This window comes from Culex quinquefasciatus, chromosome 3, assembly GCF_015732765.1.
Source record: "Culex quinquefasciatus strain JHB chromosome 3, VPISU_Cqui_1.0_pri_paternal, whole genome shotgun sequence".
Taxonomy (NCBI): Eukaryota; Metazoa; Arthropoda; class Insecta; order Diptera; family Culicidae; genus Culex; species Culex quinquefasciatus.
In genome coordinates, this window is record NC_051863.1 from 165,892,480 (window position 1) to 165,964,568 (window position 72,089).

The window sequence follows — 72,089 nt, forward strand, 5'->3', positions numbered from 1 at the left end:
GTTACACCTTAACATTGAGAATCGGACCGATAGTTGCCGAGATAAAGCCAGTTGAAAAATGAAAGTTAGTTATGAAAATCTTTCGTAAATTCCACTTTTTTTCAGCTACTCATGGTCCTATTTTCAAAGTTAAAAATTAAGTTGAAGATAATTTCTCGCCTCTTTTTTAATGGAATGCAGCAAAACATAAACAAGATAAGTTATGTTTATCCTAGAACTCAAGTTACTTTTAGTCACTCAAATGACCTCTTAAACTAGATCAAAAAATTGATTTAGAAAATATTGGTAGAGTTTAAAATTTCGCAGAAATGCTGTTTGAATCGGATATTCAAACAACATAAGTTTAATGCTGTTAGATTTCTTTATATAAAAGAGCACACTTTTAGATATTTTATTTTAGTGCTTTTTAATTACAGCATAATAAAAATTTCATATGTATAATTTGGGATGATTTTAAATAAAAAATAGTCATAACTTAAAGTACACCTAATATATTTTGGATTAACAAAACTGATAATCTTTTAAAGAGAGAAACTCCAATGGGCACTCACGACCACGCGCCCTGCCAACCCCTTTCGTAGTAACTCACCTGCGTCGTCGTCGTCGTCGCAGCAGCAGCGCCTTCTTTGCGAAAGAGTCGGGAAAATTGCGCGCGCAGCTGACGTTCACCAGTCAGTGGCACTTTGGCCAGCAGTCGAACCAAACGTATTCATCGGGGGGTTCACGATCCTTGGCTAAGGCAAATGCCCCGGGAAATTCTGGTTCAGGGAAATCTGCGCGCGAGTATTCGAGCTGTGTGACTTTCGGAATAGTTGGGAAATTTGAATTTTGTTAAGAAAAATTATTATTTATTCTAATTGAAAATTATTTGGTGTACAAATATGACTAGTTGAATAAAGTGATGTAACGCATTAATAACAGGAAATCGATGGTCTCAAGCCCAGATGACGTGCACGTGCCTTGTAATTTATGCACCTGTGAATAATTACCCGAAAAAGAAAAGTGATCATAAGTGTATCGAACCACTGCCGGCGCCACATCGCCGTCTGGATCAAATCGACTGTGAAGAGGCAAATTTCCTTGAAGTTCCGTTCCTTTCTCTGGGGCTTGTTCAAACAACACCCCCGTTGGACGTCGTCGCCCCGTCAGTTTTTAATCAAATTGGAAGCACACTGTAGCAGCAGAAAAAGGCAGCGAGTGCAACATTTTCCGACCAGTTTTTCCTCAAAAAGGGACCTGCAAAAGCTTAGTTGTTGCTTGAATCAAAAGTGTAGTTACACCCGCCAACCGGGCCCTCAAAAAAAATGGGAAGCATTTTCATACTGCTGTTTGGCTTCTACCTGGTAAGTTTTGACGCGCGAGTGTGCAAATTAATTTAGTATGAAATTACTAATAGCCGACGCGCACGTTGCAGAATAATTAAGCTGATGGGAATTTTCTTCGCGCAACGCGCGCGTTTTGTCGAACGGAAAATGGGTCTTTCCGAAGACGATGAACCTAACGTGCGGCTGCGGCGACGACGTTGGGTATTGCGCAATAAACAATGCACGGTTTATTTGTACACGACCATTAAGGACGGCACGGTTTGATTAATTGACATTTGTAACGAAACGTTACAAATTGTCGATGGTAACGGGTGTTGTGGTTAATATGCGTGAACAGGTGTAAATTTTAAAACTGTGTTTTTTTAACGTCTTTTCAAGGTCATTTGCCTTGCAAATTGAAGTGAAATATGTTGAAGAGTTTTTAAATAGTTTTATTCCTTTGACTCTAATTAGAATAGGACATCACAATTATTCTAAAATTTCAAATCTATTAAATTAAAGCTAAATTGTATTATCATAAAATTCTGTCTCCGACTCTGCCTTCTAATAACTTAACAACGTCGGATACCTAACTTCTACGACTTTAGCTTTCCACTGACTCAAACTCTGACTCAATTTCCCATATGCAATTATTGAAAATTATGCGATTTCAGCTTTTGCTCCTACTGAATTTAATGCGACTCGTAATTTTGTGAAATGTCAATAAGGCCGTTTCAAATATTTTTTAAATTCATGTCACCCCCTCCATCTTTTTAATCGGTCCAAAAATTCGGAGGACAAAAAACATTTTTTTTTCACAGACTTGAAATTTTTAATGGAAATAGAAGTTTAACTAACTGAAAACAATTTGAAATGCATTTCCTCCGTTCATAATCATATTTAGCATGTCGATCAAAAATATTTTAAATTTTTGCGGAATTCCACTTTAAGTTTTTTTTTTAGCGAAAAAACATATTCTTCGATATTTCCTTGGGTATTTCAAAAACTAATGATTGTAAAACAACTGGGCAGGAATAAAATGCATTTAAAAAAAATCATTGAAACCTTAGTACCATGGCTTGTGATTATTTTTTTTGTTTTTTTTTTTCTTTTGCCCCTTACTCAACATAAACTAAAAAAAAATTGCAGCGGCCTTAATGCATGCAATTTTTTTCTGAAGTGTCACGTCTTCTTCCAATCTGTGTCCTTCAAATTAAAAATGTGGATGTCATCAACAATTTCGCAAGTTTTAAATTTTTACTCCATGCAGTTATGGGAATTGGTCGGACAGAATGAGTATGTAAATGTATGAAATTCTGTATCCTGAGAAGGTATTTTCTTATCGATGCATTTGGCAACATTGTTGGTTAATACTTCGTCGCCGTCGTGCTAACTTGTCGTACGTGCATTTTGGGCCAAATTGAGTTAAGAACGCCATTTTGTGCAGCTCACAATGCATCACCTTTTGACCTTCACAGATCCCCAAAATTCGATTTCAATCCTGAGATATTCAATACAAACCGAAAAAAACTCCGTGCATTTTTGTCACTTAACATATGAAAGAAGTTTCAATCTCGTCGTGCTATCTTGTCACTCCCTGAAAATTGATGTAAGTGCGACAACTGGCCAAAGGGATTTCAGGTCAGAACGCGTTTGACGCACGTACAAGTTACAAAACTATAAACATTTGTTATTATAACTCGGGACTCCGGTTACCAACTTCAACCAAACTTTGGGACAATGCACAGAACGGTCAGCCAAACAAAACGTGTTTGTTATTGTTTACATTGCGTGCTCTAGTTTTTGTTTATTCAAGGTCAAACATTAAAACGCGTTTTTCTCGGAACGCCAAAATGGCGGGTGCGACAAGATAGCACGACGACGTCGACTTGAGAAAAAAATGATACACGGAAAAAACAATTCTGGAGTTTTTTTTGAAAAGGTCCAATAAACCAAATTTTCAGTTTTTGCATTTTGGGTGTTTTTCAATACCCCTGACTCAAGGCGTTTCCAAAAACACCCAAAAAGCAAAAACTGGAAATTTGGTTTATTGGTCCTTTTAAAAAAAACTCCAGAATTTTTAATTTAACTTTAGATTTTTCCACTTTTTTATGTTTTAGGGTACTGAAAAAGACATCATTGGAGCCTTAGTACGTGATGATGAAAAATCTGGTTTAGGAGACATGAATTTAAAAAAAATATCGAAAATCTAAACAACAAATTACTAAAAATCATCAAAAATCAAATTTATCGAGCTTGCTATCGAAAGAACTCAACATTTTTTTATGAAGTGTACCGCCCTCAAATTATAGCTATTTATTATTGATTTTTCATCGATAATTCTTAAAAGATCAGCACTTTAAAAAAAAATATTTTTGAAAAGCAGCGACAACCTTCCCATATTTTTTTCTCTGGAACTTTGAAAAAATGAATTTCTCTGAGTGCCACTTACTTAGTTATAATTTTCAACTGCCAATATCTCAGGAACTATTGGTTTGATTTTCAATGTTGAAAATCTGATATTTTCAATAAAAATTAATTCAAAGTTGGAAAATCAGGATTAACTTTTGTAAAGGTTTGAAAATAGATAATTTTCCTTATTAAATTTTTAGATCAACTTATAGAATTTTTAATAGTAGTTTATGCAACAAGTTGCAAAAAGAGGATTTTTTCAGCACGAATCGTACATTTATCCAACGAGGTTCACCGAGTTGGATAAATACGAAGAGTGCTGAAAAAATCAAGTTTTGCAACGAGTTCCATACAACATTTTTTGCCATTCCAAAAAACACACACTGAGTGAAATTTTATGTCAAATTTTCATGTATTTTGTCAATAAATCGTTTAAATCAAAAAAAATTTGAAAAGTGTTACTTTTCGAAACAAGTGCTGAAAAGTTCAACTTTTCAGCACCCATTTCAGTGCTGAAAAGTAGAACTTTTCAGCATATATTTTGAAAAGTGTTGCTATTCGATTCTGTTATTTTTGGTACAGAAAAGTAGGCTATTTCGTCGTTCAAGAATGACAAGAAAAGTAATTAGTTTCACGACGGAATTGCAAAAAATTGATTTGAAGTTACTTCCATCCCACATATTTGGAACACCCACAAATTCAGAACACTTTTGTGATAATTTCGCAATAGCATGCCAAATGCATCTTCTCTGTCGACCCTACTATTTTAGTACCTTTATTTGGACATTCTCTTGCTATTTCACTAGTAAAAGTAGTAATTTTTGAACATAAAAACTACATTCCAAGACTATTTTATCCTGAGCAGCAAAACACTGCCTCCAAATTGCCTGTTCCATAATTGTGGGATGTTATTGTGTCTCCCACAATTGTGGAACACCTGAATTTAACTGATATATTCACAAAAAGGTTATCAAACCATTCATAAAACATAACTAAACTTGAGGTTCTTTGGGTTCAGTGCGTGAAGTCATTATTTTGTAAAAATTATGTACTCGTGGAGAGAACCAAAGTTTGTTTACATCCGTTAGAAAAAAGTTTTCCGAATTTGTGGAATTCAAACGTCAAAGTTTTTCTTCAAAAACTCGATATAAAAGTTTAAATTTTCAGTTGTTCGATAAAGCATTCGAAAAATCGCAAGAAAAGCTTTCATATGAAGGTAATAGCGAATTTTTAAGTTCAGTTATCGATTTGCTATGATTTTTTGAACATTGGCCGATCTGTAAACTGTTCCGAATATGAGGGATGACTGTATAATTTGCTTTACATCTGATTTTTGGTTTTGTTTTTAGGAGTAAACAACGTTCTTATAATCAAAATAAAAAAAAAACAAATTTTGCATTGAAATAATGGAATGAAGTTAAGCTACATTGCATTGTTTTTATGATGAACTAGTGTAGTTACGGAACTCTGCCCTGATAGGACTTTGTAACCTAAAAGCGACTTTTTTACAATAACTTTGAGAAATATGTTAAAAAATTGTCTGGTCTATTTTATATTTTCAAGTGTTCTATGACTAACCAATTTCACGTATTTTGCTTCAAATAATAATTCCTTGTAAAAAGCACAGCTGACGTTTTTTTGAAATACCAAACATTATTCAAATTGATGATTTGCAAAAAATTGCATGTCTTTGATCAATATGCACTTGGTGCAACAACCAGTTTACAAGATATGAATGCCACAAAAAAACTGTTTCGAAAAAGAATAAGATTATATACTATTGAATAATTTTAAGAAAATAAAGATTTGCTGTTTCCATGAAGAAGAGATAGTCTGATGTTTTATTACTGAAAAAAAGCTTATTATCAACAGCGGAAAAATCAAAACAAACACTCATTTAAACACAACACGAAAATAACAATGTGAACTTCCCGCAAAAGTGCAATCAGTGAAACAACCCAAAGCTCACCTCCTTTCCTTCGCAGCAACTTCCAAATAATCGTTAACATAAAGCCCATCCAGTTCCAACTGATCTTTATCACTGCATATATGCAATTTTCATTCAAAAGACTGCCAGGCGACTCTTCTCACCTTTCCCCACCAACAACTGTTGGTGGTTACGCACGTCAAACTCTGCAAACTGCATTTCGCGATGATGCATTCATGCGTAAGGCCTATTTTGTCTTCAACGTGCGCCGCCGCCGGTTTAAACCGTCGTCGGTTGTCGTGTGCACTTGTTTTTCCCATGGTTTACTTCTCCACTGCACTCCAGTACCACCCTCTGCCGCACAGTGCAACAGGGTGGGCACATTTCCTGACTCGAGCGCGAAAAAAAAATTAGACCCGGTCTGGTCGTACACGTGCTCGATGAACTAGTTGTATAACAAGATTTTACATCGATTTTCCTCTTCGCCGGGTTCATTTTCCTAACCATTTTTTTCGGTCACTTGGCCACAGTCGGTGAAAAGGTGTTCCTTGATGGTGTTCAACGTTGGCCAAAACACGCCACTGCCGCATTTGAGCCAACTAACGCCGAAATAAATCGACCCTAATGACTTAAATTTGCGTACGCTTCGAGCTGCGCGCGAAAGCATTTTGCTGGCCCAATGACCATCTTCGTAGGTCAGCCCCATAAATCGGGTCAACATTTCACAAACACTTGCTCGATTACATGTATTACGCGAGGAGGTACACAATTGTTGAAATGCATTCGCCTATTCAACTGTTTCAACCATTCATGAAGGTGCCGAAGGTACAACAAGAAACCGACAGCAATAACGGCCCTGTTGACCACCGTGTTGGTTTGCTGTACTACTACCCCGTTAAAGGCAGGTGAGCCATTTTTTCGACCTTGGTGATGGCCGAACAGAAATGCCCGTCATGAGGGGTGATAGAGCAATAAATCTGGTCGACCTTGAGCCTTAGTATCGCTGGCAGTGCAAGTCAACGGACCATGAAAAGGAAAAAAAAATCAAGCCATGTACGGACGGATTAGCTCTGCTAAACTACATTCCAGAGGCATCGTGCTCATCTGCCGTGATAAACTTAGCCACTAAAACGTTGTGGAAGTGCATTTTATTAGTTACAGCTGGATTGGGTTTGTTTCCTCATCTTAAACTCTACACGGATAGAAATCCTGTGAGCTAATCCGGTAACTCTATGTTGTCGAATTGGTAATCATTGAAATGTTTCCAAAATCGATAACTTTTTTTCGATTTTGACAAAAGTCAATTTTAAAAACAGTTCAAATCCAATTTTTCCCGATTTGTGAAACATTTCAATGTTTACAAATTCAACAACATAGAGTAACTGTATTGGGTTACAAGATTTCTATCCGTGTACTGTGGTGATATTTTTGTTGCTGTGGAACAAAAACATTTTTAATTAAGTAGCACTTAAGATAAATCGATGTCTGACGACGAGTGCTGAAAAAAATCAGGTTTTGCAACGAGTTGCTAACAACATTTTTTGCAATTCAGAAACACACTTTTTGGATGGAATTTTATGCCAAACATCCATGTGCTAAGGGACCATCCACAAACCACGTGGACACATTTTTGGAAATCTCAACCCCCCCCCCCCCCTCCTCCCTCGTGGACAATTGTCCATACAAAAAAAAATCTTTTTTGTATGGAGCGTGGACAATCGCCATACGGGGAGGAGGGTGTCGAAGGCCGTGTTACACTCCATACATTTTTTTTAAACTTGTATGGAAATTTTGTTACGAGGGGGAAAGGGGGTCTAAAAATCATATTTATTGCGTTACGTGATAAATTTTCATCAGTTTCTGTTTAAACATTTGTTCTTATTTTTAAGGGAAATTTACTGAATAATATTTACCAACCAAATTTTCAAGATTCCATTTTTACTTGTGATATGTAATTTAAAAATGTTTGCTCAGAAAAGCACAGTGAGATTTAAATCAGTACTAACTTGTTAAATCATCCTAATAAATAATCAACTGTTTTAAGATATTGAAAAAATAACCGCATGTCGGGTTTCCTAGAACAAATTCAAGATAAAAAACTAACTTAATCCACCTATGTGGTTGGAGCCTTCCTCACTTATTACCAACAATTGCTGCTATGATGGAATTGTACAAAAAATTTCATCTATTTTTAAGATCCAGAATAAAAAAGTACATAAATATCACTTAAGTGGCCATACCTCGAGACAGGGTTGCCAGATCTTCAATGTTTTGGACTCGTTGGAAAGGTCTTTTGATAACCTAACCAACAATGGGTCGGATGGTGGATCCGGACATGGTTTACATACATTTAAGTGAGATCCGGCTTCAAAAAAGTACATAAATATCACTTAAGTGGCCATACCTCGAGACAGGGTTGCCAGATCTTCAATATTTTGGACTCGTTGGAAAGGTCTTTTGATAACCTAACCAACGATGGATCGGATGGTGGATCCGGACATAGTTTACATATATTTATGTGAGATCCGGCTTCCAAAAAGTACATCAATATCACTTAAGTGGGCATATCTCGAGACAGGGTTGCCAGATCATCAATGTTTTGGACTCGTTGGAAAGGTCTTTTGATAACCTAACCAACGATGGGTCGGATGATGGACCCGGACATGGTTTACATGCATTTAAGTGAGATCCGGATATATGTGAAAACACATTTTTATACATAACTTTTGAACTACTTATCGAAACTTCAATCTGTATAAAACTCGATCTATGGGACCCTAAACCAAGTCGAATGCAACAGGTTCGGGTCAAATCGGTTCAGCCAGTGCCGAGAAACATGAGCTAGTTTGTTGGTCACATACATACATACACACACACATACACACAGACATTTGTTCAGTTTTCGATTCTGAGTCGATATGTATACATGAAGGTGAGTCTACGACGTGAGGAAGGCAAAAAATCGGCAAGTTAGATATTTGGCAACAAGTAAGTAAGGCTCTTTCTTGACATTTTGCTGAGTCCGTCGAAATATTTCTTTGGGTGGTCTAGAGCAACTGTTTCATTTAAGTTTTTAAATGACACTGAGAACAGACAGTAGAATTTGTTCATGCGTTTGAATGTTTTTTTTGAGTGCTGGTTCCATAAAATATTATTGAACTGCATAAAAAAAAAGGTGCAGGTGGTTATGTTCTACATGACCAATATGACAAAGAACTTTGTACAAAACTCCTAAAAAAATATTCTATTACATTTTATTTTTAAATCATTGCCTATTTATTTAATCCTGAATAATTTATTCTAATTAAATGTTTCCAATCTTTGGCACCTCTGTGGAAATAAATTGCCAAAACACGACAATATTGCCAAAACAAGTATGGTTCGGAGAATGCCTCGGAACCGGCCACTCTAGGTTGTGGTCACCACAATCAAAATGGTTATTTTCATGTCCAGTATCAAAAACCATGAATTTTGATACCCATATTGCCCCAAGTCGGATGGTTCGATTAATGTCCTCCCGGTAGAACTTTCCCTTGGACACTGGCCACTCCGGGTGTGGCCAATCCGGTCAAAATGGCCATTTTAGTTACCTGTTTCAAAAACCATGAATTTTGATACCCATATTGCCCTAAGTAGTATGGTTCGATTACTCTCTGGTTCGATTAATGTTTCCACGGAAGAACCTTTCCCAGGGCACTGGCCACTCCGGGTGTGGCCAATCCGGTCGAAATGGCCATTTTAATTACCAGTTTCAAAAACCATGAATTTTGATACCCATATTGCTCCAAGTCGTATGGTTCGGTAAATGTCCCCCCGGAAGAACCTTCCCCAGGGCCATGGCCACTCCGGGTGTGGCCAATGTTCTACCAATGTGGTCCCAACCCCATTGCCCCAAATTATTCTGGTTTTCCGGTGACCTTCCTAACAATCTTCAGTAGAACAAAATCCCTCCCAATTTGGTGCACATACTGTGTCGTTCAATGTGTGCGTATGTGTGTGAGCAATAAAATTACCACCGTGGATCCGTCTTTGACGAAACCTCGTTAGGCACTGAAATTGTCTGAGGCTAAGTGCTAGCTTATATAGTTCGCATGAAATGTGGCAACATGGTGCAAATTTTGCTTCCTCTCCTGCTTTCGCGAAACTCACGCGAGAGTTTGGCATCTCTGTTGCCACATTTCATGCGAACTATATAAGCTAGCACTTAGCCTCAGAAAATTTCAGTGCCTATCGAGGTTTCGTCAAAGACGGATCGACGGTAGTAATTTTACTGCTCACACACACACACGCACTCATTGAACGACACAGTATGTACACCAAATTGGGAGGAATTCTGTTCTAATGAAGATTGTTAGGAAGGTCACCGGAAAACCAGAATAATTTGGGGCAATGGGGTTGGGACCACATTGGTAGAACATTGGCCACACCCGGAGTGGCCATGGCCCTGGGGAAGGTTCTTCCGGGGGGACATTTACCGAACCATACGACTTGGGGCAATATGGGTATCAAAATTCATGGTTTTTGAAACTGGTAATGGAAATGGCCATTTTGACCGGATTGGCCACACCCAGAGTGGCCAGTGCCCTGGAGAAGGTTCTACCGGGAGACATTAATCGAACCATACAACTTAAGCCGGGACCGTATTGTAGGGGTAAGCGTGATTGCCTCTCACCCAGTCGGCCTGGGTTCGATCCCAGACGGTCCCGGTGGCATTTTTCGAGACGAGAATGTAGTAAATGTTGGCCCCGGACTAACCTAAAAAGGTTAGGTCGTTAGCTCAGTCCAGGTGTAGGAGTCGTCTCCCTGGGTCCTGCCTCGGTGGAGTCGCTGGCAGGCAGTTGGACTCACAATCCAAAGGTCGTCAGTTCGAATCCCGGGGTGGATGGAAGTTTAGGTGTAAAAAGAGGTTTGCAATTGCCTCAACAATCAAGCCTTCGAACCAGCCGTCCCCTAACATGACAGTTTTCGTGAATTGCGCGTATCCACCGACAGATGGCATGTGGACCTCGTTGGAGTCCGCCCATTAAAAACGCAACTCAAAATTTGCATGGGAAACTTTTTTTCCGTGACGGCTTTCGCGGCACGCTCCTCCAACTGTTCGAGACTAATATTTTAACGTGGCGTATCTTTAAACAAGTTTTTCAAGAAAATGATTCCAGAATGCTTATTTTGTCGTTTTAAACCGAAAGTAGGCAAAAACTATATTAATTTAAACTATTCGCCTTTTTCAAATGTTTGGCTAGATGATATCAAAGGCCGCCATCTTAGGCCCACTGGGCCCACAAAAGAGGTACGCTCAGTTTGTATGGGAGCTGTCAACATGCTCCCGGGCTGCTTCGAACACTTAGTTTCGAGTAGGAAACTCGTAATCGAGAACGCCAAGGCAAAGCTGTAGATCGAATAATTTGATTTGATTTTGATTTTTTTGACAACTTGGGGCAATATGGGTATCAAAATTCATATTGGTTTTGAAACTGGCAATCAAAATGTCCCGCCCGTGTGGATCAATCGGACCGCGCACTGGACCCACAATCCAGAGGTTGCTGGTTCGAATCCCGCGGCGGGCGCTCTAAAATTCTAAGTGTAAATATGGGTATCTGGCGCCGTCTCTCCGTGCCGTACTCAAACACTTAGGAGCCCAGGGCGGCGAAGTCCTTGTAGTTAAAAGGAAGACACTAGTGGTTGGTACTAGCAATGGTGGCCGACAGCTATAAAGTCAACTTCGTTTTTTCAATTAAAATGGCCATTTTGACCGGTTTGGCCACACTCAGAGTGGCCATTGCCCTGGGTAAGGTTCTTCCGGGGGACATTTACCGAACTATACGACTTGGGGTAATATGGGTATCAAAATTGCCCCAAGTCGTATGGTTCGATTAATGTCCCCCCGGTAGAACCTTCCCCAGTGCACTGGCCACTCTGGGTGTGGCCAATCCGTTTAAAATGGCCATTTCCATTACCAGTTTCAAAAAACATGAATTTTGATACCCATATTGCCCCAAGTCGTATGGTTCGGTAAATGTCCCCCCGGAAGAACCTTCCCCAGGGCACTGGCCACTCCGGGTGTGGCCAATATTCTACCAATGGGGTCCCAACCCCATTGCCCCAAATCATTCTGGTTTTCCGGTGACCTTCCTAACAATCTTCATTAGAACAGAATTCCTCCCAATTTGGTGCACATACTGTGTCGTTCAATGAGTGCGTGTGTGTGTGAGCAGTAAAATTACTACCGTCGATCCGTCTTTGACGAAACCTCGATAGGCACTGAAATTTTCTGAGGCTAAGTGCTAGCTTATATAGTTCGCATGAAATGTGGCAACAGTGATGCCAAACTCTCGCGTGAGAGTTTCGCGAAAGCAGGAGAGGAAGCAAAATTTGCACCATGTTGTCACATTTCATGCAAACTATTTAAGCTAGCACTTAGCCTCAGAAAATTTCAGTGCCAACCGTGGTTTCATCGAAGACGGATCCACGGTGGTAATTGTATTGCTCATACACACACACGCACACATTGGAAGACACAGTTTGTACACCAACTTGGGAGGAATTCTGTGTTAATGAAGATTGTAAGGATGGTCACCGGAAAACTAGAATGATTTGAGGCAATGGGGTTGGGACCACATTTATAGGATATTGGCCAAACTCAGGTGGCCAGTGCCCTGGGAAAGGTTCTTCCGAGGGGACATTAATCGAATCATACGACTTGGGGCAATATATGTATCAAAATTCATGGTTTTTGAAACTGGTAATGAAAATGGCCATTTCGACCGGATTGGCCACACCCGGAGTGGCCAGTGCCCTGGGAAAGGTTCTACCGGGGGGACATTAATCGAACCATACTACTTAGGGCAGGTGGGTCTCGTGGCGCAGGGGTAGCGGCTTCGGCTGCCGATCCCGATGATGCTATGAGACGCGGGTTCGATTCCCGCCTTATCCACTGAGCTTCTATCGGATGGTGAAGTAAAACGTCGGTCCCGGTTTCTCCTGTCTTGTCAGAGGCGCTGGAGCAGAAATCCCACGTTAGAGGAAGGCCATGCCCCGGGGGGCGTAGTGCCAATAGTTTCGTTTTTTTACTTAGGGCAATATGGGTATCAAAAATCATGGTTTTTGAAACTGGTAATGGAAATGGCCATTTTGACTGGATTGGCCACACCCGGAGTCGCCAGTGCCCTGGGAAAGGTTCTACCAGGGGGACATTAATCGAACCATACGACTTGGGGCAATTTTGATACCAATATTACCCCAAGTCGTATAGTTCGGTAAATGTCCCCCCGGAAGAACCTTCCCCAGGGCTATGGCCACTCCGGGTGTGGCCAATCCGGTCAAAATGGCCATTTTCATTACCAGTTTCAAAAACCATGATTTTTGATACCCATATTGCCCTAAGTAGTATAGTTCGATTAATGTCCCCCCGGTAGAACCTTTCCCAGGCCACTGGCCACTCCGGGTGTGGCCAATCCGGTCGAAATGGCCATTTTCATTACCAGTTTCAAAAACCATGAATTTTGATACCCATATTGCCCCAAGTCGTATGGTTCGGTAAATGTCCCCCCGGAAGAACCTTCCCCAGGGCCATGGCCACTCCGGGTGTGGCCAATATTCTACCAATGTGGTCCCAGCCCCATTGCCCCAAATCATTCTGGTTTTCCGGTGACCTTCCTAACAATCTTCAGTAGAACAAAATCCCTCCCAATTTGGTGCACATACTGTGTCGTTCAATGTGTGCGTGTGTGTGTGAGCAATAAAATTACCACCGTGGATCCGTCTTTGACGAAACCGCGATAGGCACTGAAATTTTCTGAGGCTAAGTGCTAGCTTATATAGTTCGCATGAAATGTGGCAACAGTGGCGCCAAACTCTCGCGTGAGAGTTTTGCGAAAGCAGGAGAGGAAGCAACATTTGCTACGTGCTTTCAGCCAATCAGCAGCCGGGATTTTTCTTGCATTCATTTTTTATTTTCATCTTAACTTTTAAGTACTTTAACCAAGTTTTATCAACTTTGTGAGGTAGTCAACTTGTACTTTAAGACTTCCCCTTTCGTTTGGTGTGTAAAACATAAAGATTGTTTGAATGGGGGGGAAGATATAAGCATTTGAAAAACGACAGAAAATCGTTACACTTTCGCTTTGCGAAATTTTGGATTGACACCCGTAGACAGTGCCCTTAGGACAAAGTTCTTTGTCAAAATAGTACACGAAAATGGCGTAAACTTAAAAACGTTACACTTACTCAAAAACTGAGTAATTTTCAATGGATTTTTTGCATAAAACAAAACTATTTGGAAGATAATGCAATTCAGATTTTTACAGTTAATTTAATTTTTTTAAGAATTGGAAAAAAACCTAATTTTTTTCACCAATTTAGAAGGAGGAGATACATGCTTTGAAAAATATTTTCAACGAACTTACATTTTGCAAAAACCTAGATTATTAATCACTGAAAAAATACTAGATATTGAATTCAAAAATAAAGAACTTTTCTCATATACCACATATTAATTATTTTTTTAATATTTATGAATCAAATTTTCTTTTCTCATAAATAAATCTTACTTAACATTCCAACGCCCAAGGCTCCAAAAAAGTTGAAACGGTAACTTCAACTCGCTGGTTCCCGGGTATAACTCATCCAATCTAGATGATTCTTTTTTTATAGTGATTTGTTAGGATGTCTAGATGATCCTAGATTTTTACAGAACTCAATTTGATCAAATCTGTAATTTTTGCGATCAACAACATAGTTCCAACTTTTTTTTTCGCGCGTAAAAAAACGTTGAGGACTTAACAGGTAGCTCGTGCTCGCTCATGCTCATTGTATGCGCTCGCGCTCAATGAGCGCTCATCAGTAAAGTAGGTAGATTTTTAGTATTGTTGATGAATCTGGCACAGGCCAATTGGATTGCCACTTTGAAGATAATTTCATCGTGAAAAACAGACATGAACACATCTAATGTTGTCAGCTTATAATTTTTCAGAGTTTGATATTTAAGAAAACTATTCTTGATTAAATTCCCGATAAATGAAAAATGGCTGATTCGTAATTAAGGTGTCTTAATTTGTTTAGAATTCCAGACACTCTTTTTAGCTTATTTAACTTTCAAATTTAGAGTAAACTTTCAAGGAACGGAATTTTTCGGTGTTGAATAAGCTGTTAACAGGATGGCAATCGTTTTTTTAATTAAAACATGTCTTAACGTCTGAGCACGCTCATTTCTCATTTATTTAATTGGAACGACTCTAGCATATGAATAAGATAGTAGATGTGAAATTCATCTAAGACACAGATTTGACATTTATTATGCAAAATTATTTACAAATAATTGATAAAACAAGATGAGGTGCCCAAGATTTGAAAACATACACATTTGCAGAGGTAAAATTAAGCATTTTTGTGATATAAAAGATCTGCCCCTTCCCAGAAGTAATATTACCATGATTTGTTTTACTGGGTACAGATCCTAATTTAACATCTTAAAAAAGTTATTATCGTTTACCCGTCACAGGTAAAAAATATACCGCTCATTTTGCTGAATGAGCAAAAATGAGCGCGAGCGCGAGCAATGAGCATTTACGCTCATAAAATAAATTAGCAAACATGATCACGAGCAAACGTGAGCTCGCGTAGCGCTCCTCCTCACGAATGAGCGAAAATTTCTCGCTCATGAGCGGATGAGCGCTCAAAATCGCAACACGGATCTAACCTAACATAAACGTAGCCAGTCCGATGAAAGCTTGCTGGAATGTATGGTGATTGGATTGCGCCCAAGCACTTTACCTGTCATCATTAATAATTGCAGTATATCCGAGAACACCCGAAATTGTACTGCTAAAATTAAAGCGGACAGCCCTACTGCATTGTGTTTAGCGCAGAGAGGATTCTGAGAACGGATCACATTTCACAGAATCTACAGGAGAGGAAGGATGCGTGGTCATACCGTACAAAGCGCTTCAGTTTACAGTTTTATATGTGTTGTGTATTGTATTGTTACCTATTGTGTTTGGTGCATGCAATATAATGATCGCTTAATAAATTTCCTACATAGAATTTTCATACATTGATGAAAGAATTTAAACTAGGCGGAAACTGTTGTTCAATACTAAAGCAGTGTTAATTGTATACTGCATCTTTTGAAAATGACTGTGATACCCAGTTAGTTGGAAAATTAACACTTTCTATGAAATGTGGCAGTGCGTGGCCGAATGGTTACGCTGTCCGCTTTGTAAGCGGATGATTCTGGGTTCGATTCCCATCTGCTGCAACCTTCCATCGGATGAGGAAGTAAAATGTCGGTCCCGGCCTTGGTTGTTAGGCCGTTAAGTCATTCCAGGTGTAGGAGTGTCGTCTCCATGCCATAAGTACAAACAACACACCAAACCAAACCTACTCCGGTGGAATCGCTGGCGGCGGTTGGACTCGCTATCTGAAGGTCGTCAGTTCAAACACTGGGGTGGAAGGTTCCTTGGAGTAGAAAGAGGTTTGGGTGCTCTCCCCATTCAAGCCTTCGGACTCCTAGGTTCGAGCAGAAACTTGCAATAGAGACCACAAAAGACCCGGGGGTCGTTAATGTGGATGGTTTGATTGATGAAATGTCAATATATAAAATGAAATATTTGTTTCTTTATAAAATGTAAAGTTTTCTGTACAAGTTTTTCATGTCCACAGTGCATTTACACCAACCAGCTAGCAAGGTGTTGAGCAAAAATGTCTACTTATTAGGGTGCCCAAAATATGAGAAAATGATTCAAAACAAAGCTTCATATATATTGAATATTGTTATTTGCAATATTTTCAGTCTCTGGTCCAAATATGAGCAACATTGGCCGAGGGTGCAGTTTTTTTTGGCAAAAATCAAATTTATGGGAAAACTTAATTTTATAAAAATGGGTTTTTTTCTTGGCACCCTACTGCCTATCCATAAAACACCTACACACATTCAACCGACTGATTCCCGCAATTTATTCGTTGCACAATTATTTCCTCACTAATAGTAGCAAATTCCTTCTCGTGTGTGAGTGCTAATCCGACGTACGTGCACGTTCCGGTCGGTCAATTTGTTTTGATTTAATTCACTTTGCGAGTGATCTTACCAGAGAGGTCGCTAGTTCCAGTTCAAAGCGCTAAGTCACTTAAGGTTTGAACTGACGTGACGGTCATGATGATGATGGTGCAGTTCTATTTTCGCTCTGCTGATTAACCGATCGCTGATGATTGAGCAGAGCGAGTTGGTTCTTGACTGTTTGAACAGGCGTACCTTTATTTGATTGCGCTGACATTTTTTTGAAAATTAAGGTTATGTTCAATGTCATGATCAATGAGTTTGAAAGCTTCGGCACTTCAAAAGAGTGGAAAATATAAAAGTTTTCAATTTTTCATTTTGTTATTTGTCATTGAAGCGTACTTTATGAGTCAATCAATCGTCAACGTCAATTAAATCGCTGTTTATTTGTCATTCAAGGGACAATCCTTGCCTTCTAAGTGAGACATATGATTGCCTTGTAGGTCTGAGATCGGTACAGTTTCGAAAATTATAATTATCGATGCCATCAACTAGCGAACGCTTCTCAGCGGAATCCATTTACAACCGTGATAAGCGAGTGATAATCGTTTCTCGTTCATCGACGATGATTGTTTTCACGATTCGTTTGGCTCATCAGGCCTTCAATTTCCTACTTACTGTTTCGCACCACGTTGGAGACCTACTGACAGACAGACCAACAAACGGAGTGATAGCTCAGATGGCGACTGCGGCACTTTGCAACGGTCAAGAAATGGCAATTCATCACATCCATTTCGGTCCAATTTGGGGTGATGCAATTGTTAAAGCAACACCCGCTCATTACCAGCACGTTGGCCGACGCCAACGCAAACGCCAACTTATCACCCGCAAATTTGCCAAAGCTTGCCAAAAGAAGCTAAGAATTGATGATAAGTGCAGCATTTCAACAAAAAAATATGCAATCGAACTCATTCATCTGACGAAAAAATGCAACTTCCTTCGCCGCAACTCATCCAAAGTGTCAATCGTGGAAGACTTCGATGCGCTCATCCGACACGAACCCGGCGAATCTAAATTGTCCCTCATGCATCGCAAAACTGCATAAATCGGCGTCGTTCATTGCGCAATACATGGTGAATCGAAAAAAAAAACAAACAAAGCAGAAATAGCCGGCATTTTTTAAGACTTTATCACGCAAAATTGTGCACCCCCCGAAGACGACCCGCGGAGACTGAAACGAATCAAAAGTGGAACATACAAAACTCAGCTGGACCAGTAAATAAACGACAAATAAGATTGAATGCAAAAGAAAAAGAGCATTTAATCGGAAACGTTATACATAATTGAGTATACAAAACAAACCGTGGTCCGACCTCGTCACGCTAAAGACGATGATGATGATGATGATGATGAGGGTGGTATTAGCATAGAAATTGTTGGACGTCGTCTAGTCTAATGGCGGTATGATCGCGATTTTATGTCGGCAGCAGTGGGTGGGTGGAACGGGCAGCATAAAATGAGTGACGGGTGTCGTTTTCGGTTGCCGCCGATATCGATTTCTTTTGTTGACGGTACAAACGACACACTGATGATGATGTTTCGAAGGGAAGATATTTGAGGGATGGACCACAACAAGACGGAAGGAAAGGGTACTTGAGCGTAGATTGATGAACTAATGGAAGGTTTGGTTTGATAGATTATTACTTCCTGAAAAATGAGAAGCATTTTGAGGAGATTATTATCGAGATCGTTGCAACCGCATTTCAACTCTGTAATTTTTAAATTGACATAAATCAGTCAGTTTTTAGGCAACATCCAAGCCTCGCTAAAATCTTACCTGGAATGTTCAAATTTTCGAATAATTGCATCACGATAATATATTTCTTTTTCAAATTTAGGTTTATTGATCTAAACTATGACTCAAATTTGTTCCGTGATCTCACCATGCAACCAACCGGACTCAAAATTGACTTAAAAAACAACAACTAAAAAAACATTTCGTTCATAAATCGATTATCCCAAGTCTCAATATATACCTTCGAATAATTGAGTACGTACTGCACTGAAATGCTCTCAAAACAGACTAAAAACTATTTTTAGCTCATAGCAACAATTTGAAATATGACCCTTAAACATTTTGTTTGCGCTACCTTTGTGAAACTAGTTCCATCTGAAATTCTGGAGGGACAAAACTGCCTACTTTGCACTACCCTCAAATAAAAAGGCTGTAAAGTTTATTCTATTTTGTACTATTATGAGTTCTGAACAGTTGAACTTTTCCACATTCATATTTGTAGACCTTTTTAAAAGTATAGCTTGATTTAAAATTTTGAAATTAATTTTATTGAATAGATCTGATAATTTTGCAAAAAAATCATTTTTTTAACAAAGACAATCGGTATATCATCAGAGCAATTCCAACCCAAAACAGTAATTTTTAGGTACTTTTTTCTCGACCCTCTCCGATTTCAATGAAACTTTGTAGACATGTGGGTCTCGTGGCGCAGGGGTAGTGGCTTCGGCTGCCGATCCCGATGATGCTATGAGACGCGGGTTCGATTCCCGCCTTATCCACTGAGCTTCTATCGGATGGTGAAGTAAAACGTCGGTCCCGGTTTCTCCTGTCTCGTCAGAGGCGCTGGAGCAGAAATCCCACGTTAGAGGAAGGCCATGCCCCGGGGGGCGTAGTGCCAATAGTTTCGTTTCGTTTTTGTAGACATGTTATCTTAGGCATATATAAGCCACATTTGTGTATATGGAGCCAGTTACACTCGATAATGACATTTGAGAAGGGGGTAAGTGTTTTAAATATTTTTGTATTTCGTAATTTAAATATTGCTATATCTCGAAGCAGTTGCATCGTATCAAAAAGTGATCAAAGACAAACTGATAGGAAATTTGACGGGCTTTCCGAAAAAAAATACACTGAAAGAAAAAAACACTCCACTTTTATGAGATTTTTTTATTTTAAAATTTAAAAGTCAAATTTGAAGGTAAGTTCAAAATGTTTGTGAAAATAGAGTGAAAATAGAGTGAGATGTTACAAAAAGACTCACGAAAAATGCAGGATGGAGCAACTCACCTAAAAAAATACAAAAATCATTTACTGAAACTGTTTTTTTAAGTGCTCTAAACCTCAAAATTTTCAAAATCCGAGTACGGTAATCGATTCTCCAGACAATTTTACATAAAAGACCATATTGACCATTGTCCTTAGTCCAATCCTTGTGAAGTTACAGTGGTTTTGAAAATAAAAATGTTGAAAAAATAGGTTTTTTGATGGTTTTTCGCAATTTCTATATGACAGACTTGATTTTTCAGTCTCGAAAATATTTTTACCGGAAAGCTCGTCCAATTTCCCATAAGTTTGTCTTTGACCACATTTCAATTGGATGTATGGGCTTACAGATATAAGCTAATAACATTGCTCATAACTGAAAACATAATATTTTTCATTGTAGTATAGTAACCTGGATAATAAATAAGCTTTTTGCAATTCCGTTGTGAAACTACTTACTTTTCCTGTCATTCTTGAACGACGAAATAGCCTACTTTTCTGTACCAAAAATAACAGAATCGAATAGCAACACTTTTCAAAATAAATGCTGAAAAGTTCTACTTTTCAGCACTTGTTTCGAAAAGTAACACTTTTCAACATTTTTTTGATTTAAACGATTTATTGACAAAATACATGAAAATTTGACATAAAATTTCACTCAATGTGTGTTTTTTGGAATTGCAAAAAATGTTGTATGGAACTCGTTGCAAAACTTGTTTTTTTCAGCACTCTTCGTATTTATCCAACTCGGTGAACCATATTTTTTCATTGGTGCTTTTCATTTAAGCAGAAAATAAATCTAAAATGTATATCTAAAAGCAGCTATAACCCACCAGAGTCGCGTACGTGTACTTTGTACACAGTTTGTAAAGGCACTTGTAAGAAAGGCGAAAACACGCGACTTCCCGAAGGATAACTTGAAAACGGTACATTCAAAAAAAATTAGAGTGATTTTCGATTGCAAATTCCGTTTTGCTTTAATAAATGATTTTTAGTATTTTTTGTTCGGATTTTCTTCATATCTTCAAAACAAGATTTTGTACCTTCACGCTGTATGGCTCAGAAGTTGTTTTTAGTCCCGTAGAACACAAAAAATAGGAAATGTATTTCTTATTTTCTATTTTTTTTTGTGTTTTGGGTTTTTTTTGTGAGAATTAAACTATTTTCAATGGCTCCAAATTCAGCATGATACAGATCAAAATACAGTTTTGTTTGTAAAATAATCTGGCATCGTTGACAGGCTTGCCACAAATACAGATTTTTCAGCACAGGCCCGAAACACAAAAGAATTTTTTTTTACAGTTAAAATAAATTTGAGCAGTTTTTGTTACATTGGCCAAAAAGATAAACATTGTTAGCATCTTTTGGCATGTTCAGTTTTTGGTAAGAATATTATTCTTTAAAGTTATACTCGATTGAGTGTTTGGTATGTGCCAAAAAAATCTGAATTTGTGGCAAGCCGGATCGTTGATCAGCAACCAAAGGTTGGATCATTAATGTCCAAAAAAGAAAAATTGTAGATAATTTCTTAACTTTTCGAATGTATTTTTTTTAAGAATGAAAATGGCAGCAACTCAAACACTGTGAACATTGTCAAAATTTCACAAAATTACTTACTAAAATCAGAAAATGCCTTCTCGAGGTGCAGATTTTCAATTTTTTTCAAAGCACTTTTCTATAGACAGCCCCCAAACTCGTATGGAGACATGTATGAAGAAACTAATTATGCAAAATGGCTTATTTGAAATTTAAAAAAAAAATAAGTTCATCGCGGAAAAATAGAGCTGCAAACTTCCAACATCATCTAAAAAATCTTGACAAAATGATCAATATGCACTTTTCTGTAGCAACCTATTTCTAATAAAATCAAGATAGTAAATTTTTGTGGTTGGAATGTAATTATTATGAATCTTCATAAAATTTTGGAATTTTATAACAGGTTTTTGTCCTGGTATGTATCCAGGTACATGTATTAGAAAAAAAATTGCAAAAAATAATAATAATTTGAACGAGAAAAGCTTTAAAATAACAAAACAAACTGTAACTGGAACCATACACATTCGGTGGATCCGACCCAGTTCTTGGGCGGTTCACAGGAGTATCGTCGATCGTGGCACCAATTGGCCTTTGTTCATCCGTTAATGCTTCACGAACTTGGTTGAATGCTGCACGGCAGCTAGAATTCCGATATTGATCTCAAGCGCTTAGAAGAGTGCTTTCACAAATTCCACTCCCAAGCTGTGAGCTACTACAGTATTGCCTCCTAGTAGCAAAGTTTCGATCACAATTTCTTCCTCATTCAGCTGTCTCTTGCAACAAAAAAAGAGCCTTGCTCTGCAGACGATTCAGCCATTTGTGGTCGTTCGCCATTGATTTATTTAATTTATGAAAATGCGTCGCAATGTCTCAGTCACGATTTTGCTGCCCTGTCAAGTTTGTTTTTTTTCTTTTACTTAAAAAAGAGCACTTTTCTGGCGCAACTTTTCTCCACCGACCGTGTCTGAGTAGCGCAAAAATCGGCCCACGGTGGTGTTGGTTGAAATCAATGGTGGCTTCTGAATCGTAGCCGTTGAGGTTCACTGTTGTGGGCCTGAGTGGAGAAGGTTTACGGTCACCACATGTATATTTACTACTTGATCCAATTTCGACGACATCGGCTTACCTTGGGTTGAAGCAGCAGTGCGATGCTGGCTAGGCGATCTTGCAAACGTTGCTTTTAAAAACTAAATGGTTCTGGATGATACCCATGGTAGTCAAACCTGTTTTACGAAATCCAATTTAGACCTTTCTAGGGACACAACTCGGTGGGGACACATGCTGGCTTGATTTGCAAGACCGTCGACGACGCCTACGAGGCGTCGTCAGTGATTTGGTCAGTGGGATGTCCATTTGCCTACCACGTTAACCGCAACCTGCAGCGCGAGTGCTAATGAAATCTTGCGGTTTAGCAGCTGGTGGAGTCATTCTTCACGACTCCGATGTACTCTCGTTATGAGTGAGTAGAAATGCATGTTGCACAGAAAGTTTAACACCTTTGGATGAGTGGAATTATGTCAGGGGTTCCGAATGTCGTAAGAGAAAAGTGTTTTTATCTTATAAATAAGACATAAAAAACCTAAATATGATCATCAGAACCTCTGTACCCTCCTACCACACTGGACAAAAAAGTCGAGAACACCGGGGCGGTATGCAACGAGAGTGCATTGTGAGTTACGCAACTCATAATCGGCGCCTCGTGGTGCAGCACGTTTTTCACCTGGCAGAGATATGGTTTCAGCCTGGTTGGATTCGCAAACCAAATTGCTAGCTTGAGACTCGATGAATGATTGCCGTCTTCGAGTGATGGGATGTGTTACGAGCACTCGTGAGGGATGGCTTAATATTGATTGATGACATGTTCATTGCGCGTGGGATTGATTTGCGCATAAGCATTAACAACGGGATAGTTCAAAATATAACAGTTTATTTTTAGTAATTATAAAGCAAAAAGCAAAAATGAAATCAGGATTATAACATATCTATCGAAGCTGCTGAACAACATGTTTGATCGAAACTGATAAAAAGGAAGTACTATTAGAGTGTAACACAAATTACTTTTTGGCGGGCATTCAGGGGCATGTTCCGGTGGGCGCACTAAACCCAAATTTCAAACATAAGCTTGATTGGACGTAACAGGAGTTGGCGCTTTACATTTTAATTTCAAATGGGATTTAACCCTTAAAAATACACTTTTTCAAAAATGAAAATTTTTGAAGCACTTTGGCCACTTTGCGCAAGTTTTGGTAAATATTACAATGCCCATGTTCACATAAATGTCCCATATGCAAAAACAGCAAGCTGAGAAAAAAGCATTTGAAGTTTGTCCCACACGAAAGGCTACGTGTTAAGTTTACGGGAAAAAAATGGATTTCCTCCTGATTTCTAGAACAAAGTGCTGAATGTTGTAGGCTTTCCTGAAAGAGCACGCGATTTTGAACCAAACTGCATCAATAACTCAAAAGCGATGAAAATGCATAATGCGACCAGAGGCAGTACATTGAAGTTGAGGGCAGTTTGGAACTCGATCTAGACCTCCAAAGTTTGGCAATTGTTTTGGAAAAATATGCCCCAGAAAAATCAAATGGCGAGGTGCGAGGCCTATCTTTTTCCTGAACTGTGAATATAAAGAGACGAGTTGTTCCTTTTAATTTTTAGTCGAGAACAGAACACTGATGAAGTCTTCAAGTAGTACACGAAATACGTATCTGTCAAGATATTAAAAATATATAGCGGAATTAAAAGGAACAATTCGTCTCTTTGTATTCACAGTAATGCATTCTGCTAAAACGCTCAACCAAACCACAATTTTTCCTGAATATAAATAAAAATTCCAGACTTTGAAGACCTGTACAATTGACACAATTTTCAAAAAATTAGAAATGAGAAAAAAGCGATTGAATTTTTTTGACTGATTTCGCATAATTGTCCCGAGGGTTCTTATTCACCCTATAAGTCTCTAATCGCCCCAGTTAGCAGTTTATTACTCTCATTGGTAATCCTCTTGCTATATAACAGGTAAACAAAACAAAATGTTTCGTAAAACTAATGATACCAGTAGCTGTTCATACAGACATTGTACGTAATATTCGAAAATCTGTAACTTTTGAAGGAATTTTCTGATCGATTTGATATCTTCGGCAAAGTTGCAGGTAATAATGAGAATCATTCAGAAAAAATTCGCGGAAAAAAATTACCGGTTTTTAAATTAACTTTTTTCACAAAATTTTTTTTTCGCAAAATCCGTTGTTTTTAGTTTTTTTTATATGTTTAGGGGGCAAAAACCACAACTTTTTTTAGGAAAAAAAATTTAAGAGGCATTTTTTTACTTCAGTTTTTAATGTTTAAAACAAATTTGTTATTGATTTGTCAATGCATCGTTTTCAAGATATAGAAACATAAAGTTCAATTTTACCTAAAAATTCCCTTAACTCGATTTTTTCAAATAGTGTTTATAATCGTCCATTCCCGTTTTTTTGTTTCGAAAATTTTCAATAAATTTGCAATGAATTTCAGAAAATTTCCAATAAAGTTGCTATGACGATTGGACCTCTGGTTTGATAAGATTTATCCAAGCATTCCCACATTTTCTAACGCCAACTTTTCAGCAACTAACGGTCCAATTTTCATTGTTGGAAAATGAAACATGTGTGAAATTTTATGATCTTTTCGAAACCAATATTTTGACAATGATGGAATCAAAGCTAACATTTTGAAAGGGCCAAACAATCAATTAAACGCCTATATTATTTACCTTAATAGTCTGTAGGGCTAGTGATTTTTCACGGCAAAAAAATCGAAATTTCGCGGCATGCCAATTACAAAACATTGGATTTTTTCGGCAATTTCACGGTACTCTAAAAACTGCTCAAAATAAATGTAAAAATGAGCTCTTTTAGCGTAATTATGAACACAAAATTGATTTAAAGTAAGTAGCAGATACTGCTGATGTAGCTGACACAAATGATTATTTTGAAAAAAATTGGATTTACATATTTTGAATTTTTTTTTTTTGAGAATTTCCGTCACTTAAATTTATGATTCAGCAAATTTAATTTTATTGCATTGAGATAAGAAGTAGTAAAACAAGTAATATAAAACTAAAAATATATAAAACATTATTTATTTTCCTAGGTTCAACAATAGAGTAGTTCCAGTATTTGAATAAATTTTAGGCAAAACTCATAAAAGCAGTTGATAATTGCAGAAAATTATAATGCAAAGCAAATGCTCAACAAATAACTTTTTTTGTATTTTCTTTCATTGTAGTGTTTAATAATGTTCTTTTACAATCTTTTTGGAATTTTGAGGAATAAATAAATTTAGCTGGAAATGTAGAATCAATTTCTGCGTTTCATACAATATTTTAATGAACAATATCTTTAAAAAATAGTTCTAAATCTGACAAGCAATATTTGTTTAGTTTGGAAACAACATCTGAAATGCTTGTTAAAAATCTTGTTAAGTATTTGAAATAAAATAAATAATGCTTAAATGTACTGAGAAGCGATTTATCAATGAAATATTTAAAATTTCGCGGCATTTCACAGTGCTTATACAATTTCACGGCCAGGGGCAAATTTCACGGATTATGCGGCTTCCGCAAAATGAGCATGAGCATGAGCATGAGCATGGTTGACTGCCAATGAGCTGCTACTCCGTTATTGACAGATCAGCTGAAGTTAAACAATGAATCAAAAATGATCAGTGGGAGCCAACCATCCGTTCACTGTTTAACCTCTGAAGATCCCTACTTTATTAGTCAATACCGGCGCCCTCCCAAGAAGCCTGCAGTTCAACGAAAGGGAGGAATGTTAGTCCGATAGTTGAAGTTGCAGACTCATCAAGCACATAGTTTTTCGCTACATACTTGTTGATACCGCTTGAGACCGTTGAATCCACAGCATCTCCTTCAATAAAATAAATATTTTTTTGTGTTAGTAGGATAAGGTATTGGCTTTTCGATGCCTCCCGAGCTACGACGCTATGGGGAGGACTTTCATAACAGACCCGTCGGCGAGCCTTCCGAGCAACGATGCTATGAGAAGGTCTTTCTGGTTAACACACAAAATCACTCACACACAGTTATTTTGCTTCACTATTAACTCAACGATCCAAATTGTCAGTGCGTCTTTCGATCATTATATAGAAATGGCTTTTTCACTGCAAAAACAATAAAACCTTTTTCGAAAAATTTAAACACAATCCACCCGACGCCGTGCCTTCCGATCAACGATGATATGGAAAGGGCTTTGAAAATCACCAAAAAATCACTTTTCACTCCGAATATTTTTTACGACCACGCGCTCCCTTTACCAATTATGCATCAATGACGCTGCATTTTCAGAGGGTAATCTTCTCCTCGCAGCACACAATTCACGACAAAAATGCGAAACAAAAGGCACACAAAAAAATACTTTTCACTCCGAATATTGTTTACGACCACGCGCTCCACGGATTATGCGGCTTCCGCGAAATCGCGAAAAATCACTAGTCCTAATAGTCTGTAACGGCATTAAAAAATTTAAATTAATATTTCTTCAAGGTCATGGTTACATATGCCTGCACACCGCCGAAAGCAAAATTCCAGCCTCAAATGTCGAGACCTAAATTCGATTCTCCCCCAAAAAGCCCTCAGCTCATCGACCCAAACAAATCAATCAGTCAAACTGACCGTCACTCTACTTTCAAAAACCCGTTCAGCGTACGTCGGCCTTTTAAGCCAGCATTGCGCAACAAGTTCGGAATTGGCTCAATTTGATATTCATAACGTCCCCGCGACCATCCGACGAACCCAAAGAGCTCGTAATCTAATTTCGGATAAAACGACCGACCTTACCGGATGATGCTAGCTACCTCCCTTGACCATACTTGACGGATTGCGGGTTTCCTCCGGACGGCCAAAGGCACTCATCGCCGGCCGCCAGCTAATTAGGTTGCGTGGTGGTCGACACCTCACAATTTTGCGTACAGAGCGAGATGTAACTTGCTCTACTTTGAACAGCTCAGGGCTCGCGAGATCTACATAATCGGGCTGCACCGCGATGCAAGTAATGCAACCTCTCTCGTTCGGTATTCGCCGGAGCCAGCCAGCAAACCAACGGCAGAGTCAACGCAGGGTTGGACGGAGAGCGGTTGGATGAAAACAAACCAAAACAAGAAATGCTGCAGATCGGTCCCCCCGTTGAGCTGAACCAGCCTCATTAAACTTTCGTTTTCATTCAGAGCCAGCTGAGCATGAACCGGTTGAGCCAAGATCTGCAACGCTGCTGTGCGTTGGTGAGCCCCCAGATAGAGGGGCAAAAACAAGTTCTTATCCTAATCGCATAATATGTCAAATCAACCGAAGCTCGGTCGGACTCGACGGTGCTTTTTTGAGCTGCTTCCGGTAACCCATTCTGCTTGGCTGCTGCCGGTAGCGAGACGAGAGATGCAATAAAGCGGTTGGATTTATTGGTGGGTGAGATTCCCAAGAAGGTGGTGCTGAGCGGAGATGTGTGGAAAACTGAGATAAGATCCGACCGGAAACCAAGAAACCTGGCCCGGTATGTTTTCCTGGCGGCAATTTGTCTGGGCTGGTTATTCAAGTGCGAGCAGAGTTAATGGGTGTGTTTAGGCAATATTTTGTTTGATTCATTTGAATTGAACAGGGAAAACATGCATGAGAGTTACACACGAGTTTGTGATGTCACGATTTACTAATTGCTGTCATAATGGTCGATACTTTCAGCTATACTACTGTTGACAAATGTATTAGGAAACAGAACTATACCTCCCAGTTTCTCACGATTGATTCACATTAACAGACTGGTTAAATTGTAGCTAATTTGCCATCAAGGCTTGATGTTGATTAATGAGACGGCTCAACTGCTCAATAGGTGATTTGCCGACTTCTGAATTAGCAACATCCCAGATTATCATAAAATAGCAAATTACATTCATACCCCAAAGACAAAGTAACTAAACAGCCCATTAGTCGCCAAGCCATGAAGTCAATTTGCATCGTTCCAATGTCTTTTGCTCCACTGAACCCCTCAAGCCAAAGATCGGTCCAAATTATAACAAGACGCCTATTTTTTACGGCCCCTCAAGGTCTCACCTCTCGGAGGCCGGGGCAGTACCTTCCCCGAGCGGATGCCGATGAAAGGTAGAGTTTATTAAATTGCAAAACTTGGAAACATGATCGTGTAAATCTATCATATCCAGGTCAGTTTGCGGAGCCCAACCGAACCCGTCGAAGAAAGAACCGAAACCTCTCGGCCGTTAATCGCACGTGATCTATGGGGCAATCGCTTGACAGCTCTGCGCTCGCCCTGGCCCAGAACGAGTGCAAAGTCACGAGAGTCGCCTTTTTTATGACGTGCCCATCGATCGAGGCAAATCTCATTGATTGATCGCTGAGAGTGTTCTCCCCCAGCAGGGTCCGGTACTCTCGGTGCGAATAAAAACAACCGACTTTGACAGTATAATCAACGCCGGGTTCTAATGGCTTTTTGCCACCGACACGCGCGATCAAGGTTCGAACCCGAGATCGTGTGGAATGCTTTTTTCAACCAAAACATTGCGTAACTGGTTTTGACCTTATTATGGAAAAGGGGAGGAGGCGGGAGGGTAGCATAACTTTGCCAAACCATGCTGAAACAATGTGATTTGTCCCCTTGAGAGTAGACAATTGGCTGTAATGCTTTGGGGACCTGCTGCATAGCTGGAACAATACGTCTACGATCTATACCGACTATGAGGTGCCTCTGGAGGGGTTCCCCGTTTTCGGTGTGGCAAGTCTTTGCACACACACGATATAATTAAGCGGAACGCTCGCGTATACTTGGTTTGCGCTTAGTAGGTCTAATCGTTTAAGACTTAATTCGAGTTGACAGTGCGCTGAAGGGGTGGAATCGTTTAGCTACCAGACTGTCATTGTTTGAGCATAATTTTACATGTCGTTGGGGGGTTCTTAATGATTGCATGCTCCCATGATAACTTGTTCTTCTTAATTAGCAGCTAAACTATGTTTGCATAGTTCGTTACAAGTTCTCGGAAAAAAAGATATTGAAGCAATGCATACAGAGATTTTATCCAAAGTTTAAATATGTGAAAAACAAATTTAATTGCTCAACTTCACTGTGCAGTATAATTTTCCAATATGATTTAGAAACTACACACTTAGATTTTTTTACCGAATTCGGTAAATGAAAAATCGGTAAAGATTAGATCGGTAAGAGCCGCTCAACGAGCCGGTCACTAAAAAAAGCGAACGAATCATGGATCACAAAAAATATCCGCGGTTCTTTTTGAAACTTTGGTCTGTTGGAAAAAAACCTTTCCAAGATTCCAAAAAAACGAAACGAAACTATTGGCACTACGCCCCCCGGGGCATGGCCTTCCTCTAACGTGGGATTTCTGCTCCAGCGCCTCTGACGAGACAGGAGAAACCGGGACCGACGTTTTACTTCACCATCCGATAGAAGCTCAGTGGATAAGGCGGGAATCGAACCCGCGTCTCATAGCATCATCGGGATCGGCAGCCAAAGCCGCTACCCCTGCGCCACGAGACCCAAGATTCCAAGAAATGTTTTTTAAACTTGTGTATATGTTATGCTGATGAATATAATTCATCAAATTTCCAACAAATTGTAGTATCAAATTAGTTTTTGAGCATTGAAAATGCAATTTCAAATATTTCAATGATTTTTATTCACAAAATTTTTTCACGGTGTATTTTTTCAAATTCAAACGGCAGATTAAAGAGAGGCTATTTTCCGACATTTTTAGATCTTAAGGGGTTACATACATGAAAATCGACCAAAAAGTCAGAGGTTGGTGTCAGCACACACTTAATTTTATTTGAAATCGGTTTTCAGGGCATTAAAACATACATTTTCATCCATTATCAAAACAAATTTGAAGACATTTGGTTGTATCATTTCCGAGATAAAGCTAATTGAAGATATCAGTTTCAAAAAACGGGTGCCACGATATCTAAACACTGCCTTGACCAAATTGTCTCAACATTTTGGTAAAGACTCGTTAAAACGGTGAATGATTTTCTAAACAAAATAAAAATAACTTTCTAATGAACAACTGATCGTACATCAAAGTATTACCCAAATACAAATAAGAGCTTTCAAATTTCTTAGCTTCGATTGTTTTTACTAAAATATACTAAATATCCCACGAGATTTTGAAAAAAAACTAACTTAATCCACCTATGTGGTTGATGCCTTCCTCACTTTTTACCAACAATGGGTAATATGAGTGGTTTAGACACATTTTTCAGCTATTTTTTTTAGGTCCAGAAAAATAAGTACACAGATATAACTTAAGTGGTCAGAACACGAAACAGAGTTGTCAGATCATCAATTTTGTGGTCTCGTTAGAAAGAATTTTCGATTACCTAACCAACAATGGGTTGGATGATGGATCCAGACATCGTTTACATGCATTTAGGTGAGATCCGTCTTCGAAAAGTACATAAATATCACTTAAGTGGTCATAACTCGAGATAGGGTTGCCAGATCTTCAATGTTGTGGACTCGTTGGAAAGGTTTTTCGATTACCTAACCAACAATGGGTCGGATGATGGATCCGGATATAGTTTACATACATTTAAGTGAGATCCGGTTTCAAAAAAGTGCATAAATATCACTTAAGTGGTCATAACTCGAGACAGGGTTGCCAGATCTTCAATGTTTTGAACTCATTGGAAAGGTCTTTTGATTACCTAACCAACAATGGGTCGTATGATAGATCTGGACATAGTTTAAATGCATTTAAGTGAGATCCGGCATCAAAATTCCAGCACCCGATTCGCAACTTTGACACTTTTTTATACGTAACTTTTGAACTACTTATCGGATCTTCAAACAATTCAATAGTGCAGTATGGGGCATCAAACCGGACCGAATGCAACTTGTTTGACTCAAATCGGATCAACCAGTGCCGAGAAAACTTGGCAAGAATTTTGAGCACCAAGGGGAATACGCACACACATACACACACACACACAGACATTTGTTCAGTTTTCGATTCTGAGTCGATAGGTATACATGAATATAGGTCTACGAGCTGTTTTTCAAAAGTTACTTTTTCGAGCAGGATTATAGCCTTACCTCAGTGAGGAAGGCAAAAAAACAAATCCTCTTGCTCTAATAAACTTTATCATTTATATACTTAATCTATGAAATCAGAATAAAGAAAAAAGTAAGCTAAATAATTTCTCCAAACAAAATTTCGGAATCTGTTCAATTTTGGCAGAGAAAAAAACGCAATTTTGCTAAATTAACAACTTTCTCCAAAAAAAATTGAAAAAAGAAAAAGATTTATGTTTAGTTTCGAGTAGAAATTTTGACATAGAGACTGCCAAGACCTTTGGTTTTCAACCGCATCTTCTCATTTTAAGTTTTATTTAATAATTTTAAAAAGTCCAAATAAAAAAACTTAAAAAATCAAATCAGATCATTTTAAAAAAGGCCTTTTCATAAAAATTTGGAAAAAAAAGGTTAAAGAGCCGTTCAAAAGAGCCCGTCTTTTTAATGAGTAAACGAAAATGAGCGGCTCCTAAAAAAGTGGGTTTGCCCACCTCTAGTCAAAATGAACAAAATTTTACCGATTTTACAAAATTGGTTGTACAATAATGAACTTCATTTCCGAATTTCGGTAAATTTTTACCGAATTCTGTAATTTTCATTTTACCTATCTGTTCAGCAGTTGAATATTCGGTAAATTTTACCGAATCCGGTTATTTATTTAAAAAAAAGGTAATATTCAACCTACCAAATTTTCAACATTCAAAAATTCAACTTTTTTTTGCTGTGCATGAGTGCCCAACGTACGAATTTCATCATGATAAAACATGTGTTTTTATTGATTAAAAAAATATAATGTTTATTTAATCGAAGTCTTAAAAATACAAAGGATTTCAACATTTTGCTTCATTGTGTGTATGTGAATATTTGACAAAAACTGTATCTTGCAAAGGTATGTCGATATCGTATCTTCGGCAATGTCATAGTTTTTAATCAAGAAAAATAGACACTCTCAACAACTTAACTCTTTTTCAATTAACTTTTTATCACTTTTATCCCAATATCCGTATTTTTCAATCATCGATTTGTATATGTTTTCTGGCAGATTTTGGCATATTCGTTTTTTTAAATAAGCTGGTTAAATTAAAAATCGAATATTTAGTTAATGTTAATGCTGTTTCATGAAAGAAGTTATTAAAACATTTGGAGGCCGAAAATCAAAGAAGTAATCTGAATCTAACAAACTTCTTAATTCAATAGTTCTTTACTTGCCTCCCCCATTAATAACTCTGACCGATAAAAATTGACAACAATGACTGCACAGGCTCAACTCGAGGGAAAGCATGATGTTTGGGAAAAGAAATTTTTCAAAAATATTTAGGCAAGGCCGAATGGTTTTTCTCCAAAGTTTGTTTGGAGAATCCGGGAGGTTCGACGCTCTTGCATACATCCCAAATTGAATGCAATATGTGGGAATGGCGAACAGCCGTATATAAATTTTGAAATTGTATTTAGACTAATATTTCAAATATTAAGCCCTTTTGAAATGTGTGTCATGATATTATTTTAAATATTGTTTTTCGAAAAGATTGGAAAATTTCACGTATGTTTCATATTTTAACATTGAAAATCGTATCATTAGTTACTGAGATATCGACATTAGAAAAAGGTGGGTTGTTTGGGTGAGACTTAGAAAACAACAATTTTCCTGTTTTTAAAACTTTGCATGGCAATATCTCAGCAACTAAGGGTTGTATCAACAATGTTCAAAAAAGAAAAATATAGAGAATTTTCTCAGCTTCTCAATATTTTTTTCAAAAGAGGGCAAACATGTGCACTGATTTTGAAAAATGAAAATACCTAAAAATGGCTAAAACCTTTAAACGGTGCACATTATCAAAATTTTACTAAAGTACATTTTGATTGCAAATTTGATTTTACATCGAAAAATGAAGTAAAAAATTTTGGCGACCAATATTTCGATTTAAAAAAAACTGCATTGATTCAAAAATTCATAACTCGTTCAAAGATTTTTTGCACACCCTGGAAATTTCTGGATTGTTGGCATTTGATATCCCCGAAAACATATGAAAAAAAATAAAAAATGGTGTATTTTTGCAAATGAAGTTTTAGTGATCAAAAATTAAATAAAAAATCATCATTTTTTTTACCGTGTATCATTTTTTTCCAGTGTAGTCCTTATCCATACCTACAACTTTGCCAAAGACACCAATTCGATCAAAAAATCCTTCAAAAGATACAAATTTTCGTATAGACAGCTGCCAAATTTGTATGGAAAATTATATGCACAAACTAATGATGCAAAATGGCTTCTTTGGGCATACCGAAAGCACCATGATGATTTTATTTTTCAAAAACCAGTTGCTAACAATATCGCATTAAATTCGACTCTTGTTCGCATTCGCACGTGCTCAAAAGCAACCTTTTCAACCGGTATGCACGTGGCACGTTACCCATGTTTATAGCCCATCAACAGCCACCGTGTGCTCATCAGGGGTTGTAAAGCGTCAGTCAGTTTGCATCGATTACCATACGGTTGCCATGCCCAAATGCAGCCGACACATTCGCACGAGGGTGGTTCACGCGGAATTTCATGCGCGACCTTGCCACTGCGAGCGCTTGTTGTTGCTTCGTAGCAACACCCGTTCGCGACCTGGTCACGGTTGCGGGGGTGATATTGACGTTTACGGGTTGTTTGCTGTTTAGTTTGAGGAAAGTTTTGGGTTCGGCCAGGTCGCAATGTCCACGACTCCCGGAGGTGGTCCCAAGGGTCCAAAGAAGAAACCGCTGCCCTACTTTATGCAGCGTTCCGATGACACCGTGATGCCATCGTTCCAAAACCGACGAACTCTGGCGGACCACGTCAAGGACAATATGCTGTGTGCCGGACGAAAGTCCTACTTTCAGCGGATCGTGTACGTGGGCTGCCACTCGAAGGTGTCGGCCATGACGATCCGCGATCGGTTCTTGAAGGTGATCAAAGCCATGCAGGAGAAAACGGCCAACGAGATCAAACTGTTTGGGCTGATGATCAACTTTGACGGGTACTCGATGCACATGATCGAGAGCGCCGAGGAGACCGTTGGCGAGTACATGCGGTATTTGGCGGAAAGTGACCTCTTCGAGAGCTGCCGGGTCGTGCTGGTGTACAATAACATCAACCAGGTGGGCCACCGTGGTGTAAGCTAAACGTATGGAATCGTTTTTCAAAGTTTCCTTGGTTTTGCAGCGATTCTTCCGAAAGTTGGTCTGGAGGTTTGCCGATTACCTGAATGATCTTCCTCCGTCTGTGATTGACCTGAAAGATCCGAACGTCGTCCAGAAGACCATTAATTCTTTTATGGAGAAAGTTTACACGCTGAGCAAGATGGTTCGAACCGAAGAGCTGGACGAGAGTATTGATAACCGAGTCCTGTTACGATAGCGCCAAGTTTAAAATATTTCAATCTTTCAGGAACCGCTTTCAAATCGCTCTACCTTGATGAGAATTACGAAGAACATACACCGGACGGAGTCATGCTAGACTACCTTTTGAGCCTAAAGTGTCTCTTCACGGTGCAAGAGTATGGTCAATTCTACGGAATTATCCCGGACATTACGACATTCCGTGATAAGGTTTGGCCAATCCCGCAAGACTTGACACCGTACGATGTGTTCGATACTGGCAGATATCAGATAAATTTGACGTTTGGAAATGTGTGAAACAATATTCGAATAAATTTCAAAAAATAATTTCTCAATAATGACAAAAAACATGTCTGAGTTAAAATTAAATCATCAAAACCAACCGAAAGCACAAACAAAATTAAGGAAATCACTGCCTCTTCTGAACGAATGAATATTCAACTCCGATTAAGAGCTCTCGAAAGACACTCTACCTCCAGTTCACAGAGAGGAACCTGTGCCAAATGCGTGGTGGCAGCCGCCGACCGTAAAGCACCTACAACTGCGACCGTTTTGCATAAATTATTCCAAATCTCTTCGGAAAACATTGCGGGTGCACCCTCTAAATAGCTCAACACCCAATCTTAAAAATGAATACATTAAGCAAGAACAAAGCAAATGACAAAAAGCTCGTTGGTGGGTTCGAACGCGGAAAAGATGATTGATGGCGCCTCAGTGGGTTCGACCTTGCCTTTCTACGAGATCAGCTGGAATTTCGTGCTTGTGAGAAAGGGAGAAAATGGACTTTAAATATTGATTTGTATAACGCAGACCCATTCGCTTAATTGCCCCAAGGTTGCACACCTTTTTGCCACACTCTTTGAAGTTCTGCGAAGTGCGGAATCCCGTGATCAAACGGGTGCGCAACCGACCGTTTATTTCAAATCAACCACTTAAAAATCTTTGGGAAAAAATCGCTTCGCTACCTGCGCCAAACACCCGATGTCATAATCACGTGATGAACTTTGGCATTTTTTGGGTGGTTCGACCATGCTGCAATTTGATCCTTTTTCCTCCCGTTGTAGTTCACCCCGAGAGAGCACTTGGTTGACCTAGAAACGATCATGCATCTGGTGTGCTTCGCTGGAATGGAAAGTAAAAGTTGTTTTTGGGCGCAAACAAAAACTGTATCAAAGTGTGGCCGGCCAGCGTGTGATGGGAGCGGATGGTCACCTTGTGACAGAGAACACCAGAACTTGAAACACTCTGGACGATCTTGAAGTCGGTGGATTTGAAAGGCATCGCAACGCGCACCGCTGAAGCATCCCGAACAACTGTGAGAGAGAGGTGGTTCTAAGGCACAGAGGTATCATATTTGTTTTTGAAAGTAAGTGATAATTTTGGATTGTTAAATGATTTTCTGAATTTATTTGGGAATTACAACTTATCATATAAATTTTAAAGACAGAAAGCCGTAAGTGGAGGTGACCAGACATGCATCGGCACTATGAGCTCTTTTTAACGGCACTCAGCTTGTTATAGATGGCATTTTCGTTTAAAGCAATGTTATGCTTGTTGCTAGGTAAAAATCTCTTGATTTTGGCTTGAATAATGTGTAGAAAACATTGGTTCATTGGAAAACCCGATTTTAGCTATAAGTTCATGTAAGTGTTCTCTTAAGCTCTCAAGAAGAACTTCTTAAAAGCTCTTTGAGTGCAATTAAGAGTTCTTAACCTATATCTCGGTTGGGTTTCAAAATAATCTCTCAGGGTCTTCGGGAGCCTAAAAGACAAGCGTAATTAGCGTATTCTAATCACTGGCACAACATGCTGGGTATCTTCTTCGTGAAATGCCAAACAAGTTCTTCTAAAAGAGAAGTTAGAGCGGATGCATGTCTGGAGGTGACTATGGGTCAAAAAACGATACACCTCTCGTAATTTCTTAATAAAAAAAAACAATTTAAATAACATCAAAATCTTTCAAAAATTTGTTCTTAGATAGTTTACTAACATTTTCCCAAAATATGGTGTATTTTGATGAACACTACCTTAAATGCCAAAAGTTTGAAAATTGGCCCAATCTCACCCCTTAGAGGGGGTGACATTGGGTCGAATGAAACTAAAATGATGCTCAAAAACAACGATATGGTAAAAACAATTCATCCAACAGTGTTTCTTGTTCGAGGGAATCGTGTTGACATGCTACAATGTTTGAAGTAGAGATTTTCAAACATTTGGGTACTTTTGAAACAATTCCAGCAAAAATACCAGAAAAATTATTTTTCGGGAGGTAATTTTTGGCTTAAAACGTACCTCAACTTTAGACAGCTATCAAAATAACAGGATTTGTTCTAGGAACGAGATTTTTTCAGCGAAGTCATCTTAACACGTCCCCTACACAACCCTTTTAACATAATTCAGTTTCATTGAGAAGAACCTGAGAAATGGTAAAACTTTGACCCAATCTCACCCCCCAGACCCAATGTAACCCCCACTGACAGTACATCAAAACATTTTTAATCGGGATTTGCATGCAATTAGTCGGTCTAGTCAACTGAAATCGGTTTATAAATTTGAAGGTATATAAGATAATTCGGCTGAAACTTTTTTCATGCCTTCGGGTTGCCCAAAGAAGCCATTTTGCATTATTACGCCCTTTTGAAATGTTAGTCATGATTTAAAAAATAAAAAATATTGTTTTAGAAAAGGTTGACTAATTTTACGAATTGCAATATCTCAGCAACTAAGGGTCGTATCAGCAATGTTCAATAAAGCAAAATATAGAGAATTTTCTCAGCTCTTCAGAAATATTTTTTTCAAAAATGAGCAAACATGGGCACTAATTTAAAAAGATGAATAACTGAGACTATTTTCAAAAAAGTTACATTCAAATGGCTTTGACTTAAAAACGGTGCACTTCATCAAAATTTCACTAAAGTACTTTTTGATTGCAAATTCAATTTTTCATCGAAAATTGAAGTAGAAAATGTTTTGCGACCAATATTTTTGAAAGAATCAGTATTTATTTATAAAAATCATCACTCGGTCAAAGATTTTTTGCCTGTTCTGGATATTTCTGAAATGTTGGCATTTCCCTGGGGCATCCCTGAAACATATAAAAAAAAATGAGTTTTTTTTTTGCAATTTAAATTTTAGTGACAAAAAGTGAAATCAAAAAAAAAGTGAAATTAATAATTACCAAAAAAATTACCGTGTATCATTTTTTTAGTGTAGTCTTTATCCATACCTACAACTTTGCCGAAGACACCAAATCGACCAAAAAATATCTTCAAGAGATACAGATTTATAAATTTTCATAAATCATTTTTGTATGGACAGCTGCAAAATTTTTATGGAAATTTATATGGACAAACTAATAATGCAAAATTAAATGGGCGTAATGTTCAATGTTTGGCCCTTTAAAAATGTTAGTCTTGATTTAAAAAAATAAAAATATTTTCTCGAAAATATCGGAAAATTTTACGAATGCCATTTTGACCATTGAAAATCGGATTATTTGTTGCTGAGATATCGACATTAGAAAATGGTGGGTTGTTTTGGTGAGACTTAGAAAACTTCAATTTTCGTGTTTCTTTTTCTTAAAGCGGCTGTATCTCAGCAACCCGAGGTCCTATCTTCAATGTCTCCCAGATAATTGAATAGCAAATTTTCTGAAATTTTCAAAAAATATATTTTTAGAAATGGTCACTCATGGTCACTATTTTTAATAATCGAAAAACTACAAATATTTCGCAAAAATCAATTTTTTGGTGGCTATATCTCGAAAATAGAGCCTTTAATCAAAAAATCTGTTAAGTACTTTTCGATTGGAAATTCAATTTTACATTTAAAAAAATTAAATCAAATTTGTTTTTGCATAAAATTTCGATTTTTTTTCCAAAAAATCACTATTTTTCAAAAAATCACGACGGCAGATTTTTTGACCATGTTTCTCTATGGCTCAAGAGTTGCGGGATTTTGTCCCCTAAAACAAAAAATCTCGAAAATCAAAAAAATATATATTTTGGGAAACTGAGTTTTTGTGAAAAAAAAGGTTGATTAACAAATCTGCATTTTTTTCCCGTGTACCAATTTTTTCTCAATAGTCCTCAACAATATCTACAACTTTGCTGAAGACACCAAATTTATCAGAAAATTTACTCAAAAGCTACAGCGTATCATTTTTGTATGGACAACCGCCAAAATTATATGGAGACTTGTATGGGTGAACCAATGACACAAAATAGCTTCTTTGGTCATAGTAAAGGCCCCCACAAAGTTTGAGCCAAATTGAAAAATGATCGAATTCGGCCGATTCCGTGGAGAGCTGCTGAAATCATATTTCAGAATTTTGGTAATGGATATTATATTTTTATGTGTTACTTAAAAACTGAAAAAATGGGAAAATATTTTCAACTGACCCCGAGACCTTCAAATCAGCAAACAAAGTTTTAATTTGTTTGTTTTAATTCAGCTTGTTTTAAAAATGTCTTAATATTTTTCACAGTAAGCCCAACTATTCACCATTCTTTTGAAACGTGACGAGCTCAAATTGATTCAGCCGGTTCGGAATATGTTTTTTTTAAGTGTTATTTTTACGAATATTATTACTTAAAGATGCCATTGCCAACCCATTAAATTTCGGATAGAACATCATAATCGCCAACTTGTTTGCCCAAGTAAGGCCGTTGAAAATAATTGTTACTAAATTGGAGTGGCATGGGTATCTAAGCATAATTATTGACAAAAATTTTAACAAAAAATCAAAATATTTTAAAACGCAACGGAAATGCATTGTAATTTTCTCAGTTGATTCTTTCACTGTTTTGAAATGACTTTTGATGGCATCTTTTTTGTGAAAGATCTCCACAAAATGACAATATCTGACTGCAACCAACATAGCCTGGTGAGAATGAATAGTAATTGTACCAACTAAAATGATATCATCGCAAACTACCCCGATTAACCATCATGCTTATCGCAATGATCTCATAAAGCCTCTCCTCACAATTCCTTGGTCCAATCCACGATCTCATTAGTTGATTGGCATCGACAGCGATTAACGCATACTCCAACGATGATGGCAATTCTCCCCCCAGAGCGGTAACTCAAAGTAACTACGAGTGCTTGTGCTTTAATGTTGATGTGATTTTTCTCTCTCAAAGACCCCATCAACCAAGTTACCATGCCATTTAATCTTGTTTTTTTACTGTACAGAATAAACTCAAAAACCGCAGCGAAAAAGAAAGGTGCATGAATTGGGCAAGGTCACGAAACCGCTCCAAATTGAATTAAAATACCTTCGCGGTTGATTGGCGCGGCGTTACGGTCGGAACCGATTTACTACGCCGGCCAACGGTTACAGCTTGATCAATGATGTGCGAAACGAGTTTTTTTCTTCTGAGCGAATTGTATTAATGGTCCCCCAATTAGAAGTCGCTAATTTTCGATTAATGGCGGCGTCGCGCCGTTGATTGATTGGCTCGGAACAATCGTAAACAATCATTAAGGTTTTGTGGTTCTTATGATGGGATTTATTGATGGAGTGAAGATTTTAGAATATTTTTAAACAGCAACACTAGATGAAGTGGTTTAGTATGTGCACATGCTTACAGTCCAGACTCGATTATCCGAAGCCTCGATTATCCGAAGGTTTGTATGGGACTTCGGATAATCGAATTCCGGACAAAAAATGCTTTTTCGTATTTTTTTTATTTTCTTACTTTAAACATCAAATTTGAGTTCTGCGACCCCATTTTAGTCAAATTTAAATAGTTGATTGCCTGTAAAATTAAAAAAACGCATTTTTCCAATTTTTCATCATCGCTATTTTGGCCGCCATCTTTGATTAAAAAATTCTAAACCACTTTAGAGTAGTTTGAAAGTCATACTAAAGCTCAGCAATCAAAAATAAGACAACGAAAAAAAATTGTTTTCGTGGTTCGATTATCCGATGTGAAATTTTGGATAATCGAGTCTCGACTGTACTGACAATCAATCACAATGATCATTGTCAAGCCCACACGACCAACCGTCGAAGAGATGGTGAGATAATCAACGCAACATGCTCACACGAAAGTTGCATCTCCTCCGTGTTTGTGTACTTGCTGCACTTGCACTTGCTCCACCAAGTAAGGTGGTGTGTGGCCAAGTTCCGCGTCTGTCTGTCGTGTGCAGATTCTACTTTCACTGTCAACCGCCTGCTCTTGGCGGGCCATCATGAGACTTGGGCGCACAGAAATCGATAAAATGTGTCTAAGCGTTAGTATAATAATTGGTTTTATTTCTAAACTTAAATTCGAATTGCAAAAAATAAATGAGTTTTTAAAAATAAAAAAAAAAAATTAACCAATTTTATTTACAGTGCTGGCAGCAAAAACTAAAATACTGCACAGCGAAAAAAAAGCGCCAGGTCAAAACTTGTTTCGAATGCGTTTAGCATTGATCATGTAACGTTTCATGACCAGTTTCAACTGCAGACTGGGTGGTGAGGGGGTGAATACAGGATGCAATTGTTGAGGAAGGTTGGTTGAAACGACGATGGGTCATAAACTTTAAATTCACTTTCCATTTGGCGCGGTGCAAATTGTATGCAAACAAGGAATGTTTAATGTTTTGTTTTGCTTTGTCGTATTGAGGCAAGCTTTGGAACGAACCGAGGAGGAACTGATTGAGTCGTAAATTTTTGGGTGATAAAATTGGCTGACGTCTTTATTTGGAAAATTGCAGTAAAATTTACTATCGGTGCAAAATCAACCGTTATGGTAACGATCAGGTGAAATAAATTAGTTTTATTTTTTATGTGAAGATTATTTGCATTTTTCAGATTTTGTGATTAAATGCCAATTGTTAAACATTTGCATGTCAACAAACTTTGCGATGGATCATAATCAAAAGAAAATCACTGGATGTTCATCAAGAGAAAAAATCCAAAGGAAGCATGCTCTCCTCTCTCGCGCACGAAAGATCGGTAAAAAGAATCTAAAAAAAATCATCATCTTGATTATTCGGCGGAACATCTTTTTCACTACACTGTGTAACGTTACACGTTGGTACTTGACCTGTCACATTTTGTGGATGGGCAATGAGTGTAAACAAAGTGAAAAAATAATTTTAAGTGGTGCTGACATGGAAATTCATAAAAAATCATCAGCAGATTGATTTTCTAGGAAAATTTCAGGAGCGATTTTTTTTTGCGTGATTTGCCTCCTCTCTCTTTTGCGGGTGAAAAAAGTTTACAAGCGAAATTGATTTTTTTGCGATTATTCCATCCCTGCATCAAAGAATCTCTAGAGTGTTTTTAAGTCCTATAAGTCCTATTGTCTTTCATATGTTTATTGGACCTATTCAAACAAACTCTAGATCTGTTGAACAGTTGTTATAATCGTAGGTCCACTTTGAAAATACTTTCTTTTCCTGTCATCTTAAAGTGGCAAAATGGCATAATTGTTATCACCAAAAAAACTAAACTTAAATTAGTTTTTTTGTTGTGATTCCATTGTGAAACTACTTACTTATCCTTTCATTAGAGGGCTAAAAGTTTGACTTTTCAGATCTTAAACCGAATGGTAATATTTTTCGACATTTTTTTATTTTAAAGGGGACCAAATTCAAACTGAAATAACCTTTCAAAAAATGTTGCAAACAGTGTGTTGTATGTAACTCGCTGCATATCTGGATTTTTTCAGCATTTTTCGTATTAATCTAACTCGTCAGATCCTCTATAAAAAGCACGACTCGTATTGAAAAATCATAACTTTTCTACTGAAAAAAGCTGTTTCAGGGAAAAATCAAAGTTCTCTAAAAACGCAAAAAAAATTACATATAAGCGTTATAGTGAACAAGAAAATTACTGAAAATGTAAGCATTAAGTCACTTATTTTTAAAAATGTGAATTCATTTTTGTGAATTTTTGTAGAATTTTCATCTGTTAGATTAATGATTTAGCTATTTTTATTTAATTTAGATGTTAATACTCAAATTTTCACCCTTAAAACAGATTAATCAAAAATAGAATCAATTAAATAAGTGTAATAACATTGTTTGTTTTCATGGTTTTTAGCAAACGGGAAATTTAAGTATAGTCCAAACTCGATTATCTGAAGGCCTTAGAAAAATTTCACTAACCGAATCTTCGGCTCATCGAATCACGAAAAAATATGTTTTTCTTTGTCTTGTTTTTAATTGTCGAGCTTTAGTATGACCCCTGAACTAATGTGATTTAGCCTTTTTAAATCGAAGATGGCCGAAATGGCGGTTATGAACTAGTCAAAAATTGCATTTGGTCATTCAAATTTGACCAAAATGAGGTAGGACTCAAACTTGTTGTTAAAAGCAAGAAAATTAAAAAAAAATGTGGTGATTCGATTATCCGAAGTCCCAATCAAACCATCAGATATACGAAACTTTGGATACCGTAAAACGGGGTGACTTTGATAGCCGGGGTGACTTTGATAGGTTTGCGATTTTTCCGCAGAATGAAGAGTACAATTAAATTACGCAAGGAATGATTTAGAAACATACTGACCGTGGTAGAGAAGTGTTCAAAGTACCTCGAGAAGAACTTTTCATAACATTTTGACAAGTTTAAAAAGTTAGCTAACTATAGTTTAGAAAACGTTGATGAAAGTCATTATTTTAAACTTCTCAAAGTGTCATAATTTTCTCAATGAACATGATTTTTGATCGAAAAACAGAACGAATTTTCAGATTCTTTGGACAATTTTCCACTAGGAGAAGGTCAAAAAAGTTCGTAAATAATAAATAATATGTGTTTTTGAAACACAATTTAAAAAAAATCTCCAAATTTATAGGCAATTTCAGTTGAACAAATTTCATGTAAAATGTGAAAACTTGTGATTCGTGCTTCGAATTTAGTATAAAATGTAATAAAAAACGATTATTTTATAAACAAAACTAGTTTAAACAAATTTCAGGCAAAATGCCGACTTTTTAACAGTTTTACCAGCTCCCTCCGTGTACGCACGAGAGCATGCAGCTAGTGCTCAGTGCTCCATCGTTTTTTCGATTTTTTTCGCCGTAATTGATTGTGGTTACCCGCGAGTTTGCTTCTCCAGCATGCCAAAGGCCGGCCGTGGCCGTGGCAGTTCGAGTGCGGCCTCGAAAAACCCGCGAAGTTCGTCTACCGGCCGTGTGCAAAAGGTAAACAAACCAACGCCGTGTCGGCCGCCATCGCGCAGGGGAGCGTCAGCGCAGATGGAATCGATAAAAAGTTACTACATCCCGGATATGTTCCGAGATCACCAGTGCGAACCCGTTCCGGTACTTCCGGTGCCACGACCAGTGGCACATCAACATCCGCCAACATCCCCATCAGGAACGAGTTCCAGATGCTGAGCGACGACGAAGAAAATAACAACTCTGACGGTAGCAGCACTACCGACGACGACGACGACGATGATGGTCGTGCACGGAAAAAGTGCCGACGTCAAAAAGAACAACTCTCCAGCGGAACGTAGACCACCTCAATTTTTGTTTTGGACACGTTAGCGGACGATGTTGACGAGTTGCTGGAAGGCCTCGGATATTGTCTGAAAATCGGTAAGTCGGCAGTGCAAGTGATCACACTGACCAAAAGAATTTCGACCTGGTGTTTGAAGAATTGAAGCGTAGCAACTTCAACTTCTACACATTCAACCCCGAGAAGCCCCTGTTAAGGTCGTCTTGCAGGGTTATCAAGACCGTCCGATCTCCGACCTGAAGGGTCACCTTTCGGACGCCGGAATAAAACCGCGGGAGATTAAAGTGCTCTCGCGCAAGACAACGGTAACAGGTACACACACACTGTACCTGTTGTACTTCGACCGCGGCTCCGTCAAGATCCAAGACCTGCGGCGGACTAAGACGTTGGACGGTTTTTGGGTAAACTGGCGGTTTTACACCAAGAACCCGACGGACGTAGCGCAATGCCACCGTTGCCAGAAATTCGGCCACGGCTCGCGGAACTGCAACCTCCGGCCCCGCTGCGTGAAGTGCGGTGAGTCACACCTCTCGGAGGCGTGCGCACTGCCACGAAAGGCGGACTTGGGGGACAAGGCAGAACAAACTAAGCCGCGCGTAAAGTGCGCGAACTGTGACGGCAACCATACCGGCAATTACCGCGGATGCGTCGCGCGCAAGGCCTACCTCGAGGAGCAGGAAAAGAGGAAGAAGAAAGCGTCCCACCCTCCTCAGCGAAGTACGAGCGCAGCCGTTCCTGCAGCTGGACAGCGTACGGTTCCAGCGGAAAACTCAGCGTTCCCTCCTGGTTGGGGGCGTTCGTTCGCCAGCGTGGTCGCTGCCGGTAGCGGCAGTACGGCCCAGCAAGAAGTCACCGGGAAGATCTCTTCACCCTGCCGGAGTTCTTTGCTCTCGCGGGGAGATGATGACGCGGTTTCGGAGCTGCCGGAACAAGGCAGAACAATTCCTGGCCCTTGGGGAACTGATGATCAAACACATCTACAAAGGATAAATTACCTGTGATCTAGATATAAGCTTTCTCTTCCTCTATCCCCTTTCCTTTGCAATTTCTGTAAGTTTTTATAGTTTTTTCTTACTCTTGCTAGTGCCTTAGTTAAAGAAATAATTGTTCCTAAATGGATTATGATGCAACACACAGCTGTAAGGAACTCCAAAACTCTGTTATGCACTTCAAAATAACTCATTGTATCATGATTATTCACCAATAAAACCGAATTGAATTGAATTAACAGTTTTACCTAAAATTTATATGTAGTTTGCTAAAAAGCTTATACCCTTAGTTAACTAAATATAAACATTGATTTTTTTCTTAAAAACTATATCAGCTACTTTAGTGATGGTACATTTAGCGTAAAAATAAAGTTTGAACATCTTAAAAATGATTTTAACAAGAAAAAACTATGACTATCAAAGTCACCCCGGAATTAAAACTAAGAATCTTTAACGTAACTATTTTTCTAAACATTATTGAAAAAACTTTTTTCCGACATAGTTCTTGGACTTTGTGTGGCCTACCCCAGTACATGTTTTAAAAATAAGAATCTTGAGAAAAACCTTACCTGTTGGAAAATAATCTAAAAACAAGTTGAAATCCTATCAAAGTCACCCCGGTTTACGGTAATCAAAGCTTTGGATAGTCGAGTCTGGACTGTATTTCAAAAAGTTTAGGCAATGTCTATTGATAGCAGTAAATAGTATTTTAGTTTTCGCCTGTGCTTTTTGGGAAAGGAATTTTCATTGGTCTTATTATTTAAGTTATACAGATAGGACGTGTCACAAGCTAGCGACGAAATTAAAAAAAAATATTTTCGTGGTACATCAGGCTGTTGCAAATATTTTCCAAATTTGGTGTCACTCCCTCCTGAAAAATTGGTTATAAAATCAGGGAGTCTAAAAAAAATATAAAAAGCTCAATTTTAATTTTAGCTCAATCAATTTTAAATTCATTTGAATTTTAGTAAATTTTTGATATTCAGTACAACTAAATTTTACTTGCTCTATTTAAAAACCTGTTTCTGATCATCAACCTCCAACGAAATAATTTTAATTTAGATAGCGGCCGTTATAAATCAAAACAACAATCCCAGGCGGATCTAGAAATTGTCACGATATTACTTAATCTCAAATATTAGATCACCCACTCAGCAGCTAGCCAATCAGCCAGGCAGCATCTAGAATCCTCATCCATATGGAGAACCTCCACCTTCCGTAGCGCTAGGAGAGCAGCCACGGAACGCGCAAACAAGCTCGTTAATGAAATCCACAACCTGGCGCAATCTTAATTCTGTCCCCACCCGCCAACCCTCATTTGGACCAAGTCCGATGCCTGAGATATTGCATTAAAATTGCGTGTAACTCCGACTTTGCACACTCCAACTTGCTTTAATTTCCCGCTCCCCATAAGCCCCGAACCATCGACGATTCTGACTCTGAGTTGGTCGCGTCAACGCCGGACGGGAAAACAGACAACCTGCCTTAAACGGACATTAGACTGAGCTCTTGATTTCGCAAATGGAACTGTTCCAACTGCCGCCACTACCTACCATTACCTCGCGGGGACCTGGAACTGTAAATCATTTCAAACCAACACTTGCGGGGCTGATGTTTATGACGGTTGCAAATCTATCGTTACCCACGCGCACCACTCTTGGACCCCGCGTTCAAGAGCAAAGTTGTGGACAAGTTCAAACACTCCCACGCCATAACGGGTCGTTCGGCTCAGCTTCATTAATTTGGCTACAATTTTTGGAATTTCACGCAAAATACTAATTCTACCGTTTCGAATCGATTCTTTTTCCTCATTCTTCAATTCAGCTGTACCTGGAGAAGGTCAACGCATCCTGGGGCTCACCGGACAGCAACCAGTACCACATTCAAACTGACGAGGGTCCCGAGCGATACTTTCGGTACCAAACTGACAACGGGCAGTTTCGGAAGGAGAAACGACTCCAGGATGGCACAGTGATTGGTAAACCTTGCTTTGAGCGTGCGATTGAACTAGTCGCATCTGTATCGGGGTGATTTAGAAGGGGTTTGGGGATGAATCTCCTAATTTTTGGTTGATTTCTTTTTAGGGACCGATGCGTGGATTGATGCCTCCGGGTATCTCCGACAGAAGGACTACATCGCCGACGATAAGGGCTATCGGATACTGAAGTCCAAGACGGTGTTCGTTGGAACGGATTTGCCGATTCAGGTATGTCAATATCGTTGGTAGACGGTGAATTCGTAACGATTCTTCATTCATATTTCTTTCTCCGTAGGACGCCATCAAGTCCGTCAAGAATCGGCCCGCCGACTCGGGTGTTCTAGTATCACACCAGGGTCCAGCGTACGTTCCGCCACCGCGACCTGTAGCCGTGGTGCCTACCACTCCGGCACCGATCGCTCCGGTGACCCCTTCGGACATCAAGTCCGTCTTCATTCGGCCCCACTCACAGCCGGTCAACACCAACTACCTGCCGGCAAATATAGATCAATATTTACCGCCCAGCAGGCACTTCCCTTCGAGCACTCCACGACCTATCTACGTTTCCCAGAGCACGACTTCCGGATATTCTCCGCTAGCCGGAAACGACCTGTCCTCGACACCGATCGCCTTGTACGCACCCAGTTCGACGCCTTCTCCGTTGGCAGATCGTTCCGAGGCACATTTGCCACCGTTGGTGATTTATAATAGTGACGATTCGACGAAACGACCGAACGAATACCACCACCAGCTGGACAATGATCTACTACCTCCCAAGCAGCAGCAGATCTTCCAGGTGATTCCACCGAGGAGACGTTTCCAACAGGAACGTAGACGACCCACATATGTGGATCCCATAACGATCACTTCGGCGGCTCCGTTCATCGAACAGGCAACTCCTGCTCCGAAACCCTTGATTCTGCCCTTCTACGACAACAACTTGGATCAACAGCCTAGCTTTAACCGCGACCTGCTGGAACCTCCCCCGAACTACGGCCAGTACCCGGCAGTCCGCCGAAATGATCAACCCTACGACGGAGTGTCGGTGACCAACAACGGATTCCGGTACTACCTGCCACGGCAGTACCACGAGGAGGCAAACTCCGGCAGTGCGACCCGCGAGGGCAGCTTCGGCTACATCGATCCGTTCGGCATTCGGCGGGTCGTGTACTACAACACCGGACCGGGCAAGGGTTTCGTCCACCGCAAGAACAACCGCTTCGTGGGCTTCAACTCGACCCCGTACGATCCACGACCACTTTGAGTCGGTCCCCTCCCACGCGCCACAACAGTCGCCGTTGCCAAGTTCTTACGCTTCCACCTTAATTATTTATTATAGCTCCGAGACCTAGTACAAGTAGGTAGCCCCTACAATTGCTAGTAGATTAACGATTTCACAGAACGCCAAGTGGTCCGAAGGATGTACGGGGGCGACCGCAGTGACCACGCGGGCGTTCTTCAAGAGTGACAGTTACGGATCACGTTTAAGAAGTGGAGCAGAGATTCGAATTAAAACAACTAATGAGTCGTCGGGTCGTTGTCGCCGCCGTTATGGCGGGATGACCTCCGGAGGTGCACGACACGACCCGATCGTGAGGGGGGGGGGACGCGTTTTTCTAATCTCTCTGTGGGATCGCAATTGGGACAGTTCTCTTAGAAAACACACACACATGTCTTCATTTTTGGCTTTTGTATGAACAATAATTAACCACCGAAATCATAGAGAACTGCCAAATGCGTGTGCATTACTTAGTTGGCAAGGGGATTTAGTCACATGTTTACGATTAGTGGGTTTGCTACTGAACACCGAAGTCAAGGCTACCAAGACCTCATGGAGGACTGACATCATCATAAGGTATTCATTGCCAGTCCAGAATGCTCTCAATACCTTGACTGTCTGATTTCGAGACAGATATTCGAATTTCAAATCCAGGCTCAATTTGCCTGCCAGGGTAGTATCGATGATTCATACTGCCGCAAGATACTCTTGGAGTCAATTCCGGTGATCTATTAATTTCTTGGGCTCTTTGTGAGGTTTGTAGGAAACGCTGTAATTACACAACTCAATATAGCAGTTATTATAAAAAAAAGCAAATCCGGAGCGGCCCACCACCACGAGAGGTCAACTAGTCAACCAATCCATAAAAAATAATTGTAGGGCACTTGGTTCACGCATGATTTGGAAGTTCTTTGGACGCATGGAAGGTTTTTGATTTTTATGTCTGCCGGATGCAGCTGATCATAATATAATTATATTTATTACAGTTCACTTAATTTGTTGTTTGGTCTGCTTCCACACTTTTGCTTAATAATATTTTTATTTGGTTTCACGATTCAATTCACTTTTTTCAACTCCTCATACCCGCCAACTAAGAATCGCATTGTGGTTTGGTTGAGCGTTTTAGCAGAATGCATTACTTAAGAATCGCAGTTAATTTGCACATTGCTTACTTTTAAGCTCGCACTGCATGTCTGATTTGATATGCTACCACGCTGACGCTTGATTGTAACAGATAACATATATGCCTACGCTTTGCTTTGCTTAACAAAATTTCGACTAAATTGCATGTACTCGAAATTGAATCTCCCTGTTAGGGGCAAAGAACTTCTCCATTACCATGCATCGTTGTGTGGTTTTGGAGGCTAATCTGTGCATATATTTGTGATTTCTTCGTATAAATAACTTCTCATGTTTATGTTTTAGCTGTAAAATTACTTTCATTAATATTACATTTGTTAAAAATATATTATGGTTAGCTATGTCTGGATTGCATCTTTTTCTCATTTAAATTCATTTAATTTCAAGTGTTTGATTGAATAAAGTGTTCAATTTGCTCTCATTTATATTTTTCTTTTTTCACCTCCAATAGTTTTTCGTATTTTCTTTAAAAGTAATCTTTTACCAAGTTGTTATCAAATTCTTCAAAAAATTAGTCATTTAATATCAGGTGACGCTTTCCGACAATAAAATATATAAAAATAACAAATGAAATTAGAAAAAAAAATCACAATCTGTACACTTTGTGTCTAAAGCCTTTTTGCTAACACCGCAAAACGCAACCCCCCATTTCATAGATTATATTCGCCTTAAGTTAATCCCGCTGCCGCTTTACCGAAAAAAAGAATTGCCATATTTGTAAGTTTTATTTCAGTCTCTAGCAGTTAAGTCAGGTTCCAGAGCCGGCAGATAGTAGATCATAGATCCAGTTCGATAATCCAGTTAACTTAATTTAATCATTAAACGAAAAAACACCAGAAAACAAACTAATTGCCATATTTGTAGAGTTGAACGTCACACAAACACACTCTAATGATAACCAACTTAAACACAGTTGATCAGTTTCGTTTGCAATGCGGGTAGTTCTTTGGAAATAGATGTTCATTTGATACATTTTAGTTTCATTTAAAAAAATACCTTCAACTTTTTCACCAAGCAAATGAATTTCCGTTACTAAGAACTTTCCTGAACGAGAATGAGCTCCCACCAGACAAAATGGTTAAGCTTTCTGTTTTTAATCCACGCAAGTACCCATCTCATTTTAAGCGCTATTTAAAACCATTACCAGCAGTCTTCCAGGTTTGGGAGACACGTTGTTCATAGATGTAAATAAATTTATGTACACGTGTTGTAGCAGAAGATGGAAAAATACAAATCAGCAATAAATCTCTGTTTTGAGCTAGAAATTCCGAAAAAAAACACGTTGACTACGTTTCTTGCAAGGCCGAAATACCAGTTCTGTTTGGGGGTCTGGATTGTGGCTGATGACCGATAATAGGCGCCTCTTGGGGAATAAACGCAACTTTAGCTCTATAAATTGCAGCTCTTGACGAGACTAAGAGTCATTAGGGAGTGAGATCGTAATAGGTAGCGATCATAATGGTAAGTAAATTCTTGCAGCATAGCTTATTGCATATTATACATATTTCTTCCTTACAGAAGTACCGAAGATTATTAATAATTATGGCAGTCGTTGCCTTATCGGAGCAAACCCTAATCACCAAATTAATAGGTTTAAAGGCCCTCAAAAAGTTTGCAGTTCTAACACCTCATGAAAAGAAACCATCAACCGAAATCATAATCGAAAACACCCAGCCATATCCACCAGTAGCCCAAGATCGTCCCTACCCATCCCCAGCGGATCCTCCAACGCACTACGGAGAACCGTACACAACCCTGCCACCCCCAACAACCACCCTCCCACCTCCGGTCGTAACAACCACGGAAGCGCCGATCACCAACCCTCCATATGTTCCCCACGAAACTTACGGCATTCCCACACTCCCACCTCCCGTGGTACCCCACGATACCTACGGAGTTCCAACCCTTCCCCCAGTCCACGTCCAGCCCACGGAATATCCAGAGCCGGAACCCGCCGAACTCACCACCCAGCAGCCCCTCGCGGATTGTGCGCCAACCAAACTCCAAGCCAACCTCTACCAGCTGGAAACATCCTTCGGTGGGGACGCCACCGGCCAGGTTCATCTCTACCCAGCTGTTCCGCTGACGCACACCGGAAATGACGTCGTTACCACGTGGTACACCGGAGTTGTCCCCGTCGATACGACCCAGATCCAAGTCGAAGATCCCAAACCACAGTTCCTTGGAACGCCCCTTGAGAAGGTCGTGGAAACGGCGCAGCAGCAACTTCCGGCTTATGTGCCAGGCCTTACGGGCCCGTCGGTGGGCAACGGAGTCGCTGGCGATGGGGGTGGCCTGATCTGGGCTGCTGCACCCAGCAAACAAGTTTACCCGTCGGCGCAGTACGGACCGCCTGGTTATTTTAACCAATTTTATTGAAACTTTGTTTTGGAGTTAACAAAATAAAAAATACTTTTTTTATACTCTCAACAGTTTGAATTTCATGTTTAAATTCAAAGATCATAAAAGCACAAATACAGTCCAGACACGATTATCCGCCTCAAGCCTCAATTATCCGAAGTTTCGATTATCCGAAGTTCGATTATCCCAAGGTTTATATGGGACTTCGCATAATCGAATCACGACAAAAAAATCCTCTTCCAGATTTTTTTCTCACTTTTAACATCAAATCCGAGTTCTGCGACCCCGTTTTAGTCAGATTTAAATAGTTGATTGCCTTTTAAATCACAAAATGGATTATTTTTTTTTTTTCAATATTTGATCACCGCCATTTTGGCCGCCATGTTGGATTTATAAATTCTGAATCACTCAACACTCAACACGGGCGCAGCTGGGAACGAGAATCCGTTCCAGCTGTGAAAAGACACCGAAGTTGTGAGTAAATTGTATCTTGTGAACTTTATCTGTTATTAATAAGGAAAATATAGCTTTTTAGCGTACGGAAAATGGAAGCAAGTTACATTTCGTTCAGCTCAGAAAACTGGTGCCCGTCACTCTTCAGCCGTTCGTTTCAACACATCCAAATTGGTCAATTCTATCAAAAGTAATGAAATTTTTAAGAAAAAAAAAGGGGTCAAATGACAACCCGAGCGTTTCAGTTTTAAAGGTCATATATAGGCTCGACAATCAAAAATAATACATCTAAAAAATAATTCTTGATTTGATTATCCAAAGTTTAGATTATCCGAAGCGTTATTTGTCCAAGGTATAAAAATAATCGATTATAAATGTGCTAAAATTTGGCTCAAAACTGGAGTTGCGGATCTTTGGCCCAAATAATTAAACCAGTATTTTTGTTTGTTTAACCATTAGGGCAGGGGTGACCAAAGTATGGCCCGCGGACCCATTTCGAAAGATTATGTAAAAGGGCCTGCTGACCACTTCTAAAGTGATTTTATGCTTTTTCAAAATTAAGGTTTATTTTAAACTAAACTTTAGGATGCAAATATTTTGTTCAAAAATCTTAATAATTAAAACAATTTTACTTGTTTTAATGTGAGTGAAACTACTAAATATCGTCAAAACTTTCTTCAAACATTTTTGGAAATATTTAGAAATCTGTATTAACTGCAAAAAACATAACTATTCTATATTAATTTGACAGTCAAAATGACCCTTTTACGAACTGACCCTCAAACTTATTGAGAAACCTTCCCTCGGGATTCGAACTCTTGACAGTTGGATTACGAATTTGATTGACTACCATCTTATTCAGGCAGACAAAATGTTGAAAACGGCGGAATAAAGCTCTTGCAAATATTTTACAATGCTTTTATTTACCAGGGAGGGTTGGTTAAAAAATGTTAAAAAATTAGTTAAAATAGATTTAAAAAAAAACTTCAAAATATTAATGAAAATTTATGTTGATTCAGCTTTATTATTTTTATTGCATTTTACATTAAAAAATATGATTGCAATTTAACTTCACGGGTGCTTACATTTTTTTACAGTTTTTTCATTAAAATGTGGAAATTTGGGCTCTCAACGATTTTTCATTAGTTACAATTTATTTAAAAAGATACAATTACGCCATTACATAAATTGTCACCATTTTCGAAATAGAAAAAAAAAAACTGTAAAATTTCAGCTTAAAACATTTTTCCTCAAATACTTAAAGAAATAAAATCAACAATACCAATAGAAAACTGCCATTTTGTTTTCTATTATTTTTGATAAACGAAATGTTCAGAGAATAACAGATATTTCAAAAAACTTTCGCAGATAGATGTATTTTCTAGTCTTTTCAAATTAAAATTACGTAATTACATTTTTTCAAATAACCTATTTTGTAAATTTGGCTCGCAAGCTCATTTGAGCTTCAAATTTGGCCCGGCCTCTAAAAACTTTGGGCACCCCTGCATTAGGGTGACCTACGCCGTGTTAGGGTGGTCCGAAACCACATTTAAGAAAAAAAAATCATAACTTATGGAGTGAAACCGATTTTAGATTTCTTGGACGCAAAATGAAGGTGATTAGTTGGACTTTCAAGAACAAATAGTTAAAAATTGAAAAAAAAAAATAGCCTGACATTTGAAAAACTCATATAAAAACATCAAATCTGAAGTTTTTTTTTTAAAAGGTCTAACAAACCAAATTTCCAGTTTTTGCTTTGTGGGTGTTTTAGAAACCGCCTTGAGTCAGGGGTATTCAAGAACACCCAAAAATCAAAAACTGAAAATTTGGTTTATTGGTCCTTTTAAAAAAAACTCCAAAAATGACATTTTGACGGCTTTTGTCTGGAAATATTTTTATCGAATTTCTCGAGAACATTCACGTAACAAACTCAAAAATGGGTGAGGTTCATTAACTGAATTCCTAGGTATGATGTTTTGAAACTAAAATCTGGGTTTTTCGACGTGTCACTGCGTAAATGACAAAAAAGATTCAGCGATGACTTAGACTTTTTTGGGTTTGTGTAATAAAATGTACAAATATTAGTTTCAGTAAAATTTCATTAAATCGCATATAATTTTGAAGAGATTTTGTTACGCAATACGATCCTCCTTAAACGAAGGTCGACTGTCATTTTTCTGGTTATGAAACCTCAACACTGTTGTTTTTTTTAATTGCTGTCCTATGGATGTTTAAAGTAAATAGACTTTTTTTCAAATTCGAAGGTCACGTCCATTTCGAAACCCAAAAAAACAAAACGCATCGTTTGGTATAAAGGCGTGACAGTCGACTGATTTATACTTAGTAGCCAAGAGATTGTTAAGTTGAACCAATTAAACCCGCAGTCCAGTTTGACCTTATTCGTTTTTGAAAATAGCCTCCGGAAGAAACGAAGACGATCTATAAAACGAAGGATTGTGTGACTGTGTCCCATCACTAGAGGGTTGTAAATCGTTGGTTAAACATCACACAATGGTAAGCTCGATCGTGTGTTTGCTCAACTTAAATTTATCTAACTAATAAGTTTATCTTTCGTTTTGCAGAGACTCTTAAGCTTACTACTAGTACTCGCGATCGTCGCGCTATCGAATCAAGCTCCATCAGCTTCTAGAAACACTCGACAAATCAGCCTGAACTCAACGGTCACCGCATTTCCAAGTCGAAGTCGGGGAACCACATCAACGACAACGACCACGACCGTAACGATTCCGGACTTCCGAAAGGTCATCGATGCCACAACGGTGCCCCGCGGAACTAACCTCGGCAAGAAGTTACAACCCAATTGTTGAGCTGCAGCCTGGTCAGGGAGGATCCTACACGTTAAATATTTCCTACTAAGTGTTAAGTTTCGATTATATTTTGTTGATGAATTAAACCAAGCTTGTTTCATTCCACAATTTCACACTCCACCGTAAGCCGGTATCAGAATAACAAATCGTAAATGTGTCTGTCTGTTCGTCTGTCCAGTATACGCTTTCTTTCACATACAACTTTCGGTATCATCTGGAATTCAAGGCCACCAATACAGACGGCCACCTTAAGGTACGGACATGCTGACCAGGCACGCCGCTCTGTATGATCATGTGCGCGGTCAGTCCAGATTCGTACTGGTATTTGTATTGGGAGCTTTGTATGTTTTCATTGACTTGCAAAGTTCCAGCACAGCCAGACAGTTCAATCCAAGTCAAGTCAGTGACCGGTTGGTGAAGATTTGTGTGGCTTGCGGATGTCGTCTGTACGCGAATGTACTTTGGGTGGAAATTTTAAGGGTGTTTAATTGATCTGACTAGTGGGAGTGCAATAAATTTAAACGATTCAGAGGATGTTATCACCGATTGTTCAGTTGCGGAGTACAACTGCGCTTTCGAGCGTGATTACTGCTCGAAAATGTTCAGCTGATAGCCAGAAGTAAGTATTCATGAATCGATTATTTGCAGTTTGAGCATAACATAATAAAATGTCTAGAAAGCAGACATTTGTTAGAAAAAAAATGAATGTTTTTAGATATAAAAAACGTTATACTTTACCACAAAAAATAAAGAATGTAAAAATCTAAACCAATTTACAGTTCAAGCATTTTTGGAAAACAGAGTAGATCTCCGATGTCATTGATTTATACCTAGTATCTGAAAACATTAACAAACATTGGTAATATGCCAATGTCAAACAGTAAAAAACTTCGAGATTTGGTAATCAGTAAAATATCATTGATATTGATATTTGTCAGTGACGGATAAATAATGTGTAAAATGTGTAAATGTGTAAATAGTTCACCCAAAACGTGAATGCATGCTGTTTTTGATTTCAAAATTATGATAAAAATAACTCTTTCTTAAAATAACAAGCCGATATTTCCAATATTTAATGGTAGATTTTACAACTTGAGCAATTCTCTACCAAAACCGGAAATGGATTTTATTTGTATTTTTTGATTTGGCTCAAACTTTGTGGGGGCCTTCCCTATGACCAAATATGCTATTTTGTGTCATTGGTTCACCCATACAAGTCTCCATACAATTTTGGCAGCTGTCCATACAAAAATGGTATGTAAATATTCAAACAGTCAGTGTCTTGCGAACCTTCGTGGTGAACGGACACTAGAGCTGCGGTATTTTTTACTACCTAAGCTCAGAGTTATTTCAAAACAAAATTCACAGTCTTTTTAAAGACTACCTGAGTTATTTTCCAAAATTCTAAACAGTCTTTTCAAGACTAACCCCACCTGAAATTTTGTTGTATTTTACAAACGAAGCCATCTTTTAAGAGAACTTTGCTTGCAAAATGCGTCAAAACAAAGGTAAACGCAAATCTTCTGAAGATTTGGTCGTTACGTCGGTGAAGCGTTTGAACGCTAAACCGGCTATCGGCAACAGAAAACGAAAACAGCCTCTTCTGAGGTCTGATTCTGATTCTGAATGTGAGGTCAATCCTCCAATTCCATTGACAAACAGTTTCGGTGTTTTATCCGAAACTGAAGACATGGAACCTTCTCCTCGTACTGAGCCTTCTGCCGTCGAGAAACGAGTAAAGGCTCCGCCAATTGTAGTGACTTCCGTCTCCGATTTGGCCAGCTTTCGAACGCAACTGAAAATTGCAAGGAAACTTGCAATTTGAAAGTTTCGTTCCAGCTTGGTCGAAGAGGAGAATGTCGCTTGTTGACGGAATCTTTACAAGATCACCAAACTTTTGTTGGTTATTTGAAAACCACAAACACAATTTCTACACGTATGAGACCAAGAATGCTCGCCCATTCAAGGCAGTCTTGAAAGGTCTCTCCAACGACTTGTCGGTGGATGAGATCAAAAACGAACTTAAGGTGTTGCTTGGCTTTGCCCCATCCCAAGTAATACCAATGAAGAAAAAATCAAACGGGAATATTTCTCGCTTTGGTTTGACTTCACAATTTTATCTGATTCATTTCAACAGAAATGAAATCAACAATTTGAAACTTTTGGACAAAGTTCAGTTTTTGTTCCATGTACGTAAAGTGGGAGCATTTTAAGAAACATGGCGGTAATGGCCAGAATCTGACCCAGTGCCGGCGTTGCCAGGCATTCGGTCACGGTACTGATCATTGCGCCATGGTTCCAAAATGCATGGTTTGCGGGGATTCTTCTCACGACAAGGACAATTGTCCCGTGAAAGAAGTCACCCAATTTAAATGTGCAAATTGTGGTGGAAATCACAAATCAAATTTCTGGGATTGCCCCATCAGAAAAAGGTTTTGGATTCTCGTGCTAAGCATCAGCCGAAATCCAAACCGAAATTTTCTCAAAGTCAGGTTGTACCTGCATCTTTAAATCAAACGTTCGTGCTGTCTCACTCGAACAATTCTAGAAATACCCCTACCGTGGAAAAGTTAGGTAACAACAATGGCATTTCTTATGCTAACGCCGTTTCGGGTTCATCCACGAATTTTAAATCCTCTACCAATTTTCAAATTGGGCAGGTACCTCAAATTTCATTTGAAAATTTTTCTGCTGGCAACGCTTTGGGATCTTCTGATCTTGGCGATGTTACGTTTGAAAAAATGACTTTTTTGCAAAACTCACTGTTTGGTTTGATTCAAACAATGAGTAATGCTACATCCATGATGGAAGCAATCCAGATTGGATTAAAATTTGCGAATGATGTTGTTCTTACCCTGAAGTTTAATCATGGATCTAAGTAATTCCATCAATATTATGAATTTTAATGCTCGCTCTTTAAAAGCGAAAGAAAATGAATTTTTCAACTTTTTACGAGTTCATAACGTGCATGTTGCTGTTATAACCGAAACATTTTTAAAAACTGGCACTTATTTGAAAAGTGATCCAGATTATAAAGTTATAACCAATAACCGAATGAATCGAAATGGCGGTGGAGTTGCAATAGTTATCCACCGTAGTATGACTTATAGCACGTTACGTGACTTTAAGTTAAAAGTTATTGAAAGTTTGGGCATTGAACTTGAAACTTCTTTTGGGAAAATTATGATTGCAGCTGCATATTTGCCATTCCAATGCACTGGGGAAAATAAAAATTATTTCAAAGGGGATTTGAATAAACTTACTCGGCATAGATCTCGATTTTTGATCATCGGTGATTTTAATGCCAAACACCAATCTTGGAATAATTCAAAAGTAAATTCCAATGGTAAAATTCTGTTCAGAGATTGCACTTCTGGTCTTTATTCGGTATTATACCCGAATGAACCAACTTGCTTTTCTTCTGTTAGAAATCCATCAACAATTGATTTGGTTTTGACAAATCAAAGTCAGTATTGTGGTCCTTTAGTGACTCATGCTGATTTTGATTCTGATCACCTTCCAGTAACTTTTTCACTTTCTCATGAAGCAGTTACCAGACCCAATAGTTCTGTGTTTAATTACCACAAAGCTAATTGGGACAGGTATCAGCATCATATTGAGAATAATTTAAATCATGATTTTGTTTTAGAAACCAAAGCTGATATTGATTCAGCCTTGGAATCTTTAACTAATGCAATTTTGGATGCGAAGAATATTGCTATTCCTAAAGTCCAAGTCAAATTTGATTCTCCCATTATTGATGACGATCTTCAGCTTCTGATTCGTCTGAAAAATGTTCGCCGAAGACAGTATCAACGTTCTCGTGATCCTGCACTGAAGCGAATTCAAAAAGATTTGCAAAAGGTTATTGACCACAGATTCACTCTCCTGCGAAATGAAAAGTTCGCAAGAGAAGTCGAACAAATTAAACCTTATTCCAAACCTTTTTGGAAACTTTCAAAGGTTCTTAAGAAACCTCAAAACCCATCCCTTCTTTAAAAGATGGTGATAATATTCTATTAACTAATGGGAAAAAGCTCAAAAACTTGCTCAGCAGTTTGAGAGTGCTCATAATTTCAACTTGAATGTTTTGAGTCCTATTGAAAATCAAATTTCAATAGAATTTCAGAATATTGTTGAACAAGAATTTTCATCAGATGAAGTTTTTAATACGGATCTGAATGAATTAAAATCTATTATCAAAAATTTAAAAATATCAAAGCCCCTGGTGAGGATGGCATTTTTACATTTTAATTAAAAATTACCAGAAGCAACTTTAAGTAGCTTGGTCAAAATTTTCAACAAATGTTTTGATTTGGCATATTTTCCCAGTAGTTGGAAAAATGCCAAAGTAATTCCGATTTTGAAACCGGATAAAAATCCTGCTGAAGCCTCAAGCTATCGGCCCATTAGTTTGCTTTCATCTATTAGTAAATTATTCGAAAGAATAATTGTTAATAGAATGATGACGCACATTAATGAAAATTCAATTTTCGCTGATGAGCAGTTTGGATTTCGTCTAGGGCATTCAACTACTCATCAGTTGTTGAGAGTTTCAAATTTAATTCGAAGCAACAAATCTGAGGGCTATTCTACTGGCGCTGCTCTTCTAGACATAGAAAAAGCATTTGACAGTGTTTGGCATAAAGGTTTGATTGCGAAATTGAAAAGGTTTAATTTTCCGATTTATATCGTGAAAATTATTCAAAATTATTTGACGGATCGTACTCTGCAGGTATGTTATCAGAATAGCAAATCTGATCAACTACCTGTACGTGCTGGCGTCCCTCAAGGAAGCATTTTGGGTCCAATTTTATACAATATTTTTACTTCTGACTTGCCTGATTTGCCCCCAGGATGTCAGAAATCACTTTTTGCTGATGACACAAGCATCTCCGCCAAAGGCAGAAGCCTTCGTGTCATCACAAGAAGATTACAAAAAAGCTTGGATATTTTCAATTCTTATTTGAAAGAATGGAAAATTACTCCAAATGCTGCAAAAACTCAACTTATTATTTTCCCTCACAAACCAAGGGCTGATTTTCTTAAACCAAAAAGTCATCACATTATAAAGATGAATGAGGTAAATTTAAAGTGGGAGGATCAAGTGAAATATCTTGGACTTGGTTTTGACAAAACCTTACTTACAAGGATCACATTGAAAGTATCCAGGTTAAATGTAACAAATATATTAAATGTTTGTATCCACTTATAAACAGGAATTCTAGACTTTGTCTCAAGAATAAACTGTTAATTTATAAACAAATTTTCAGACCTGCCATGCTTTATGCTGTGCCGATCTGGACAAGCTGTTGCTTAACCAGGAAGAAAAACTTCAGAGGATTCAGAACAAAATTCTGAAAATGATTCTGAAACTTCCTCCTGGTTCAGCACCAGTGAACTTCATCAATTAGCCGAAGTTGACACTTTGGATGTTATGTCCAATAAGATAATTGATGCATTTCGACAAAAATCATTGCAGTCTTCAGCTGCATTGATCCGCTCTTTATATAGTTTATAAGTTAGTTTTAAGGTATCCCTTTTCCCTTTTGTACATGTAGGACCTCCTACATTTGAAATCACTGAATAGCGAAAGCTACAATATTTCATGAATAAATGAAAGTTGCTAGTATTTAAAATTGAGGTGAAAAGTCATCGTTTGTGATTGGACACTCAATAATATTTTAACTGAATGAATGTACATGGAAAAGAAATTTGAATAAATATAAATTTAAAAAAAAAAAAAAAAAAAAAAAATATTCAAACAGCTGTAGCTTTTGAGTGAATTTTCTGATCAATTTGGTGTCTTCGGCAAAGTTGTAGGTATTGTTGAGGACTTTTGAGAACAAAAATAGGTACACGGAAAAAATTGCAGATCAACATTTTTTTATCAACATTTTTTTACTAAATCTCAATTTCCCAAAATACGTATTTTTTGATTTTCGAGATTTTTTGATATGTTATAGGGGACAAAAATCCGCAACTTTTGAGCCATAGAGAAACATGGTCAAAAAATCTTCCGCCGAGTTATGAATTTTTGAAAAAATAGTGATTTTTGGAAAACAAATTGAAGTTTCATGCAAAAACAAGTTTGACATTACTTTTTAATGCAAAATTGAATTTGCAATCGAAAAGTACTTTACAGATTTTTTGATAAAGGGCTCCGTTTTCAAGATATAGCCACCGAATGTTTGATTTTAGCGAAATATTTGCAGTTTTTCAATTTTTAAAAATAGTGACCATGAGTGACCATTTCCAAAAATATTTTTTTTGAAAAGTTCAGAAAATTTGCTATAAAATTGTCTGAGGGACATTGAAGATTGGACCTCTGGTTGCTGAAATACAGCGGCTTAAAGAAAAGAAACACGAAAATTGAAGTTTTCTAAGTCTCACCCAATCAGCCCACCATTTTCTAATGACGATATCTCAGCAATTAATGGTCCGATTTTCAATGTTAATATATGAAATGATCAGAAAATTCACTCAAAAGTTACAGCTGTTTGAATATTTACATACCATTTTTGTATGGACAGCAGCCAAAATTGTATGGAGACTTGTATGGGTGAACCAATGACGCAAAATAGCTTATTTGGTCATAGGAAGGCCCCCACAAAGTTTGAGTCAAATCAAAAATACAAAAATAAAAATGATCGAAAACGGCCGATTTCGTAGAGAGTTGCTCAACTTTGCTAAAGAATAAAAAGCGATATGATTTGAACAAATTCAGTTGAAAATTTGCACAAATTCATCAACTTGGGGAAACTGGGGCAAGATGACCATATGGGGCAAAAGGCAATTGCTCGTGTTACGGTCACATGTGCAATCTATTCAAGAGTAAGTTTTTAATGTTTCTATAAGCCACAGAGTACTCTGTGTATAAGCTATTGTGTTTCATATATTGATGGGACCATAAAAAAAAACTCTAGAATTGTTCCTTATGTCTCACTTTCTCCTATCTCATTTGTGACATTCATGCGCTTACACAGTAAAAAATTGTGTAAATTTTTAAGGTAGAATTCTGCAAGATTGCCACTTTAGTAGCAAAACTACACATTTTCAAAGGTAAAATTACACATGTTTTTCTGATGTAAAAGATGTACTCCTTCCCAGATGTAATATTTCAATCATTTTTTTTACTGTGTAGAAATACGTATTTTTATCAGCTATCGACACTTAATTTAAGGTTCCAAAATGCATTTTTTTGTAAGAAAAATAACCTGAACATGGTTATTTTTGAAAACCGTGCATGTACTGAAGTTTCAAAAGATCATTACATGACTGGAATAAAAATGTCCATCATACACTAAAGAGTAAATCGGGGCCGAGCAACCGTGGCCGTGAGGTTACAGGCTTCGCCTTGTAAGCGGAAAGTGATAGGTCGATTCCTGTCTGACTCGTCAAACCCGGGCAGACGGTAGTAACAAAATTCATGCCATTTCAATAACAAATACTGTTAAAATAACAAAAAAGAATTATGATATATTCTTGCAAAATCTGTTTTTGCATAAGAGTTTATTAGATTATGTTATCATAACAAAATTTAATATTTGTCTGATATTGGTTGAAAGCCAAAAAAAAACTTTGTGATAACATTTTTTGTTATGGAAGAATACCTCCAACTGTTATTTGGATGATCGGATTGGTTGTTAAAATAATAACAAAGATTTGTTATTAGTATGTAATTACAATAACAATCCAATAACAAAAATCATTACGACGAATATCAAATCTTGTTATAAATAACGTAAAATGTTATTGCCCTAGTCAGCGATGGAATAATCATCATCAAAAGAAATCTCTGAACGTTCATCAAGAGAAAAAAAAAAACCCGAAGAAAGCATAGCTCTCCTCTCTCGCGCACGAAAGATCGGTAAAAAGAATCTAAAAAAATCATCATCTTGATTATTCGGTGGAAAACCTTTTTCACTACTACACTTGCAAGTGTAACGTCACACGTCGAAAAATGACCTGTCACATTTTGTAAATGGGCAATGTGTGTAAACAAAGTGAAATAAACATTATTAAGTGGTGCTGACAAGGATATTCACAAAAAAAATCATCAGCTGATTGATTTTCTTGGAGAATTTCGATAGAGATTTTCTTTTGCGTGATTTGCCTCCTCTCTCTTTCGCGGGTGAAGATAGTTCGCAAGCGAAATTGATTTTTTTTTTTTTGCGATTATTCCATCCCTGGTCCTAGTATTTTCAAATATCAAAAAATGTTCTTCCGAGTGGGTCTCGTGGCGCAGGGGTAGCGGCTTCGGCTGCCGATCCCGATGATGCTATGAGACGCGGGTTCGATTCCCGCCTTATCCACTGAGCTTCTATCGGATGGTGAAGTAAAACGTCGGTCCCGGTTTCTCCTGTCTCGTCAGAGGCGCTGGAGCAGAAATCCCACGTTAGAGGAAGGCCATGCCCCGGGGGGCGTAGTGCCAATAGTTTCGTTTTTTTATTTTTGTATTTTTTGATTTGACTCAAACTTTGTGGGGGCCTTCCCTATGACCAAATAAGCTATTTTGCGTCATTGGTTCACCCATACAAGTCTCCATACAATTTTGGCTGCTGTCCATACAAAAATGGTATGTAAATATTCAAACAGCTGTAACTTTTGAGTGAATTTTCTGATCAATTTGGTGTCTTCGGCAAAGTTGTAGGTATTGTTGAGGACTTTTGAGAAAAAAATAGGTAGGGTAGAGTAGTCATCAATGAGACACGGGGAACAATGATAAAATGGCTCTCACAAGTCGTAGTTTCAACCAATCAGGCTCATATTTGGGGGAAAGGTGTATCTACTGGATACACGTCTGCAATAATAGTGGCTTTGGTTATGGACGCTCCCTTGAAACGTAATTCATAAATGTTTGATTCTGGGGTGTAAAAGTAAATTATGGACAAAAAATACTTTTGCACTCGTAGGCTGCCATTTACACCAAAACTAATATTTTTCAAATTTCTTTCGACGTTCCATAGGGATTGAGTTGGGCTACAATGTCTTTTCATTAGGTTTGACCAAAATTTAGAATATACCCAGAATCCAGGGCTGTCTCATTGTTCCCCACTCATTTAAGCCCGAGGGTAACAATGAGACACTTTGATTTTTCTTCATTAAACATTGCAAAATCCATGTAAATCTTTCAAAACATGAATTGAAAGTGATTTTTGGCATATTTATACAGTTTTAACTTCATTTAGCCAAACATACAAAGTTATTTGTTATAAATAAATGGATTTTACAAAATTTAAATACTTTTTAGTATAACTTTTGTTAATTAAAGTTTCATGTTGGCAAAATTGCTCTAAAATGTTCAAGGCAAGTCACCTGTAATGTAACAATACAAAAATATGATGTTTTACTAGAAAAGTATTGATTTTCGTAGAGTGTCTCATTGTTCCCCAGCTGTCTCATTGTTCCTGCCAAGTGCGTCTACAATGAGACAGTTGAATAACTCTGGCTGTAGATGTCGGATCGATCTCATATTTTGGTCAATGTTAGAACACACTAAAAGAAAGTAAATACAACAAAAGCTCATTAAAACATGCTGAAGAAAAATTAGAAAAATCGTTGAAAGTTGAAAACCAAAAGTGTCTCATTGATGACTACCCTACCCTACACGGAAAAAAATTTTGCAGTTTTTTTATCAACATTTTTTTACTAAAACTCAATTTCCCAAAACACGTATTTTGCATTAAAAGTAATGTCAAACTTGTTTTTGCATAAAACTTAATTTTTTTCCAAAAATCACTATTTTTTCAAAAATTCATAGCTCGGCGGCAGATTTTTTGACCATGTTTCTCTATGGCTCAAAAGTTGCGTATTTTTGTCCCCTAAAACATATCAAAAATCTCGAAAATCAAAAATACGTATTTTGGGAAATTGAGTTTTAGTAAAAAAAGTTGATAAAAAATCTGATTTTTTTCCGTGTACCTATTTTTTCCTCAAAATTCCTCAACAATACCTACAACTTTGCCGAAGACACCAAATTGATCAGAAAATTCACTCAAAAGTTACAGCTGTTTGAATATTTACATACCATTTTTTATATGGACAGCTGCCAAAATTGTATGGAGACTTGTATGGGTAAACCAATGACACAAAATAGCATATTTGGTCATAGGGAAGGTCCCCACAAAGTTTGAGCCAAATAAAAAAATACAAATAAAATCCATTTCCGGTTTTGGTAGAGAATTGCTCACTTATATCTCAAAACAGGCGCTAAAAAAATGTTTGTTCATCTAGTTTTCAATTGAGGGTTGTTTTTTTTACCCCATATACAGATAAATTTATGTTAAATTATTAACTTGTATATTAACATATAATTAAAAAACTTTTTTGAACTTAGTTGAACTTATATAACAAAGTTTTATTTTCAGTGATAAAAACCTTACTTTTAATTTTTTGCACAAGTTTAATTTTTTAGTCCGATTTTAGCAGAAATGATTTTTTTTATTTCAATGAAACTATCATAAATAAAAGTTATCCTGTGTGTTTGAATTTTCTTCATACAAAAAATTAAGGTAATAGAGCGAAAAGGACGGTAATAAAAGAAGAAGATACATTTCAAAACCTTATTTTGGTCAAACATTAGATCTAAATGACCAAAAAGTGACATTTGACGGTTAACAAAAATATCATCTGTTTAATTAAAACAGAAAGTTGATTAGTCGAAAACCCAAATATGAACATTCAAGGTAAATATTTAGTATTGAGATGGCTGTTACGCACCTTTGCTTAACTGGAACTATTGGTCTTCCAAATCATCAAGAAAGGAAACAAATCGAAGGGTTTAAATTTGGAAAATCGTGGTTAAACTTGCGAAAATCTAGACACTTGAACTCTAAACAATGTTTGTTACTGCATTGGTCTTGACATCTTTATAGAACCCCACGCCCGTTCAACGAGATGCCCGGTCCACGTGGTCCATTCGGATTAGGAAACTTATACCAATACCTTCCAGGAATCGGTAATTCTACTCTGCTCTAAACAACAGTTTATTTGATTAAAACAATACTAACTGTTTTCTAAGGCAAGTACAGCTTCGACGCGCTGCACGAGTCCGGCGCCGACAAGTACGCCCGCTGGGGACCAATTGTCCGCGAGACCATGGTTCCCGGCCAGGACATCGTTTGGCTTTACGATCCGGCCGACATCGCCACTGTACTGAATGACAAAACGCCCGGAATTTACCCGTCGCGACGCAGCCACACCGCCCTTGCCAAGTACCGGAAGGATCGGCCGAACGTGTATCGTACCGCTGGACTGCTGCCCACGTGATTATAGGACGCCGAATTTGAGTTGGACTTTTCAAAGTTACTTTATCGTTCTAGAAACGGAATCGACTGGTGGAAGATCCGGTCAGAGCTGCAAAAGGGCCTGAGCTCACCGCAGAGCGTCCGGAATTTTCTCCCGTTGACGGACCAGGTCACGAAGGAATTTGTAGCCAGCGTGAAGCAGACAGAGAGCAAGGATTCCGTTCCGGATTTTATGCCCGGAATATCTCGGTTGAACCTCGAGTGTCGGTTTGAGGTGATTTCTTTGAATAAGTTTGAATAATTTCGTAAAACAAATTTTCCAGTAATCTGCCTGTTAGCGTTCGACGTCCGGTTGGACAGCTTCTCCGAAGCGGAATTGCGACCAGATTCCGTCTCTTCCCGGCTAATGAACGCGGCGGAAGTGACAAACGATAGCATACTACCAACCGATCAGGGCTTCCAGCTTTGGAGATTTTTCGAAACACGTGCCTACCGGAAGCTTCGCAAGTCGCAAGAGTTTATGGAAAAGACCGCCATCGACTTGGTGTCGCAAAAGTTGCTGTACTTTGACGAAGATCGCCAGAAGTTAGCATCCGGGCAGCACAAGTCCCGCTCACTGTTGGAGGAATACCTGCGAAATCCGGCACTAGATTTGCACGATATTATCGGGATGGCTGCGGATCTGTTGCTAGCGGGAGTTCATACGAGTGCCTATACGACGTCGTTTGCCCTGTATCATTTGTGCCATAATCCGGAAGCGCAGGAGAAGCTGTTCCGGGAAGCTTGTAAGATTCTGCCCGATCCGTGGGAGAACTGCGTGGAGGCAGCCGCACTGAATTGTGAGTGTTTATTTTTTATTTGTTTTTAGACGGGTTAGGAGGGGGGGGATGGGAAAACTAATTTTAATATTTCAGGGTTTTTTTTCAAAATGGGTAAGCTAAAAGTATCACATAATGCTACTACCAAATCATTGCAAAATTTCAATGAATTTATGAAAATATTTTTCATAGTGGTAACGCTTCCGCCTAGTAAGCGGTAGATCGGGGTTCAAATCCCGGCTCGGGTCAACACAACTGGCGATCTTTTTCCTTCTGGATTCTCGATTGCTTAGTAAAGGGAAGGTCACAAGCTGGACCTCATCAGCGACAGCTTAGGAAGGCGACGTATGGAATGTTAACATTAACCTTAACATGTTAACATTAGTCGAGTTAAAAAAAACTGCCGCTTTGTAAATGCCGGCCCCGATACTCTTCAAGGGTGTTTCCCCTCAGGAACTGGGAAAGATTTACTTTACTAAATTTTTATGACTTTTTTCGATGTTCAACATTTGCAAAAAGTAAAAAATGTCCTTTCAATTAAGAATATAAAAAAAACGTTCTACAATGTATTTTTAATAATTAACGATCAATTTTACAATTTTTTTTTTCATTGATTTTCGGCAATATTTCTACTGAAACCTGATTTTTTAGTTTATGGTCATTATAGTACAAAGCTAGAGCAAGGGCGGTAAAACATTGCTCTTACGGTCTTTCATCCCATTTAAACACATCGAATGAAAGGTACCGCCCCTCTCAAATGTTGTTCCAAATAGCATACACTCAAAGCAAAAAGTTTCCTTTTTTCAAGTTCATTCGTCGTCACCCTTTAAAAGGGTAGGTATCGAAAATGTACTGAATTTGACATACCCTTTTAAAAGGGTGACGCCGGGTGAACTTTAAAAAAGGATAGAAAGTATCCTTTTTTAAGGATTGAAAGTACCCTTTTGAGGGATACTTCTGACTTTGAGTGTAGATCGTCCAACACAGGGTGCGGATCTTTCATCTGAATTCGCAATGTTAAAATCCTCACAAAAAAAATTAAATTAAAAAATTCTTGCGTTCTAAAAATTGTAATATTCACTTTTTTTTATTTTCGAAGAATTTAAAAAAAAGTTACCCTTCAGCTTGAGAATAAACAAAACAGTTCAAGCTTTTTAAAAAAAAACTCCATCATCCCGGTACGAGAATCAAACTCACGACCTCTGCATTAGAAACCCAGTACGCCGCAAGTCGAAACCCATCCCCTAACGGTCAGTATTCCCAGAGAGCAGATTTACTCTTTGAAAGGATCTGATATTGCCGAGCCAGACAGGAATAGGGGGATGGCGTCGCTATTTTTAGACCACGTTTTCCACTTTTTCTCATCGAAACCGGCTACTTTATCGACTTAATTTTGCTGGGCGAGATAGGACGCCGTCTATTTTTAGACGATGACTCAGCACTTTTCCACTCTTGCACTTTAAAAAACCAGGTGGCAGCACGATGTAACGCCACGTCCCTATTGAACCCATCAAAATGCTGCCTTTCAAAATGCTTATCCGCCCTTTTCTCGTGTTGCTCCAGAAATGTTCAAAAATTCCAAATTCAAAAATGTTTTAAAACATTCTAAAAATCTTCAAATAACATTTTTTTATTTGACAAATAAAACTCTGAAAAATATCTAAACTTTATCAAGTTTTTTCAAGATATCATTGAATAAAACATTTATTATTGATTCAAACAATTAAAAAAAAATCAGTAAGGCCGTTGCAAATATTATTTGAAGTTTATGATACACCTGTCCAGTTGTTTTGCAATCATTAGTTTCCAAAATATCTTACTGTTGACAATTTTTTATTTTTTACAAAAAAAAAAGTTTTGCAATGCTGTACATTGTAATTTCATAAAAAATCTAAATATTTTTAATCCAGCCCAAACAAGCTAAATATGGTTATCAATGCTGAAAATGCATTTTAGATTGTTTTGAAATTTTGAAAGTTTTTGAAAAAAAAAAAATCCTTTGATTTTTTGGACCAATTTTGGAGGGGGTGGGGGCCGGGGGGGCTGCGACATAAACTTTGAAAAATATTTGAGCAGTTCTCTCAGATTTTGGTCATTCGACTTTTTTTTGTATTTTTAATTCGACTGAAACTTTTTGGTGCCTTCGGTATGCCCAAAGAAGCCATTTTGCATCATTAGTTTGTCCATATAATTTTCCATACAAATTTGGCTGCTGGCCATACAAAAATGATGTATGAAAATTCAAAAATCTGTATCTTTTGAAGGAATTTTTTGATCGATTTGGTGTCTTCGGCAAAGTTGTAGGCATGGATATGAACTACACTGGTAGAACAAATTTTGGTGATTTTTGTTAAACTTTTTGTCACTAAAACTTGATTTGCAAAAAAACACATCTTTATTTATTTATTTTTCATATATTTTAGGTCCTCTAATTCATCAAATGCCAACTTTTCAGAAATTTCCAGGTTGTGCAAAAAATCTTTGAGCGAGTTATAAATTTTTGAATCGATACTATTTTTTTCAAAAAATCGAAAAATTGGTCGCAAAAAAATTTCAACTTCATTTTTCGATGTAAAATCAAATTTGCAATCAAAAAGTACTTTGGAGAAATTTTGATAAAGTGCATCGTTTTCAAGATAAATCCATTTTTAGGTGACTTTTTTGAAAATAGTCGAAGTTTTTCATTTTTAAATTAGCGCACATGTTTGCCCACTTGTGAAAAATATTTTTGAAAAGCTGATTGATGTTTTCTAAGTCCCACCCAAACAACACACCATTTTCTAATGTTGGAAAAAATTAGTTCTAATATTTATAATTTTTTAAAACCTACGATACAAAAAGCATGTTAGAAAAATAGATTTTTGTAAAATATCGGTGTACAAAACCACAAAAAGTTAATTCGTCGCTAAAAAAAATATAATATATTCATTCAAAGCCTCCAACACCCATATTCCCATAGGTCAAAAGATAGGTAATTTCATGGACTACACTGCCGTTCTACGCATAATTGTCCCATGTTCAAAAAAGTGCAACTGAGAAAAACGCGATTGAAATTTTTCGACCGTTTTTTTGTGTTTCTACGCATAATTGTCCCGTAGGTCCCTATTCACCCTATATGTCCCTAATTGCCCCAGTTAGCAGTTTATCACTCTTATTTGTTATTCTTTTGCTTTACAAAAGGTAAACAAGACACAATGCTTTGTAAAACTAATGATTCCGCGAAAGAAAATACTTGGTGGGACAATTCTGCGTAGAAGTACCACGATGGGACAAACAGACTTGGTGTTGTTTTTGATGAGTTTCCTAACAAAGTACTAGATTTTATGTGTTTTTCGAAAAGTAAACGTCAAACTAAACCTAAAAATGACAAAAAGTCAGAATCGACCAAAAATGACATGGGACAATTATGCGTAGAACGGCAGTACAAGCCTACAATATTAACTTTTTGGCCAATCGCAATTTTTCTCATAGTTTTTTGATTTTTCTACAGCAAACATTTTACAACGTTAGTTTTTTTGCCCTGTACTGCCGTTTTACGCATAATTGTCCCATGTCATTGTTGGACGATTTTGACTTTTTATCATTTTTAAACTTAGTTTTACGTATACTTTCAGAAAAACACATAAAAAAGGTCAAAAGACCTTTCAAATGCATCTACGAGAGTTGGAGTTGATGAAGTTTTACGGAAATGCGAGCAATTTTAAGATTTTTTATGTTTTTTGGACCTCAAACTTCGAAGCCCGTTTTACCCCACTTCCCTTTGTCGTAGAGGGCTCATATTTGGTATGAATTCATCTCATGTATAGACAAACAAACGCTGAAATTTTCATCCAAATCGGAGCACCTCGATACGACCTGTTAGGCTGTTACACATTGGTGAAAAATTCGCTCTTAATTTGTGATGACTAATGATTGCAAAACAATGCATTTTCAACACTTTTTTCATAAATTAACATACTTTTCAAATTGTTCCAGGTGGATATACCAAATTTTCAGTTTTTTTCTTTTGGGTGTTTTTAATAATCGTAAGAGACACCCCCTGGCTCGATTCTTTAGGTAAAAATAAGTAAGGGTCGCTTTTTATCGTTGAAGTTTGTATGGGAAAATTCGAAAAAATGTATGGGGAAAGCAAAAAATTGCGAGTTAACCCTGACGAGTTTATGATAACTTACATGAGATATCAGTGTTGAACGGAGGTCAATGTTTTTCAACTCTTTCAGCCGAAGCCTCCTACTGCCGCGCGGTCCTCAAGGAATCCCTCCGACTGAACCCGATCTCCGTCGGCGTCGGCCGTATCCTGAACAAGGACGCCACCCTGGGCGGCTACCACGTGCCCAAGGGAACCGTCGTGGTCACCCAGAACATGATCGCAAGCCGGCAGGCGAAATACTTTAGCAATCCCGACCAGTTCGTGCCGGAACGGTGGATGCGGGACAGCCGCGAGCAGGTCAACCCGTACCTGGTGCTCCCGTTTGGCCACGGCATGAGGGCGTGCATTGCGCGGCGAATGGCCGAGCAGAACATTCTGGTGCTGCTGCTGAGGGTGAGAAGCTGTTTGCGATTGCTTCCAGTGAAATGACTTCTCTTTCTGTTTTAGTTGATTCGATCGTTCGAAATCGAGTGGGCCGGACGAATACCAATGGACGTGGAGACGAAACTGATCAATCAACCAGATCAACCGATAAGAGTCAAGTTCCGAGCACGGAAGGCATGATTGTGAAGATTATAATAAAGTGTCATCATCGTTTTAAATTATCAAACAGTTTGACTTAGCTTGTGTGTGTTTTTTTCGGTAATCTTTAATTATATTTTTGTCTCCCTCCTTCAGTACACAGACACGACCCTCGCCTTAAC

At 38.1% G+C, this 72,089-nt stretch overlaps 3 protein-coding genes across 3 annotated transcripts in view; 2 read left to right on the forward strand and 1 right to left on the reverse strand.

Moving 5' to 3' along the window:
- Positions 1 to 677: 677 nt before the first annotated feature.
- On the forward strand, positions 678 to 50,804 carry LOC6043712. Its single transcript, XM_038263080.1, has 4 exons — positions 678 to 1,343; positions 46,954 to 47,107; positions 47,214 to 47,335; positions 47,403 to 50,804. Exons 1-4 carry the CDS (start codon positions 1,305 to 1,307, stop codon positions 48,369 to 48,371), a joined length of 1,284 nt encoding a protein of 427 aa, XP_038119008.1. The 5' UTR covers positions 678 to 1,304; the 3' UTR covers positions 48,372 to 50,804.
- Positions 50,805 to 55,535: 4,731 nt separating this feature from the next.
- On the forward strand, positions 55,536 to 72,004 carry LOC6043696 (cytochrome P450 302a1, mitochondrial). The gene is made up of 7 exons (XM_038260623.1): positions 55,536 to 55,787; positions 66,046 to 66,128; positions 66,192 to 66,435; positions 66,493 to 66,680; positions 66,741 to 67,256; positions 71,456 to 71,778; positions 71,833 to 72,004. Exons 1-7 carry the CDS (start codon positions 55,702 to 55,704, stop codon positions 71,947 to 71,949), a joined length of 1,557 nt encoding a protein of 518 aa, XP_038116551.1. The 5' UTR covers positions 55,536 to 55,701; the 3' UTR covers positions 71,950 to 72,004.
- Positions 72,005 to 72,089, reverse strand: part of LOC6043699 (60S ribosomal protein L14) — a 5,309-nt gene continuing 5,224 nt past the window's right edge. Inside the window, exon 4 of the mRNA XM_038261332.1 lies at positions 72,005 to 72,089. This exon is cut by the window's right edge and continues 275 nt beyond it. The gene's annotated coding sequence lies outside the window, so the exon portion shown is untranslated.

Excerpts from the sequence above, each read along its gene's own strand:
- LOC6043712 (XM_038263080.1), top strand. The coding sequence starts at position 1,305 with ATGGGAAGCATTTTCATACTGCTGTTTGGCTTCTACCTG. Across the intron at positions 47,108-47,213 it reads CCAGGATGGCACAGTGATTG|GGACCGATGCGTGGATTGAT; the intron begins GTAAACCTTGCT and ends ATTTCTTTTTAG. Across the intron at positions 47,336-47,402 it reads GAACGGATTTGCCGATTCAG|GACGCCATCAAGTCCGTCAA; the intron begins GTATGTCAATAT and ends CTTTCTCCGTAG.
- LOC6043696 (XM_038260623.1), top strand. The coding sequence starts at position 55,702 with ATGTTATCACCGATTGTTCAGTTGCGGAGTACAACTGCGCTTTCGAGC. Across the intron at positions 55,788-66,045 it reads TGTTCAGCTGATAGCCAGAA|AACCCCACGCCCGTTCAACG; the intron begins GTAAGTATTCAT and ends ACATCTTTATAG. Across the intron at positions 67,257-71,455 it reads GGAGGCAGCCGCACTGAATT|CCGAAGCCTCCTACTGCCGC; the intron begins GTGAGTGTTTAT and ends CAACTCTTTCAG.